We start from the raw sequence: 60,948 nt of genomic DNA on the forward strand, positions 1-60,948 counted from the left end.
TTTTGTACACCTGGCTCCTTTGACTCAGTATTACTTTTTTTAAAACAGTATATTCACACAACAAGGGGATGGATGGGTATGGCTGACATTTTTTCCCATCCTTTGGTAATGTCTCTTCACTCTTCATGGCATCTTTTCGTGACATTTCTAATTTTAACACAGTCTAATGTATCAGTATTTTCCTCTGTGGTCTGTGCTTTTTGTGTCCTGTTTAAGAACTCTTTCCCTGCCCCCACCCCACCAGGCCATGAACAAGTGCTACATTGTCTCCAAAAATCTTTATCATTTTGCATTTTGCATTTAGCTCCGTAAGCCACCTAGCACTGGTTTTCGTGGGTGGTGGGAGGCAGGGATCACCTCTCATGTTTTTTCCATGTGTCCCAACATGCTCACCAAAAAGCCACCTTCCCCTCACCTCGCTCCTCTGCTGTTCCTCCTTTGTCACAGATGAAGTGTCTTCACCGTACCCAGGCAAGACGGGCCCATGTCCTAGGCCACGGGCTTTAGCACCCTGTATGCCATAGTCACACATGTGTATAAAGAACACGTGGTGTGTTCTTTTTAAAAATTGTTTAAATTGATATGAGAGAGGAAGAGAGACAATGATCCTTTTGTTTGTTCTTCTACTGATGCATTCATTGGTTGCTTCTTGTCTGTGCCCGACTGGGGATTGAACTGCAACCTTGTTGCACAGGGACCACACTGTAACCAACAGAACTGCCCTGCCAGGGCGCCTGCCGCCTTTCTCCACGTTGGGAACATCCTCCTCACGATTATTTGTGTCATTACTGCTCCTGCCACATCCTCCGTCTTCTTTCATCCGCGTCTTCAGTAAAATGGAGGTCGGACATTCTTACATTCCTCCCCGTTTCTCTCACCCTCTCGTCTCTATTTCCCCTTCTTTCCTTTCTCTCGGCTGCGTTTGGGGTGATTTCTTTGGTTCACTATTATCGTTTCAGTTGTGTCTCCCTAAAACTCATCTATTGAATACTTAGGTCTAATTGCTATAATGTTTTTCAGTCCTAGAATTTTATGTTGTTCTTTTTCAAAACTGTTGGGTCATTTTTTTTCAACAAGAAAGATGTATTAGGCATCTCTTAGCATATAAATTAAATGTTTCTTCCCTTTGCATTTTTTCACAAAATGTATGATACATTGTTGTACATTGTATTGGACGATATATATATATATATATATATATATATATATATATATATATATATATATATATATATATATATATATATTGTTTTGAACCTTGCTTTGGTCACCCATCTGGAAATTTTTCTCTATTAGCATATAGAGATCAACCTCATTTTTTATTTTATTTTTATTTTCTTTATTAAATATATTTTATTGATTATGCCATTACAGTTGTCCCATTCTCCCCCCTTCATTCTCCTCCACCTGGCACACCCCTCCCACCCACATTCCCCCCTTTAGTTCCTGTCCATGTGTCACAAGTTCTTTAGCTTCTATATTTCCCATACATTCTTGCCCTGCCCCTGTCTATTTTCTACCTAGTGTCTATGCTACTTATTCTCTGTACCTTTTCCCCCCTCTGCTCCTCCCACTCCCCTATTACTAACCCTCCATGTGATCTCCATTTCTGTGGTTCCACTCCTGATCTAGCTGTCTGCTTAATTTGCTTTTGTTTTAGGTGTGGTTGTTAATAACTGTGAGTTTGCTGTCCTTTCACTGTTCAGATTTTTTATCTTCTTTTTCTTAGATAAGTCCTTTACATTTCATAGAATAAGGGCTTGGTGACAATGAACTCCTTGAACCTGATCTTATCTGAGAAGCGCTTTATCTGTCCTTCCATTCTAAATGAAAGCTTTGCTGGATAGATCAATCTTGGATGTAGGTCTTTGGATTTCATGACTTGGAATACCTCTTTCCAGCCCCTTCTTGCCTGTAAGGTCTCTTTTGAGAAATCTGCTGACAGTCTGATGGGAACTCCTTTGTAGGTGACAGTCCCCTTATCTCTTGCGGCTTCTAGGATTCTCTCCTTCATTTTAATCTTGGGCTGATGTAATTATGATGTGCCTTGGTGTGTTCCTTCTTGGGTCCAACTTCTTTGGGACTCTCTGAGCTTCCTGGATTTCCTGGAAGTCTATTTCCTTTGCCAGATTGGGGAAGTTCCCCTTTATTATTTGTTCAAAGAAGTTTTCCACTGGTGGCTGTTCCTCTTCCCCTTCTGGTACCCTGTAATTCGGATGTTGGAATGTTTAAAGATGTCCTGGAAGTTCCTAAGCCTCTCCTCATTTTATTGAATTCTTGTTTCTTCATTCTTTTCTGTTTGGTTGTTTCTTTCTTCCTTCTGGTCCACTCCATTGATTTGAGTCCCAGTTTCCTTCCCATCACTATTGGTTGGTTCCCTGTGCATTTTCCTTCATTTCACTTAGTGTAGCCTTCATTTTTTTCATCTAATTTGCGACCAAAGTCAACCAATTCTGTGAGCATCCTGATCACCAGTGCTTTGAACCTTGCATCTGATATGTTGGCTATCTCTTAGTCACTTAGAAGTATTGGCTCTGGGGCTTTAAGCTATTCTTGAGCCATAATGTTTTGGTCCGTTCGCGCCTGTAACATATGAGGAGCAGAGCCTTAGGTGTTCACCAGGGCAGGCAACCCAGTAGCTGGGTTGTGATGCTGTATGTGGGGGTGGAGTCAGAGAGGGAGCAATGGTGCTTTCCCCACTCTCTCTTAGATTTCAGTCCCCTCTGCCACTTCTCACAAGCCAAGTGGGCCCTTCTGGTGCTCCTGGAGGCTGGGGGCCACCAAATTTAGATCTCTGGACGCACAACCCTTCCACCTCCTGGTCATCTCCACGTTCGAGTCAGACAGGCCTCGTGAATTCAATGAGCCCTAAGCCCCTCCTTATTCCGGCCCCAGACTGCGGCTGCAGCACCCACGCGTCCCAGCAGACACCTGGGCATTATCCTGGGGGCCTCCTGCCCAAGCTGTGGCAGCCACCAAGGAACTTTCATTTTATCTCTGGAATCTTTCCTGGGTGTCTCTTCCCTGTTCCCACAGGCCTAAATCAAGCCCCCTTTCTAAACTGCATGGATCTGGCCCCCACCTGCAGATTGGTTTCCTGCTTCCAGCCTCACTATCCAGATCCCTCTCTACTCGGTGGCCAGTGCGCCCCTTCTATACCACAAACCCGGCTGTGCTATTTCATACTTGAAACCTTCCCACAGCTCCCTGCTGCCCTCGGGGCCGAGCTCAGTACCTGCGTGTGGACGGACAATCAGGTTCTTTATGACCTGCCAGCGCTCTGGCCTCTCCCCTGTTGCTCTTACCTCCAACTGGGCATCCTATGTCCACACCAGGCATCCTATGTCCACACCAGGCATCCTATGTCCACGCCAGGCATCCTATGTCCACACCAGGCTTTCTATGTCCACACCAGGCATCCTATGTCCACACCAGGCTTTCTATGTCCACACCAGGCATCCTATGTCCACACCAGGCATCCTATGTCCACACCAGGCTTTCTATGTCCACGCCAGGCATCCTATGTCCACACCAGGCATCCTATGTCCACACCAGGCTTTCTATGTCCACGCCAGGCATCCTATGTCCACACCAGGCTTTCCATGTCCACACCAGGCATTCCATGTCCACACCAGGCTTTCTATGTCCACACCAGGCATCCTATGTCCACACCAGGCTTTCTATGTCCACACCAGGCTTTCTATGTCCACACCAGGCTTTCTATGCCCACACCAGGCATTCTGTGTCCACACCAGGCAGCTCAGAGCTGCCTGAATATGCCGTCTGTCTACCTTCCCTTGGCTCTGCTTGTCCAGTTGACTGTGTGGAATGCCCTTCCTCTCCCTTTTCCTTCTGGAAAACCCTGTTTCTTGTTTTGGAATTCAGCATGGGCATCGCCCCTTCCAGGAAGTCCCCAGTCACGACCTCCTAAGAACTCCCAGAGAGCCAGGGCTTAATCATCTTGGAACTGCCTGCACCCAACAGGGTGCCTGGCACACAGAAGGGTGCCTGATGCGGTTGCCCATTTTGAAGAGAAGGAAAGAGAGGCAGAGGAGAGATCGCGCCCTGTCTGTGCAAGTGGCTCATCTGAGGTCATCTAGTGAAAGCTGACGATAAAGAAAGACTGCCAGCTGCGGTATCCTTCAGGGCAAGCGCTCAATTCTCTGGACTTCCCCTACTTCCGTCCATCCAATAAACAACCTTGTCCCTTTGCTTGGTAAATCAGTGCTGAACCAGAACCCAAATGATAACCATCTGTCAGCTGCAGAGAAGAATGGCTGCTGCCCTGTGCTTCCGGGCATTCAGAGAAGAGACTGGCATTTTTTCTGTCAAGGGCCATATTTTAGGCTTTGGGGGGGGGCCACATAATCTTCTTTGCAACTACTCAGCTCTGCCGTTGCAATGCAAAGACAGCCGCAGACAATATGGAAACACATTCCCCGTGGGTGGGTTTGTGTATGTCCTAGGACCCTGTGGGTCTCTCCAACAAACTCTCCTGTGAGGCTGGGAGTCTCTCCCTGCAGCTCCACACCCACAAGTGTTTTCAATTGATGCTTTTACGCTTTATTTCTGGCTGCTAGGGCCCTGGGCTGCGCAGTCTGTCTCGCTCCCCATTTCTACCTGGTTTATCTGCAGGTGAATGTGTGAGCGCGGTCAGCCAACCACCTTGTGTGCCTCACTCGGTCCGCTTGCTGCCACCCTGCACCCGGGGTCTGCCCACTGTTGCCTGCACAGCTGGGTCCACCAGCCACCGCTTTTTCCTGCCCCAACCCCTCTCTGCAGGCCACCGACTCCGCCCCTCTTACCAGTCCGGATGAATGGTTGTCGGACTTCCATACAGTTCAGTTTTCTGTCATTTCTGATTGTTTATTTTATTTCTAAATTTTTGTCCTTAATTTTTGGTTGTGCAAGCAGGCACAGGGTGTCTATCTACGCCTCCATCTTGGCTGGAAGTGGAGGGGGGCTCATTATTTTTATGCTTTCCAGTTCGCTGCCAAAAATGTCAAGCTTCACTTTTACCAACTTGGTATGAAGCAGGACACAAATGTCCTGTCCTCTCAGATCCCCAAATCACCAGGGACATCTGTCTGTCCCCAGCACACACTCCATGGAGTAGGACCAGGTACAGGGCCCATACTAGCCCCTCACTGCAGCCCTTCTGTCCAACCCTCGCGATACTTTTGGGCCTGGAGGATCTGCTCTACCACAGTCCCCAAACCCAGCTCCTGACTAGGTGAGAGGCTGTGGAGGGAAGGACCTCGCCATACACACGGAGAGAGCAAAGACAGTGCCTATTAGACCCAACACTCTCTACATAAAAATTAAAACTAGCTGTGGCTGGTGTGGCTCAGTGGATTGAGCACGGGCTGTGAATCAAAGGGTCGCCGGTGCGATTCCCAGTCAGGGCACGTGCCTGGGTTGTAGGCCAGGTCCCCAGTAGGGGGCGTGTGAGAGGCAACCACACACTGATGTTTCTCTCCCTCTCTTTCTCCCTCCCTCCCCCCTCTCTAAATATATATATATATAATAAAATTAAAAATTAAAATGAAACTAAATTAAAATTTTGCTGACACTGCTTTCACTTTCCTGAAATGCAGTCACCAATAATATGCCTTCTCACACTTACTTCTAAAAAATCACAGTATAATGCCTGAGCTGTAAGAGAGGGGGGAGAAAATGACAGGAAAACCACTTGTCACCAAATAACATTTCCAAGTGTCAGGGCAGAGGCCCTGTGACACTGGAAACCATAACAGGGTCGGGTGCTTTCCCCTGCTTATGACAAGTAAGTTAGAATTTAAGATAACCAGGAAGATCAGAAATGTTCTGTGCAAGGACAGAACAACAATGAAAGAACAGAGATATACCATCCAACACTAGAATTCTAAGCAGAGAGGAGCGTACTCAATATTTTGAGCTATCGGTGACAACCTGATGTGCTAATGTCTGTGATTTCTACAGGTGACAAAGTCACAAGTGCTGCTAAAGCTCACAATGGAAGGAGTGATATCACTTCAAGGTTAGGGCACGTCAGCAGCAGTTCCACGCCCACTGGGCCTCCCACCCCCACCCGGAATCCGGACAACAACCCTCCACTTTGGGCGTCTGCCTGTGGCCACAGTTAAGACCCCCTGGAGGGAGCATGGGTTGGGGAGAAGCGTTCTCGTGGGGTTTTCAGGCGGGAGAGATAAGTAAAGGGAGTGGCAGAGGCGCCACCCTGGGCTGGGCGGCCTAGGGTGACCCACAGGGCCCCTCCTCTGCCTTCCTGGTTTTGATCTCCTTCATCTGGAGGAAGCGAAAGCCCCCAGAGGCACTCCCATTCCTGGAGTGTGCACACTGCTGCAGCCATGAGGCCCCTCGTCCTGCTGTGCAGCTGCCTCCTGCTCCCAGGTGAGTGGGGTGGAGGGGGGAGTGGAGGGATGTGGGGCTCTGGCCCCAGCTGGCTCGTGAGTTTGCTGGAAGAGCGTCTCCCCAGCCTCCGCTTCCTTTCCTGCCTGCGGCAGCGAGGTAGCCCTGTCCGATCCTTCCAGGCTTCGCCCACCCTCGGTTGTTCTGAGCCTCCTCAGCCCCCCAGGGCTCCCCCCACCCCCCGCACTTGCCGGGCTGGGAACGCAGGGCAGGTGGTGTCCCAGACCTAGGGGTTCCAGCTTCTTCCTGGCGGCGCAACTTTGAGGGCAGCTTTGCCTCTGTCCTTACTGTCCTGCTCTGCGCCCAGCCTGGAGACAGACAACACATCCCCCCACGATGCCACCCTAGGCTCTGCAACTATTTTTTTGACCTTCACTATACGCAACAGCCCTGGGAGGTAAAGAATTATTCTGTTTTATCAATTCGCAGACTTGTTGGTTTTTTAACCTTTTAACATCAAAAATCAGGATGTATCTTATAAGTGATGACCATTCCACTGACAAGTTTTCAGTAGCACATAAAATTAGTGTATCTTACATAGGATAGCATCTTAAATCACGCGAGAGTGAAATCTCAGCATTTACAATAGCCAGAATGGACCCAGAGGGCGTGGCACTAAGTGAAATAAGCCAGGCAGAGAAAGCCCAACACCCTAGGATTTCACTTACAGGTGGAATCCGCAGAAGCAAAATAAACACGGCCTGCAGAAAGGGGGAAGGGACTGAGAACTACAAATCGGTAGTTGCAAAGCAGTCCCAGGGATGCACAGTGGAGCCCAGGGAAGGCAGTCAGCAAGGCTGTAATGACCGTGTGTGGCGTGAGGACTCCGCATGGTGTCGGGTGCGGACGGCAACGGCAGGGGCAACACTTGCCGATAAAGCCTGTGATTATCTCACCACCGTGCACGACCCATGAATGCGTGTGCAAAACAGTACTGAATGTAAACTGTAATTGAAACATTAAAACAAAATCACGTTTTAAAAAGAGCAAATGACAAAGTGCTTCTTGCAGAGAAGAAAATGTGTCCCCAACAGAGGTAACTAACCAGTGTTAACAGGTTGGCTGTGGGTGACTATTAAAAATTTTTTTCTTTAATAAAATCCCCAAACAGATAACTCGGTACATATCCTTTTGTGTCCTGCCTCTTCATTTGGTGTTACCCTGGAGACCCACACTTAAATCCAAATCTCCAGTCACTAACACGGCCAATTGTTAGGCACCGGGAAGACTCCAAAAGTCTAAATGAGGAAGGAAGCCCCCACACCGCCCCGTCCCATTTCAGCAGCGGGTCCATTACCCCCCAAACACAGCTGCCCACAGCCAAGCTCGCCCTTCGCACTGCCCTGTGGGGTACGGGGGGCGTTCCACAGGAGGCAGAACCCCTGAGTCTCGGCTGCAGTCACCCCCCTCCGAACTCCAGCTGGGGCAGCTCATTGTGACAGGCCGGGAGGCTGAGGGTCTCCACAGACTCTACAAACAGAAAGGGTTTGTTGTTGTTTTTTTTGTTTTTTTTATTTTAATTTTATTTAGTTATTTTTCAAGTACAGTTTTTTGTCTGTTTTTCCCATCCCAGCCTCCCCCGCCCCTTGCTCCCCACCTCCCTCCCATTTCCACCCCCCCCTTAGTTCTCCTCCCTGTGTCCTTCCTATTTGTTCCTCCAAATCCCTCCCCCTTTTTCCCCTTAACTTCCCTTCCTTCTCCCCTCTGGTCACTATCCCCTTGTTCTCTATTTCAGTGTCTTTGTTTTTTGGGGTTTTTTTTTTCTGCTTGCTTGTTTGTTTTGTTGGTTTTTTTTTAAAGATTTTATTTATTTACTTTTAGAGAGAGGGAAAGGTAGGGAGAAAGAGAGGGAGAGAAACATCGAGGTGAGAGAAGAACATCGATCAGTTGCTTCTTGCACGTACCCCTACTGGGGACCAGTGCCACAACCCAGGCACGTGCCCTGACTGGGAATTGAACTGGTGACCCTTCACTTTGGGGTACGACACCCAACCAACTGAACCACGCCGGTCAGGGAAGACAGGGGATTTTGTGGATAAACAAATGTGGACCTTTAACTTATTATGTCTATCCATAAAAATAATTCTTTTCAAAGAAAAGAAATGCAATAAGACATTGTCATCACCCATAGATGAGAAAACTCAGACGCGCAGAGAAGTCAAGCAACTTCCCCAAGGTCACACAGCTACTGAGTGGCAGTGCTGGGATTCCAACTCCAGGTTGTCTGAAGCCAGAACTTCCCCGCCCACAGCCTTTAACATGCCGGGTTTAGGGAAACAATTATGTAGAATTATCTTTATTTCCACAGCCCTGTCCTAAGGTTGCCCAGTGGGAGTGGGGAGTACCAGCTCTGACAGGGCTGTCCCCACAAAGGGGTGACTGAGAAAAACCTACTGGTCTTGACCCTGGTGCTTGAGGCCAGGGAGTTCCAACCCCTCCTTCTGCTGTGGTCTCAGGCTGTGGAGCCCTGACGGGCCTGAAGAATATCAGAGGGTCTGAAGGCGACACCGTGTCCATACTGTGCACCTACGGGGAGAAGCTGAGGAACCACCAGAAATACTGGTGCAGGAAGGCCGGGATCCTATTTGAACGCTGCTCCGGCACTATCTACGCCAGAGCAGACGGCCGGGAGAACACAGAGGGCAGGGTGTCCATCCAAGACAGCCCCCGGGAGCTCAGGTTCAACGTGACCCTGAGGGCGCTCACCCTGGAGGACTCGGGAGAATACTGGTGTGGCATCCAAATGCTGGGCTTTGACAGGAGTCTCCTGGTCTCTCTGGTCGTCCTTCCAGGTAACAGATGTCCCTCCTTCCTGGAGGGTGGGAGGGGCGGTGGGCAAGAGGGCGGGGTGGGTGGGCAGGTAGGCGGACAGCGGCGGGCCCAGTTCTCCCAACGCAAAGAGCAGAACGCCTCACAGAGAAGAGGCGTCTCTAGGACCCAGTGAGGTCATACAGGTCACACACGCAGCGGCGTTTGGGGCCCAGGTGCTGCCGCACAAGCCTCAGCTGCTCTTCCACTCTTGCTGCCTGAGCTCACAGCACTAGCAGGTGGCAGGGCAGCGTGGAACCCAGACCTGTCGCACTGCAGCCTCAGTGCCTCCCCTGTCGGCCCAGGCTCGGGGGAGAGACTTCCGGGAGCTGGGGACAGAATGGACCTGCCACGGAATAAAAAAGATGCCCTCCCTTCCTGGAGTTAGAGAGATTCCGGAGGGCTCCTCGGGCTGGGCCCTTGATCGCTGCCTCCCAGGCCCACCCCACAGATCGCTCGAGCCACAGCTCACCCCACTGCCGCTGTGGCCTCACTCTTCCTTCTCATCTCTGCTTCCCCAGATCTCGAAGTCCCGTGGGCAGGTGTGGGCAGTTCCTGGGAACCAGCCACGGGGGGGGGGGGGGCTTGTTTAGCTCCAGACACTAGGAGGCTGGGGCTAGAGCCGTGGGGCACGGGCTGGGGGTAGAGCACCTCTCTGGGTGCCGGGGCCCACCTGGACCTGCTGAGCTTGGAGACAGAGGCCAGGAGGGCCTCAGGGAGTGGGCAGCCCCAGTCTGAGGGTCAGCAAGGGTGAGGTAGGCCTTCGTACCCCATTTCCCAGATGCGGCGGCTGAGGCTCCGAGAGAAGAAATGACTTGCCCAGGGTGTCACGGCAGGAAGTGGCGAGGCCAGGTTTCCAGAGCTAGTTATTTCTGGCGCAGTATCTGCTCTCTCCCCTGTCCTGCACCCAGAGCTGGGAACCACCCAGCCCCAGCCCATCCCCACTGCCAGACCCCCATCATCCGTGGGACTTTGTTTTAATTCAGGGAAAGCAAAGGCACGCTCACCGAATGATAACAGCAGCATCAAACCCACATCGAGCCTCTTTCTCCTTATTTATAAGATTCTCCAACATCTTCCAGTTCTTAGTAGTCAGACCTCTTTTTTACCCGGTGTGATCGGTCTTTCCCCGTATGTGAGGCTGTCCTGTTTTCCTTCTTACCCTCCTTCATATGTATTTGCGTATAACACGTGTCATTATCGTATCCTCCTGTATCGGAGCCGTTGGCCTCTCCCTGATGACAGGTGAGAAGCTGAAATGACGCAGGCCCCTGGCAGCAGCGGGCTGGCGGCTAAACCCCTGCTTGTCTTGTTTGTTCATTTCTGGCACGTAAATGCCCCGGCCATGGCCAATTTCTGGCCGCCAGCAGTTTAACAACCAGCTCACCAAATTCCCGAAAGGCTAAAATTAGCTCTCACGAGCCAGTGGGAGTGTGTCCACAGCCCACAGCATGTGGAGAAGCGTTAGAGGAATTTGTAGGAGGGACAGAGCAAGACATGAGTGGCCGCTGGCATCGCCTGCATTCATGACCTGGAGGCGCTAGCCCATCGAACAGGACAAGACGAAGGAGTATAAATAGTGGAAAGGAAAAGAAGGGAAAAAACTCTCCATCTGCAGAAGAGTTCATCAGTGACCGAGAAAAACTGGAGACCTGGATTAGAATTAAAAAATGACAGGGAAGGGAGAAAGGCCAGGGCACCATGGAAGTCAGAGAGGAGGCAACTGCGGGAGTCGGGGAGCCTGGCGGGTCCCCGGGGGGTTTGGCCACACAAGATTTCAGCCTACTGTGCCGGGTACCTGGGCGTTTTGCCCTGGAGAAGTCTCGCCTACTGAGGAGGCCTTGTAAACAAGTTACTGCCACAAACTGTGTTAGCGTCACTGGTGACGGGCACAGGGTCCTGTGGGCACGCAAAGGACAAAGGGCTTGCTCCTTCCAGGGAAGGTGTGATGGAGGAGTTGACTTCCGAGCCAGCGCTTGAAGAACACAGAGAATCGTGCTGGGTGGAGATGGAAAGGCCTGGCGCACAGAGGAGCAGACGCGGGGGAGGCGGGAGGCTCCCTCGGACGGGACTGCGGGGATGGGGAAGCGGCGAAGTCGGCCGAGTGGGTTATGTCTGCATTTAAAAGGCCTTGAAAGAAACAAGAAAAGGTTTGCACTTCAGCTTAGGGGCAGTGAGGAGTCATTGGCTGTCCTTCCGCAGAAAGCGATGGGATCCGATGAATATTTTAGAGACAAACTTGGCATTGGAATGAGGGGTAGCATGGGAAGAAGCCAGTGGGCAGGTGGGACGAGGGACGCTGACCGTATGAGCTCAGTGGGAGGCCAAGGGGTCTGCAGGAGGGAAAAGCCATCAATCCGCCGGACTCCACCAGCCGAGGCTCCTGAGTGGCTGAGGGCAGAAGACAGGATGCTCTGAGAGGAAATAAGGGTGCAGGGAGAGGGGGATGCTGCTGGCTGCTCCCAAGACAGGAAATCTGGTTCAGAGCAGCGACCCCTGCCTCGCTGAGACCAGCCTTCCCTTTCCTCCAGGTCCCCGCTCTGCTCCCTCCCCCACACCTTTTGTCCAGCCTCTTGCTACAAGCCTCCAGCCCAAGGCCAAAGCTTGGCAAACTCAGCCCACAGCACTGAGTGAGTGAATGGTTTTCCCAGCCCTCTTCCGCCCCTTTGTAGCAAAACAACCAGCGAGCACCTGCCTGGTGCAGACACCGGGGTTGATGGCCCCCACTGCCTGGGTGCTGGGGTGCCCGATGAGGACTGAGGCACTCAGCAGCACTAGGTCACTCGCTCAAGGTCACGTAGGAGGCAGCAGAGCCAGGAAGCAGAGCCAGGCTGCCGGCAAAGCTTCTGTGTGTTCAGTCCAGGGTCTGAGGGATGAACAGGAGAGGCCGGGCCTTTTGCCTTGATCCCTGGATCTGTGAGGCTGCCCTGCCAACCCCATGGCTAAGGAAGGAGGTTGAGGTCTACTGAGGCATGCACAGGTGGTAGGGTGGGCATGTGATGTTGACATGAGGACTTCCAGGTGAGGCCAGGACCGTAGGGGACAGCAGGAAGCCATCTACCCAGGGGTCACTTGAATGGGTCATGGGAGTAGGGTGTCCCCCTCCACACAGAGAACAGGCTTCAGCCAGGAAAAGAGGCTGAAAAGTGCATGGGTCGGGGGCATGCCTGAGATAGGGCCTGCCTAGATAAAGGGGCTTTATCTAGGCCTCTGTTGGCTTCCTGGGGAGTCCTTTACCTGGGGGTGTTGTGAAAAGCTGGTCCCAGGGAGGGGAGGGTTCAGGGGTCAAGGCTCAGAGGTCTGGGGAAGCTGGGATTCGAAGGTCAGGGAAGGCACTGAGGCATTGCTTTTGGACTTGTAGCTCTTCCTGGTGTCCACCCGCAAGTCACCACAGCCAAGTGGGGGAAGACAGAGGCTGAGGCCTCTCCGCTCACAGGGACATCCCCACCCGAGCACACAGGAGCATCTCTGTACACAGGAACCTCTCCACATGCAGGGACCCCTCCGCGTGCGGGCGCCTCTTCGAGTGCAGGGACCTCTCCACGTGAAGAAACCTCTCCTCACAAAGCAACTTCTCCTCATGCAGGGACCTCGGGCCCATCCACTCACCTGGACTCCGCCTCGGCCAAAGACGCCAGTCTGCTCCCCAGCAGCAGCAGCTCCAAGTCCAGGTGAGCCCCAGGTGACCAAGGTCACCTTTCAGGCCATCACACAACCACAGGGGGCCTTTGGGCAAATAAGAACAAAAGAGCCTCACACTCCTCTGTCTGGGAGAACACAGCTCCTTGTCCTGGCTGTAGCTTGAGGCCCTGAGGGCAGATTCAGCCGCCACCCCACCCCCCACCTCCCCTCTGCAGGGCCCTAGGGCCAGGAGCCCTGTTGCCCTGGAAACGCAGGCCCACCCAAGGAGAAGGATGCACCTCTCTCCCTGCCCCGGCTTCAGGGCCAGCCACCTGGTTCAGGTGTTCTTGCCTGTACACTTTGCTCTGGGCCCTGTGCCAAGCATGTAAGCACGAACAAAAAAATTTTTCCTACCCACTGGAGTCCTCGCCTGAAGGGCTGGTTCCTGGGGTCAGCAGTGGGGACTGGGGTCCTCTGCTTTGGGACTGACTGGATGTTTGGCCCCTGGTGCCCTCTGATCTCCTTGGGAGAGAGAGACAAGGGAGGTGGCTGGGACTCAGAATAAGAATGTCGTGGTGCACGCCGTGTCTGGTGACAGCCACTGGATGCCTTCCGCAGGGTGTGCCCCGCAACGGTCCGCGCCTTGGCGCCGGCACTGGTGCTGCTGGCCCTTCTGCTGGTCTCAGGGCTGTGCGCCCTCGGCAGGTACATACTCCAGTGGAGGAAGAAAGGTGAGCAGAGGTTGATGGGAGTGGGTTGCGGACTCTAGGCCAGCGGGGGACCTCTCTGAGACCTCGCCGAGACCCGCAGTCCCCCACCACCACCCGGGAGAAGCCGTGTGGCTCAGTGAGGGAACCAAAGGGGGAGTGGGGGGGGTTGCTCTTGGCTGGCTTCCCTCCCTGAAGATTCCAGGGAACCTATGTACAGCCTCTGCAGGTCCAGCTACTTGTGTGAGGACTGACTATAGAGGGGAAGTCGGACTGAGGACTTGAACTTGGGCACAATGGGCATTGTGGCCTCGGGGTCTGCAGAGGTGCTCGGCTTCTTTTGCGGCTTGGCTTCGGGTGCCAGGCCCACCGCCTTTTCAACTACGGAGCCCCAGGGAAGTCATCCACCTTCCCTGAGCCCTGGCTTCTCCAGGTCGCAGACATGTGCCAACAGAAATAGAACAGAAGCCACACGTATGCCACCTAGAATTCTCTAATGTCACATGGAAAAAGCAAAAAGAAACTAGCAAAGTTCATTTTAATCACAGACCTTAACCGGTATAACCAAAACACGATCATTTCAACATGGAAACAATAGAAAGTAGTAATGATATCATAGTCTGCATTCCTTTTTTTTCACATTGAGTCTTTGAAACTGGTATAACTGGGAGTAGTCACATCTCCAGGGCCCGATGACCGTGTGTGGCTCATGGCCACTGTGCTGGGCAGCACAGGTCATAAAACACCAGGAGCTACCTTTGTGCCAGGCACCCTCGTGTGGCTTGTAGTGCCTTTTTTTTTCCCCAAGGTAAGTACACGTGATTTATTTTTTTAATAGTGCATTTTTAGTGTATTTTTCCCATTGTCATTTATCCCCTGGTGCCCTCTTCCACCTGCACCCCAATCTTGCTTTTACCTCCTCTGACCTCCTCAATGCCGTGCAGTCGGGGGCGACTTGTGACAAGCACCCAGGTTACACCAGGGAAGGAACCGAGGCACAGAGCGGTGAGCAGCTCGCCCTGTGCAGGAAGCGCGGAGCCAGGAAGTTGTGTGGGGAAGCACTTTGTAAATTGGCAGTGCTGTCCCTGTGCAGATGGCCATGGGAACATCCTGGGCTGGCCTCCCACTCCCCTGTCCCCCCCACCCCCGGCTCGGCGGCTCCAGGAAGAATGTCAGCTTTGCCCATATCCCCAGATCCCCGCAGGGGGGTCAGGAAGAACTCACAGCAGCGTGGGAGCATTGCTGCTCACAGCCTCAGACCCTCTGAGCATCTGCCTCTCACATTATGTCCCTGGCTGGCAGCAGTGACCTCCCCCGTCAGCCTGTGAGTGAAGCAGACTCACAGCCCCAGGCCAGCCTGGTGCATTCGAGTCTGTATTTCAGCAACGTTTCCTGGGGCCCTGCACGCACACATAGAAGGAAGAAGCAATGACTGTAGCACACAGAGCTTGGCTTGCCCGGCCAGTGTCTGGCCCACAGGAAGGAATTTCCATGTACTGATCCCAAAAGGCCGGGCCTTTGCCAAGGGGCTGGTCTAGTAGGGGCTTTGCTGCCCAATCGGTCTGCTAACTCCCTTGAGGAAGCCCCTGCTCAAAGCTGCAAAGGTCCGGTCCTTCTCTGTGGGAGCAGCTGCAGGCTACTCCTCCCAGCTACTCCTGGCCTCAAGGTACTCCTTCTGGTCTTTTTCAGTTCAACTGGCCACGGAGACTCAGAGGAATGAGAAGGTCCACCACTCACACTTGGTAAGACAGAAGGCGGACCAAAGCCCAAGCCTGGACCCTCAGACCCCGAAGGCTCGGAAGTCAGGACTCCTGGGCTCCGCCTCTGCATCTCCCTACCTGGTCCCCCAGGGCCCATCTCCAGGCAGGGACTGCTTCCCTCCTCCAGGGAATCCATGAGCCCCAGGGCCAGCCCTCCAGGCTATGAGCTGACAGCCTCCCTCCTCACCCTGACTTCTCGTCAGGGTCCAGGCAGGATCCTTCCCCCGGCCCAGCGCCCTCCTCCCATCCACCTTTTATAACCAGAGAAGATCAGAGCTGGACCCAGAGTGGGCTTGTGAGATCATGCAGGGCCACCTCCCTCTAAGTTCGGTGCACAACCCTTTCAGAACGCCAGGGGCTGGTGGGCAGGTGGTGTTAGAAATACGCTCTCCCAGGCAAACCTGTAGGGGATGGGGCCCAGGAACCTGAGCTTTAAACACTGGGGATTCTGACAGTACACCAGAAGGGGACAGCTCCAGGCTCTAGTCTGCTTTTGCAGAAGAGGAAACTGAGGTCCAGAGAGGGTCAAAATCTTGCCCAAGGTCACACAGCACATGGTAGCCCAAACAGAGGACGGAACCCAGATTTCTCACCTCCCATCTCTCCTCTTTCCAGAACATTCTAATGTTTTCTCTGAGCTTTTCTTGGCTCTGAGACACAGGCTGAGGGTGGTGCTCTGGGAACCAGGGAGCAGGAGGAATGGGGGACCCTTGCCCATCTTCCTGGAGAGGGGAATCTGCCCAAAAGCTACCTACTGCAGGGCCCTTCCATGGCCCCTGTAGTGAGAGACCGGCCCTTCCCACGTGAGGAGAGGGCTGCAAAATCATGAGGTCAGGAAACCAAAGCGCCAGCTGCCTCTCCCAACTCCCCGTCCCTGAGTTGTTTACTGAGATGCCTCTGCTCCAATTCCCTCACATGTGGGGGAAGGAAAGGGGCTACTATTGCCTTCTTTTCTGGCACCAGCGCCAGTGAGGACAAAAGTCTCAGGCCTGGTCCCTCTTGGGAGAGGTGGAGGTGGGAATGGTGTCCTGGGCTTGGCGGAGGCAGCTACTATTGTTATCTCAGGAAGCTCTGCAAGGCCAAAGGTGTCTGATGGGAGTAAGGGAAAGATCAAGGACATGGACAGGGAGCTGTCAATGGCCACTTTAAGAGCTCAGCCCCTGGCGATTCATCCTGGGACTCACTCCCACCCAACACCAGAGGAGGGGCTGGGGTAGGAGGGAGAACCCCCATGTTGCTGTGGGGAATCTGCAGGGAGGCCACGAATGCCGGCGCCAGCCGCGCCCCCTGCTCTGCTGCCATCCAGCACACACTGGAAGGGCTGCCCCAGTCACTTGTCCTGCCCCTGCCCCTGTGGGAGGGCACAGGGCCAGAGGTCAGAGGGGAGAGGGCACCCCACTCACTCTGCCAGGAAGCCCCAGGCTTCGTTAACATTCGGAGGAAAGTGTCAGAGGTCAGATGAGCATTTTCCTTCCTGGGACAGCTACTGCCTGCCAGAAGCTCTTTTTCTGGCATACCTACTATGTGCCAGGGGCTTTATGCGTGTCACCGAATCTTTGTAACTTACGCACAGCTAGGTGTCGTTTCCCCCTTTCTTACAGACTAAGAAATAGAGGCTCAGAGAGGGTAAGTAACGTGCCCACAGTGACCCAGCCTGAAAGAGGAGGAACTGGGGCCTCACTGCAGTCCGCGGGGCCTGCGGCAACACCCTGTGCCCCTCCACCTCCCCCAGGGGAGAACGAGGGGCAGAGGCGCAGAGTCAGCCCCTCAGCCACGACTCTTCCCCCAGACTCAGGAGAAGGGACCGTCCTTGGTCCATGAACACAGGATGTCCGTGGCCTCTGGCTCCTGTAATAATAGCCCAACTGGGAGTGCCGGGATCAGATCGGGACTCGACTGCCACACCGCCAGGCTTCCCTGTGTCTTTGCTCCTTTTTTTCTACTGCCCAGAAGCCAGGGCTCCCATATATATATATATATCTTGTGTATTCAACGTCCCAGAAAATGCCCCCGCACTTGCTAGAACAGGCCAGTTGTCCACAAGGTGGATGGCAGGACGGATGATGGACTGAAACCCGCACTGGACACAGCGTAGGGTCCAGGCCAGTGCCCACACATGTAGTTTGGTGTCTACCCCGTGAGGTTCTTTCCTCAAATTCAGTCATCCGTGAGTAGGTGACACATCTGTGGCTGCTGGTGGACAGTGGTCAGCAGTGGCTGGGTGTTAACTAATCACAAAGCTATAAACATGGGGTTAAAGGGAAATGGACCTCGGTCCACTCAGGAGTCCTCTGGTCAGCCGTGTCCTCACCACAGGCCGAGCTGGAGGGACAAGGACCACGAGTGACAGCGTTTGTAAAATCTCTTCCCCCTTCTGCCTTCCCCTATACTCTGTCCCCTGAAGCCAGGGTATTGATGGGAGCCAGAGGCCCGGTTAGCAGGCAGGTTGCAGAGAGACCGGAGTAGTACGCTCATGCCCCGCCAGAGTCGTGTAGGAAAAGGGCTTGGGCCTGAGGTCAAAGCGTGGCCGGTGGGTACAGGTCCCAACTTAGCCACTCGCCACTGTGACATCCACAAGTTACATAACCTCTCTGAGCCTCAGTTTTCCCACCTGACAGGTAAGTGTGAGAGAAGATAACCAGGTGGCGGGGGGCGACCAGAAGTGGCCCATGAAGCCATGAGACCCAGGCCTGGGGCACCTCAGGGCAGTGGTGTCCAGGGCCTCAGCTCCAGCCAGTGCTCTGCCCAGCGGCTAGGACAAGGGGGCAGGAATGGGAGGAGGCTGGCACCCCAACCTCAGCACCCCTGGGGACAGGGGGTCTGATTGAGGAGATGGGCTTCCCCTCTCACTCTGGACCACCCACCTCTCATTCCGGGGCCTCAGTCTCCTCATTGGATGGAGGAGGGGTTGGTTACTCAAACTGATGCTCTGTGCAGAATTCCTCCCTGTGCTGTTTGTGATTCGGTGGATCTTTGTGGTGTCCAACAGTAACTATAATGAGAACAAAGGCATCACCCCAGGAGTCCCTAGTTGTTGAGTAATACAACATTATCATGAATAGTCATTATTGCCCTGAGGGAAAGAATTCTTATCCCCATTTTACAGCTCAGGAAACCGGGCCTCGGGGAGGTTAAGTGGCTTGCCCAAGGTCACATTGAGACTTAGAAATTGAACCTAAGGACTCTGACACCACGAACCCTGTTCTTCCCCTGGCACCTCTGCATTCCCCCTCCCCCCTGCATTTCCCTTCTCTGTCCCTGCTGCCAAGAACCCGCTGTTCTGACTCGAGTCCCTGTCTCAGCCTCTGGGGAAGGGACAGGTGCCGGAGTTCTCTGTGATCCACATGGTCGAAGCAACCGCCGGGCCTGCTGCCAGCCCCTGCACGGACATCCAGTGCCCGGACCAGGTGCGGACAGAGGGTCCTGGGGTCCGGAGCCCCCGAGTCTGGCTCCTCTCTGGCAGTGCGTGTTGTGGGGGGACGGCTCTTCCCTCAGCATCCGCTCCCCGAACTCTGCTCCCCGCATGCACCCTCCTGCCCCATCACGACCACAGGAGCTCGGGAGCCAGAGCTCATGACCTTACATCCTCTTTTTCCTCATCCAGAAAGTTCTTAAATAGCTCATTGGGAATCACAGCTTGAAGGGCTCTGGGCTGGCAGGGTTCTGACCTCTAAAGCCAGAACCCAACCTGAGGTGCCTTCAGGGGATAGTGGCTTGGGGTGGGGCTGAGTCAAAGCCTGGGGATGGTGGGGAGACATTGTTAGTTCCTGTGTCCCCTCCAACGGACAGAGGCCTGGAGCTGTGGGAAAGGCTGGGGGCGACCCCTCGAGCCCCTCCCCACCCCGCTGAACTAGGCTCTGCTTTCAACCCCACCCTTGTCTTTACAGACTTCAGAGCAAGAGGAAGCCCCGGTCCAGGCCCCGAATGGCGACGCACTCCCAGGGCCGCCCCTTCACATGTCCGAGGAGCTCAGGCGCTCCGTGTTTGTCTCGGTCTAGCCGCAGGACGCCCTCTGGGCCAGGCCTGCCGTGGGTCTGCGTGGACGGATTTCAGCTCATTGGAATGAGCTTTCTGCTATGGCTCAGAGTCCACTTGCCAGAACCCGGGGCTCTGCTCTCCCCGTGCTCCCCAGGCCCTCCTCCTGCAGGCCCCAGCCTGGCCCAGAAGCCTTCGTCCGCCTGCCCTGGTGGCCCCTCAGTTCCAGCAGAGACTGGGCCTCGCCTAAATGGTCACATGCCTGGGCAGGGCGTGCCGCCGCTGGGCCCTCGCCAGGGCCAGGCAGGGCTCAGGAGACCTGGGCTGAGTCTGTGTCTGTGGCAGGCGACCCCCTGGGCCTGGGTGACCAGCAACAGGCTCCCCGCCCCCTCTTCAGTCCCCAGGTCACCTCCCCTTCTCCCCTCCTCAGACTTGGGGAGGGAGCATGCTACAATTACACTGGTTCTGAGTTCTCGACTTGTGGCCATGAGCCAGCTGCCCACCAGTCTTTTCAGGAAGCTGGTTAGAAACATGATTCCTGCTGGGCTCCACCAAAACCCTCCAAAACCGTGCCTGGGGCTGGGCCCAGGACTCTGGACTTCTAACCGGTGCCTAGTGATTTGAGGTGGAGACCCCTTAGGCCTGATAAACAGTTGGGTCCCTCCAGCTTGGAGTCTGCATTTGGAGTGCGGAGTCTTCCACTTGTCCCTACAGGGGCTGTTCTGCCCAAGAAACCATGACCCAGCTGTAGGCTTTTCTGGGCCTGCCTGGGCTCAGACCAAGGTCAAGTACACACTGAAAGGCAGGGAGGACTTGCCTCTCCCATCTGCCCACCCAGCCAGGCATTCATTCCAGGCTTTGAAAGAGGGATAGAGAAAATGTGACTCCTTCTTTGTCAATAAAGGGTTCATTGCCCATGGGTTCTGGTGAGAAGGGTGAGGAGTAGCAAGCCACTGGGGCAGGTGGGTGTCTGTACTGGAGGACGGCCCTGGCTGGTGTGGCGCAACAGGTTGAGTGCTGGCCTGGGAACCGAAAGGTCACTGGTTCGATTCCTAGTCAGGGCACGTGCCTGGGTTGTGGGCCAGGTCCCTGGCTGGGGGCGTGCATGAAGCAGCCTATCAATGTTTCTCTCTCTCTCTTTCTCCCTCCCTTCCCCTCTCTCTAAAAATAAATAAAAAATAGCATATCAGCACTTCTGCATGTTTTTACAAACCTTTCTTATTATATCCATGTGCTTCCATGTGATTATTCTCTTACACTAAGTAATTATTTCCTATTGCTTTATAAATAACAGCTGGTGGTGAATCTTTGCACAAGGCTTTATTCGCATATGGAGATTGCTTTATTTTTAAGATTTTATTTATTTACTTTTAGAGGGGGAAGAGGGGTAGAAAGAGAAGGAGAAAAACACTGACATGTGAGATACATCGATGGGTTGCCTCTCACGCGCCCCCAACGGGGGACCTGGCCCGCAACCCAGGCACATGCCCTGACTGGGAATCGAAGCAGTGACCTTTCTGTTCGCCGCTGGCACTCAGTCCACTGAGCCACACCAGCCAGGGCCGCATTTGGAGATTTCTTTAAGACGGACTTACGTATGTGAAAGTGCCAGGTCATAGGGTGTGAATGTTTTTGAAGTTGCTGAGACCCATTGCTAAACAGCTGGCGAAAGAGCAATTCTGAGATGTTCTAAATTGAATTATAGTGGGCCGGAGAGGGAGCAAAAGTGACAGGAATAATTAACCAATTAATCATTATACTGGCTAACTAACTAACCAGTTAATCACTGTGAGCCGGCTGACAAGAGACGGCTGACATTCCTGAATGCCTGTTGGAGCTTTGGGTCAACCCGCAGGCATCCAGCAGCTCACCAACCTCACCTGTGACGGGGCGTGAGCCCGCAGGCCCAGGGCCTGTAACCAGTAAAGGGGGCAAATGTCCCTTCCTTCCCCACCATGTGCTCCTGTCACAGAACTGCCCCTGCTTCGCCTTATCGGTAGCCCCTGTAAATTCTTTCCAAACAAATTACATTTCTTCCCTAAAACCTAATACACAAGCAAGCCATCAACGTCAGGAGGGCGCACGTGGTGCCTTCTCCACCAGTCCACGCGGCGGGAGGTTTAGACCTCACGCTTCAGGACCCGGTCCCTTTCTGACTAGAAATATGGCCCCAAAATCCTTTCTTAAAAAAAAAAGGTGTTCAGCTGTGGAAGTTAACTTTTCTTTGTTGTTGTTTAGCACAGCTTTCTGAAAAGCAGAATCAATGTCATTACCGACCAGGGCCTCACAACCAGCATTTCTTTCTTTCTTTTTTTTTTTAAGATTTTATTTATTTATCTTCAGAGGGGAAGGGAAGGAGAGAGGGAGAGGAACATCAATGTATGGTTGCCTTTTGTGCATCTCCTGACAACCAGCATTTCTTGAAGTCGTCTCCATCCCTGGGGGTGTGGCGGGAGAAACTGTAACTTAACCTAACCTACAATATATGTAGCCCAGCGGGTAGGCTAGCATAGATTAACCTTTTTTAAAAAATGCTCACCAGAGTACACATGTATTGATTTTAGAGAGAGAGGAAGGGAGACATCTATCGATTGCCTGCCAAACGTGCCCCCACCAGGTATCGAACCGGCGAACTTTTGGTGTTGCAGCATGACGCCCCCACCTACTGAGCCACCTGGCCAGGGCTAGCCCAACCTTGGCTGTAGAGTTTGTAGCTTTGCCTTGAGGTAATCCTAGAATCTCCCTAGAATTTATAAAGCTTGTATAATGTGTATCTTATAATTTGCCAAAAGTTTCACAGAAGACCAAGAAAGGTGTAATTAGCTAAAATTCCTTCCATAACAACCGCAGCCCCGACGTTGAGGATCGCCAGAATGGTTTTTCAGAACCAGGATGCGTTGAAGGACCAGGGGGCTAACGAGCTTGAAGGGCCCTCTAGGCACCTCCTCATCATATGATACTAAAATCTCCACCTCGGGGGAGATCTGCCAGCATTTTTGAACAGGCGATGTATATACAGCTGTTTCCTAACTGCGCTGCGCATGCACCGAAATGGCCCCCATATACCTGCAATGACGAAACCCACCTTGACGTTTACGCACGATTCCCCCCAATAAAGATGCATCGGCACTTTGTTCAGGGGCCCACATTCTGAGAGCAATCCCTGGCTTGCTGGCTTCCAATAAAGATCCTTCTCATACAATCACCTTGGACTTGTCTTTTGGCTGGTAACTGAGCATTTGGACTCAGTTTGGAGCAGTGGCAAAAGCACTCCGAGCACCCCTGCAGGGAGATCCTGGAGGGCGGGGGCGGGGCGCTGGGCGTGGAGGAGCCGGGCTGATGGAGCGAGGGGAACACGCGGGAAGGTGCCAGCCAGCGCCCGAGGCCCCGGGGGAAGGCAAGCACGACTCACCTTCTCCAGGTGAACAGGGGGTCCCAGATCCAGGTACAGTGTGTCCAGATATTGTGGGGAGGTAGGAAGCAGAAAGTTTCCAATGGTCTCAGGGAGACCCCCCCAAAAATTCACCCAGAGCAGACTTCCCTCTTGAGAAATCCCGAAGCTGGAGGCTAGTGAGAACTGGGGTTGGCCAGAAGGGACAGAGCCCTACTCGCCTCTCCTCCTCACCCGCCACCAAGGGCAGCCGGGTCACCCCAGTCCCACCCCTTGCCCACTCTGAGACCATGTGCCCACTGAACGGATTGTCTTCCGTGGCCGAGCTCTCTCCAAGGAAACCATGGGATTCCAAGCCTCTGTGGATTTACCACTCAAGTAACCTACACGCTGACACACGCCCCTAATTCCCGGCACCACCACGCAGCTCCCCAGCTCGGCCCTCCCAACAAGGAAGCAAGACCACGCCCTTCCGGTTGCTACTCTGCAACCGCCCGTGTCCCACACATCGGTATTACATCTGTGCACCAGGACGCTCAGCTCTGCGATCTTTGTAGACACATCAGACGGGTCACTCCCCTCAAACAAAGTCACTGCTCACCCATCCTGAGAGCCAGGGTTTCTGGTTTGGGGACTCACTGAGAGGTAAAACGTCAGGGAAAAAAATGAGGGAAACATTCAAGAGTTGCTAATGTTTAGTTTTGCAAAATTGGGACTTCAACAAAATAATCATGTTTCTTAAAACAAAGCATTTTAATACCAAAAGAGAAAAAAAAATGAATGAGCTGAGCTGTCCCTTCCCTTCCCTTCCCTACCCTGTGACCGTTGGATTTTATGACCCTAACCCATTGGATGACCATTGGATTTTATGACTGAGGTTCACTGAGGAGATTCCCCCAGTACCTCCAGGGGGCCCTGGCTCAGAGGGGAGGAGAAAACAGAAGCAGAGAAGGTGGGAAGCCCCTAAGAGCCCGAGGGGGTGTGGTGTGCTTTGGGGTACCTCTCAAGTAAGAGGGAAGTACTCTTCACGTGCAGCACCCCAAGAATATGGCAGGCACCCCGCACTGGCAGCTGGGAGCGGTGCCTCAGAGATCTGAGTGTGGGTCCCGAGTCTGTGCAAAAGCAGCAGACCTGCCCATCTTAACTGGACCACATGGGTTCTCCAATTTATACCAAAAAAAAAAAAAAAAAAAAGCTTGCCAAGGCCCAGAGAAGCAGAGCCACCTGCTGAAGAACACACAGCAAGTTGCAGGTGAAGTTGAGTGGGTTAGCCATGGAGTCCCTGAGTCTCCCATCCTCACAAATACTCCCCGACTACTGGATACAGTCATTGAGGAAAAGCATCTTCTGAGGATGGAACTCCCAGAAGACACGGCGAAACACAAGACTTGTCGCTCAGAACCCATTCGGGAATCAACTGCGCTGTGCTCCCTGCTTTCACCCTCTAAAGCATCCTCCACTCAACCCCAACCAAAGACAGACAGCCCAGAAGCCTTTGCTTTCACATTTAATCAAAGGAAAAAGAAAGAAAACCAGTCAGAGAGAAAGCTCGGAAGCTAGATGGCTGAGGGAGGGGGGAAGGGAAGGGCAGCCGGGCTCAGACCGAGTGTGGACAGTGGGGGACACACTCAAATATAAGTGTCCACGGTAGGAGGAGGAAGGACAGAGTCAGAGCTCAGTTGGTGGGCACACGTGTCTGTTCCCCGGGGGCGGGGCTTATCCAGGGGAGGCGGCCCACTGCTCAGAGGGATGGACACAGGAGAGGGGCCCAGGCATCACTAGAGGGCATCGCTAGAGGTGCCGATGGGTGACGATGAGCATCGACAGTAGAGATTTACCCTAAAGGGCCACATGCCAACTCCCCTGCAGGGTACCCAGGCCCCCTGACCCCCGTCTGCTGGTCAGAGGGCTTTGGAGGTTAACTGAGGGCAAGCGGAAGGCGGCAATACCATCATCCCCTTTGCGACCTCCCCTCCAGAGTCCCCCCAATGAGGTGGGAACTCGCAAAGGCATCATGGCCACAGGCCCACGAACACCCCATTTTCCTCCAGATCCCAGTGCCCTCGGGTGAAGGTGATGTAAGAGCTGAACTAAAGATAAAAAGAAGGCGGACTAAAGGGAAAAGAGGAATATAAAGTGGATGCAGAGCTATGCAAATGAGACGGGAGCAGTCTTGACTTTCACGTCTCATTTGCATGCCCCATGCAAATGCAATGAGATCCCTAATATAATAAATATATTTCTAACTTTGTAATAAATATTCTGTCTCTTCTCCCTCCCTTTCCCTAGGAAATGGGCACACAGTGGTTCGGGGGCCAGCGTGGGCTGACTCTGCAGCGGACACTGATCAGACATTCGGCAGGATGGGGAGCACAGGGGCTGGGGCGGCCCCCTGCAAGGAAAGGCTCACCCCAAGAAGGACCACAAGAAGGACAAGGGATGAGATGCCCGGGAAGCTGAGGACAGCGTTCTTTTCTTAAAAGGGATTCCCCTATTTTACACAATTGCCCTCCCCAAGGACCGGGAGTGCCCTTAGGGTCAGGAGACAACAGAACAGCTGGAGCAAGACATGTGGGAGGGCCAGGGCTCTAGAATCTGCAAAGAGGGTCTCATAAGACATGGGCACTGACAGGGAACCCTGAAAAGGGGGCCCCAAAGAGTGACCTCCAAAGCTTCTCTCTAAAAGCCAAGGCTGCACACACATATACCAGTGGCCCAATCCCAGGCAAGGTGTGCTGGGTGTGGGCCATAAACTGCACAGAAACGGCACAGATGGCACCCCCTGGAATCGGGCAACAAGGGGCCTGCCAGAGCACTCCATGCCCCATGCTCACAAGCTCCCCTCCTCAGCCTTCCTCAGCCCCTCAGCCATCTGGGTGCTAGTGAACCACGCAGACCCGGCCAGAGGAAAGACCGAAATGGACCATGGTCATGGACAGGGAGCCCAGATGTGTCCTCACCCTGGGCCATGGAGAGCTTGGGGTTCTTCGGTCGGCAGTGGCAGGCCCCTGCTCTCAGGGCTCAGCCACCACCCACCCTGACCGGGCTGGCCCACTCGCCCCTGCTGGCCTCGCCCTGCAGAGAGCAGGGCTGCCCTGTCAGGGGCAGTCAGAGAAGTCTGCGGAGAGACCTCGGCAGTGAGAAGCTGTGGGTGAGGGAACCACAGGGCAGTGCCCACACACGGGACTCCACCTCATTCCTCGGGGACAGAGAGCCACACTCTTCCCAGACAGGGACAACTAGCTCTCGCGCTGGCCCCTGCAGCCTTCAGGATGGCACCGGACTGGTCCCACCGCCCAGGCCTTGCGCTCCCTGGGCCACACAGAAAAAGCCCAAGTCCTGCTCCCAGGACACAGAGGTGAGAGTGGGGAGGGGCTCAGGAATGGGGTGGGTGTGGCCAGAGGAGAAGAGGTGACTGGGGAGAGGTGGCAGGGGCTGTCTTCCTACTGGTCACATCATCCCAGAGCAGCTCTTCTCTGGACGAAGCCTTGTGGAGGTGATTCTGACACACTGGTGGGCACAGCTTGGCCCTCAGAGAGGAGTATCTGGTGGCCGATGGGCATCAGGAGGGGGCAGCACCTGGGCACAGAGGTACCCCATGAACACCCACCTCCCTGGCAGTGCTCGCCTCTGCGCCGAAGCCAGACGTAGGGCCTGCTGGAAGCTGCTACCCAGGGAGCCAGAGTGCCAGGAGCTGGAGCTAAGGATCACGGCTGAGGGTCATGGTTGGGGAAGGGATGGATTCAGTTTCCTGGGTCACAGCCCGGAGGGGACAAGGTCCAGCCGAGCAGGCTCAGTACACCCAGCTGACAGGCACCCACTGGGGCTCTGTTCGCAGCTTCTCCATGGCGGCCTGGAGCTCCCGGAAGGTCCTCTCCAGGTTGCTGTTGACCAGGCTGAGGTCGAAGTAGTGCCCGTAGCCTCTCTGGATGCGGCTGCTCTCCTCCACCGTCCGCCTCAGGTCCGCCTCCTGCTCACATGAGGGGACCTCCCGCCGGTCAGTGTCCCCCACTGGCCCCCATCATCGGGGGTCTGCAGCCTGCCCCACCTCTCCCCCTCCCCAAAGCCCAGCCATGGTGGGTGCAGGCTCCCTGGCCACATGTCCCAAGGTGGCTCTTCCACAACCATGGATGGACAGACAGGCAGGTAAAAGGAAGGAAATAGCCTGCAGGAAGTGCCAAACATGGCGCTACCCTCCTTACAACCCATGTAAGCTCCACTGCAGCTCTGCAAGGCAGGACTAACTACCCCCATTTAACTGAGGGACAAAGAGTCCACACAGCCGGCCAGTCAGACAGAGTCTGCCTGACTCCAAAGCCAGTGCTCCCTCCAGTCTGACTAGGCGCCCATGCCTAGGCAGCCTGAGAGACACGGGCCACACTAGGGCAACCCACAAGTGTCCGAGGCAACCCCCGCCCCAGACCCAGTCCAAGCTGGTCAGGCAGGGGTGGGAAGAGGACTTGAACACTGACTTAAATAAGCCCAGGCAGGAGCTCGGGCTTGCCAAACCGTGTCCAGCAGCACCAGGCCGAGGGCGCATGCTGCAGAGGGGGGCCCAGTGCAAACAGCCTCTGCAAGGCCTGAGCAACGCTGCCATCGGGGCCCTGGGAGCTGCAGTACCGGGTATGGCCAGCAGAGGGCACCTGAGCCCAGAGTTCTGCAAACCCTGTACCTCTTGGGGAAGGCTGCTCCAAGGGGTTCCTAGGAGGAGGGGGGTACCCTGGAGTCTTGCAACACCTGACTTGAAGCCTCTCCTCCCAGCACTGCCTTCTCCCTAAAGCTAACTCATCCCTCTAGCAGCCCACCAGCCTCTGTCTCCCTCTCTTCCTCAGCCTTTCCCCCAGCTGTAAACAGCCCTGACCCCACCCAGCCTGCCTCTGCCTACAGGTCTCCCACTGGCCCTTGGGCTTCCTTCAGTCAGCACTCTGTCCCCACAGAGTGGACGGAGCAGTGGGCCTGACAGAAGCTCCTGCACCTCTGGCTTGCTGTGTCCCCGACTCTGAGAATCTGAGCCCTTCACTTCCTTGCTCAGATCACCATTTCTGCAGCTACACAGTTGGAACCTCAAGTCCTCCCTCACGGGTACCCTGGGTGGGTGCCTCTCCCCTTCCCTGACACTCCCATCTCTTCATCAGCCAGCCTGGCCCCTCCCACCCCAGGCAGCCACCAGACCCCACCCACTGCACCTCAGAGCCCCTCACCGTGAGCTGCTTGGTGGACACCCCACTCTCCAGTGCAGCCCGGTTCATGGCCCGAAGAGTCTCAAAGTCGGGGGCCTCAATGAACACCACGTATGGGACAAACTCAGCCGTTCTCAGCACCTTCACCGCCTGCAGACGGAGAGAAGGGTCAAGGAGTAAGTACATCCCCACTTACATCCGGGGTGATGGGGATGGGGACAGGTACCCAGGGTTCTGGGACTTCAGTCCTGGAGACAAATACTAGCAGAGCAGCTGGCATGTGCCTGGGGATGGGATAAATGGGGGGGACTAGAGGTGTAGGCGGTCTGGGAGGCTGAAAAAGAGGGTCCGGGGGCTTGGGCCCTAGCAGTAACTGAGGGGCTACATGGGGGTGCTTGGGAGTCATGTGGCTGGAAATACCAGGAGGAGTACTGAGGGAGTCAGAGCACCCAGAGGGGACACTGGGCAGGCTGGGGAAGAGCGGGCCGGACGGTACCTGGGGGTTGACATCCAGCACGCACACCTTGCCGGCAGCCACCACACCCCGGATGGAATCGATACGTGTGCCATAGAGGTTGCCCTCGTATTCACCATGTTCCAGGTAGCGCCCAGCACGGATGTCAGCCTCCATCTCTGCTCGGGACACAAAGCTGTAACCCTGGCCTTCCCGCTCTGAGTCCTTGGGCCGCCGGGATGTGTCTGCAGGGATGCAAGGCCGAATGAGCACGGGCAGGCCACTGTACCTCAGGCACACGTGCACGAGTTCTACGTGTCACACAGGCCTGGGGGTGCGGCCTGCCTTCCCCCCACCCCCCACACCGTGCCCTCGCCCTCACCACTGACACACACACGAGACTTTAGACATCGATATCAGGAGACACTGCAGAGGTCACTGCCCCAACCCAGGGCTCACAGATGGGGTGGCCACACAGCAAGGCCCAGCTGACCTGGGGGTCAGCACTCAGCCTCCTGCCTCTGGGAAGCAGGAGCTTCCACTACCCCAACAGGTTCTGTCCCCAAGAAGCCCCGTCTTTCCCAGGTCACGCACAGCTCATAGCCCTGTTTCACACGGATGCCCAGCTGGGCGTGTAGCAAGTAAAACATGTGAGAAGGAAAGGCAGGGCTAGCTCAGCCTGCCTGGCCGGCCACAGGCTTAAGGGACAGCTCCCCCAGCCTGCAATTCCCCCACCAGCCCTCAGAGGGCGCTTGTCCCACACCTCTCATCCAAAAGTGCTACTTGAGATGGTGCCCATGCATATGGCCCTTCAGTGGACCAGCGCTGGTCCCCAGGGCATCCCAGATTCCTGCCCCCCACCCAGCAGGGCCCAGCACCCACTCACAGGGCACCGTGGTGCCATAGCGGTCTGGATCCCACATGATGAGCTTGTTCTTCAGGCTGCGCCGACCCACACCCTGAGCCCCGATCAGCACCAGGGTTTTCCGGCGGAATGGGGGCATGCGGGCCACCTCCTCATAAATGAGCAGCTCGTGGCGGTCAAACTCTGGACACGGAGAGATGGCACTGCTCATCGGGCTGCTCATCAGGTGAAAGGGGTAGGGCTGGGTTCTCACGGGCCAGGGGCAGCAGGAAGGAACTGGGCAGGGAGGGCGTAGGGACAAGACTGGCAGCGTCGGAACAAGGAGAGCTCACGTACAGGTGAGGGCAGAGAGGGGATGTGTCATGTTAGGGGGGAGGGGGAGGAGGCTTCCAACACCCACCTGCATTCTTGGTGGTCAAATACATCATCCGCTTCTTTTTCTTTCCTGAAAGGCTACCGCAGAGGGTCCCTGGCCATAGAGAGATTGGTGAGTGAGGCCAGGCTGGGACGCAGTCAGATCCCAGATTGGCCGGGGGGGGGGGGGGGCGGCTTATACCTGAGGTGGGCGTCAGCTCCAGGTCCCGCTTGACAAAGGCTTTCCGCTTCTCCTCCAGAAGCTGACTTGGGATGAGCCCGGCACTGCCTCCTCCCACATGGCACGCCTCAGATGGACAAGGGCAGAGCTCGGTCTCAGCAAGAGGGCCCCTCCCCCACCCACCATACCTGGAGAGACTGCATGGACACCCAGGGCTCACCTGCCACCAGTTGGCATCATCCTGGTTTACAATCTGGAGCAAGTCCCCGGCGTTGAAGCGCAGACCCGCCTCCTTGCAGGGGATGAGGCTGTCTCGGGCCGGGTCATAGTCGAAGTGGCACTTCACAAATACCTAGACCGGACATCCGGGAAGAGTCAAGGGAAGGAGCAGGGCAAGGCTAGAGTGGGTGAGCCCTCTCCCACCCCCCACCCCGCAGCCCCCAGGCACGGCGGAGGGAGGGTTCTACAGTCCACCCTCTGCCCCTTCTCTAAGGTGAGAGGCCCAGGCACTGTCCCTTTAAAGGCGTGGTGCCCTCAGGCCTGCCTGGCTGCCTCCCCAAACCGGCCTCTCTTTGCAACTAGAACGAAAGGACTCAATCAGAAGAATGGGAATCTGATCAGGCCTGGAGGCCCTGGCCCCACCCACCGAGGAGGCGGGGAAAGTAGGAAACCCTGACACCTCATTCGGAATCCCTCCATCCATGCACCCTTGTCCTTCGGAGGAAGGGGCCCTGGCGAGCCAACAGAAGTGGACAAAGCAGCCAGACAGCCGCAATTGAACAACCAGGAGACAGCTGCACAGTACACCCGGCAATCTGACCCTGTACACCCACGGACACGCAGGCACGCAGACAGCTACACATAATGCACTCAGGTGCCACTGGCCTTGAATGCGCACACACACACACACACACACACACACACACACACACACACACTTGCACATGCGCAAGAGCGCCCAAGCCCAAGGCAAATGCGTACAAGCCGTAGGTGGGCTGGGACACCTGCGATTCCACCCCCAGCGGCAGGCCCCACCCCCATCTTGCTTTTCAGAGCTGGTAGAAGAATTGCTCCCACCCTGAAGCCTGTGACCCTGACAGCCAGGAGGTTCAGCTACCAAGCCAGTGGGCCTTGTGCTGGACGGGGACCTTGGAGGAGGGACTCACCTGGCGGGGCAGATGGGGCTCCTGGTAGCTGGGCAGGATCTTGAGGATGACGCTGCCGCTGGCACTGCGCAGGAGCTCCTGCAGCGCGCGGGGGTCGCTGCCCACTGGCTGCCCATTCACCTCTTTGATGATGTCGCCCACATGCAACAGGCCTTGCTGAGCCACCATGCCCCCGTGCAGAATGCGCGCGATCACCAGTTCACCACCCTCCACGCGGAACGTCACTCCCTAGGGGGCGGGGGGGGGCGTAAGAGAAGGCCCCAACCGCCCTACGTCAGAATCTTTGAACGGGATCACCCCCATTTCCATGCCACGCCCCCACCCCACCCTCACAGACTCCTCCTCTTCCATCTCTGCCCGATTCTTCACTTACAGGAGCGCTAAAGGAGGGGAAGTGGGCAGAATGAAGAGTGTTCTGGTACATGTGCGTACGCAGCTCATTTGCACGGCTCCTGCCGTCTCCTGGGTCTGCCACGGCCAGTCTGGGCAAAGCTGAACCCACCTTCGTCTTCAGCCCTCTCCACACCGCATCTGACCCCTGCTGGTTACTCTCCCTCCCCACCCCTCCCATACCCTGCCCCCGGTCCTGCCCGGCACCCTCACCAGATGTTCTCCAGCGGTCTTGCGGATGCCCACCATGCGCACGGCGTCGGGGGGCACCGGCTGGTTGCTGAACGTGGGGTCCAGGCCGGGGCTGGGGGGTGGTGTCTCGTAGGTCTTGGAGGCCACAGAGTCGTGCGTCTCCAGGAGAGACTGGGGAGGTGGTGGGATGGGGAGGGACCGTGGAGCAGTGCCCTGCGTGGCCTTCCCATCCCACCTCCAACTTCCTGCCGGCCCCTCGCCCAGTGTCCTGCCCCAGGGGCCACCCCAGCCGGGAGGAGACCTGAAAGTGGGGCTCCTGGAGGATGCGGGCCAGCTCGGCGGCCGTGCTGCTCCTCTCCGCCAGCTGCGCCAGGTCCCGCAGGATCTCCTGCACCAGCTCCAGGTTGTTGTCCCGGACGGCCTCCAGCTTCGTCTCCTCCAGCCTCTCATGGGCCTGGGGGTGGGGGTGGGGGGACAGGAAGGAGCTGATGCTTCCCCAGGGCCGGGGCGCCACACAGACCCCCCATCCCCCAGGCCTCTCACCTCCCCCAAATCCTAATTTTGACCCGTACATAATGAATAATTGTGTAAGGGTCAAATAATAATAATTTAGACTCTTACATAAGTGGTAGAATACTATATACACTCTTTGATACCTTGGGGATTTTGCTTGTTTAATTGGTTTAAGTCATGATTAGGTTTTTACCTTACACCCTGGAAATCACTCTGTGCTACCACGTGGAGATTTTCCTTTATTATCACTGTTACTTTTTATTTTAATCACTGCATTTGACTTCTTGTATGTCTGGAGTGCCATTGTTTACTCAGTCGGTCTCCACAAGGAGATAGGCTGTTCTAACGTTCTAATAATGTTTTACTGTTGTACATACAGCTGCGGGGAGTGCCGTGGCACAGCTGCCCCGAACCTGCGGAGGAGACAGACCTTTCAGGTGAATACCCAGAGTCCTTGCTGGGTCCAGCAGTAAGGATTTGCTGGCTCCCCTCTGTGGCACTGGGGCTGCTTTGCTGTCCCCCGAGCACTGGGTGAGAGAGAGACCTCCCGGAAGCCTTGCGACCAGAGTTGTGACCAAACCTTGAAATGTCTGCCAATCCCGGGGACCAGCAGTGATCTCCCTGTGGGGCTTACTCTGCGTTTTGCTTACTGAAAGAAGCCGAGCATTCTCTTCACATATTTAAGGGCCAACTGTGTGTTGTTTTCTGTGAATTATCTGTGTCTTCTGCCCGTTTTTCTATCAGGTCTTGATTTGCTCTCTTTTCCCATTTTTTGAACGAGCTCTAGGTCAGGAAGATGTGCCCCTTTCTCTGTGATATCGCTTGTAGATACTGCCCCCTGGTGGTCATTTGTCTGTTGACTCTGTTATGGCTTTTTGTCAATGCAAAAAATATACATATCTAATACGGTTAAGTTGATTAATATTCTATGCCTCTGAATTTTGAGGCATAGTTTTTTTAAAAGGCTTCCCCCCACCACGGATCCATGTTTTCTTCTAGGACGTTAGGGTTTATTGTTTCACATTCAGGTCTCCGATCTGCTTGGAGTTGATTCTGATACGTCGTGTGAACTATGCATCTACCCCAGGTGTCCTGCACCACTTGTTAAAAACCCATCAGGGGGGGTTGCAGGGCTGGGTGACAAAGGCTAAGGGATTAAAAAGTACAAATTGGCCATTACAAAATAGTCACGGGAATGTAAGGTACAGCCTGGGGAAGACAGTCAGTACTAGTGTTGCTGTATGATGTCAGGGGCACTTGAAATATCAGGGGGATCACTTTGTAAAGTATGTGATTGTCTAACCGCTATGCTGTACACCTGAAACTAATACAAAATCATATTGAATGTAAACTGCACTTGAAAATAAAAATTTTTTAAATGCTTATGAAGCCCTGGCCAGTGTGGCTCAGTTGGTTGAAGCATCGTCCCATAGACCAAAGGGTCAGGAGTTCAATTCCCAGTCAGGGCACATACCTGGGTGTTAGGTTCAGTCCCAGGTTGGGGCGTGGACAAGAGGCAGCCAATTGGTGTTCCTCTCTCACATCAATATTTCTCTCCCTCTCTCTCCCTCTGAAATCAATAAGCCTGCCCCCAGGTAAAGATTTAAAAAATGCTTATGAACAAAAAATCCATAAGAAAATTATTGTTTGATTTTCTATGTGTGCTAATGGTAGTGTGATTACTTTTCAAAGAATCTTTGTGTTTTAGCTATATACACTAAAATACAGATAAAATTATATCTGAGATTTGCCTCAGAATAATTCAGGATAGAGGGAAGTAGGGAGAGGTATGGATAAAACCAGATTGTTCATAAGTTATTAACTGTTGAAGGGGAACAATGGATAATGGGGGTTCAGGAGACATTTTTTAAAATTTTCATAATAGGTTCTGGCTGGTGTGGCTCAGTGGGTTGAGTGCCAGCCTGTGAACCAAAGGGTTGCCAGTTCGATCCCCAGTCAGGGCACCTGCCAGGGTTGTGGGCCAGGTCCCCAGTAGGGGGTGCATAAGAGACAACCACACATTGATGTTTCTCTTACTCTCTTTCTCCTTCCTTTCCCTTCTCTCTAAAAATAAATAAATAAAATCTTTTTTAAAAATTTAAATAAATAAATGTCCAGAATTTTCAAGCCCAAGAGATAGGGAGGTTTTAATAACACCTCATAAGGATTTGGACTCCAGATTTGGAACGATGGACACAGTGCCATATATACAGCAGGTGCTCAATAAAGGCTAGCTCCTCTCTGGCTTCTCTTCCCAAAAGAGGCCAGGGCACCAGCATCCCACATGGGGAAGCATGTCGGCCCCTCTGTCACCGAAACCATCTCCCCGCAGGTGGGCAGCACTCCAGCCTGACTCCCACAGCCTGGCTGTGCAGAGTGCTCCTTCGGGAAAAACAGACACCGCTGTGCCATGGTGCTCCTCAGAAGTCAGAGGGCAGGGCCGTTCCCAGAAAGCTTCCTCCAACCCCGATGGGATCCTCAGTCATTAGCTCAGCCCAGCCCACGGAGCTTCTAGGTCAATGCTGGGGTCCAGGGTCCCGGTAACTGTGCTTTAAGAGTGAAGAAAGGCACTCAGGTATGGAACTGTGTCACTACAGTGACCCCGGCTAGGCTTTTTCAGGATAAAGGAGCTAACGCTGGCCCAGGTGACAGGACGTGAGCACACAGGTCACCCGTTTTAGCTTTGGCATCTTCTGCTCCATTGGTGGGGAGGACAGGTTTCCCTAGAAGCCCTCACCTGGCCACTCAGGAAGCCCGGGCATCTCCCAAGCCACTTACCTCCCATCTTCGATTTAACGACCCCTCCCCCAGGCTGAGGCTGCCCCTGGACCTCTTACCCACCTCCTGAGGCTGCCCCTGGACCTCTTACCCACAGATACAAAACCTCAGCCCTCCAAGCTCAACCTTCCTGGCCCAGAGGAAACTTTAAACATTTAATCATTCGAATACAAAAGAAACACTATAGCAGGCCGATCAAAACAGCTGATTGACCAGCGCTGAGAACACCCAATCTGCATCACAATTCACGACATTTCTGGGACTCTGGAAACTCAGAATTGGATTCATCATATCCTTGGTTGAAGATACATTCTCATCATTGGTTTGTACTGACTTCCTTTTAGTGAGTTGGTGTTAAATTAGATATTTTTGTAACAAGGAGCTAAGAACCCACCACTCAAACATAAATAAGGATCTTGACACTTTCCTACATTTAACCACATGCTCCACCCCCCACCAAATCCCCCACAGAAACCCCTGCCTTGGGTCCCCGTGTTCCCCGTGATCTGGCTCCCCATCTTACATGGTCTTATTGTATCTACGTGTTTTCTACATATTCCTAAAGTGACTATTGCTTGTGGTTATTTTTACCCTTAAAAAGGGGGAATTATGCTATATATAATCCCTGGGGGGTCAGATTTTCTTCACCTAACATTATTTAAATTAATATATTTTCACTTAATATTAATTTTTTCACTGCATATATTTTTCGGTTAATATTAAAATATTTCACTTACTACTTTGCTAAAATGTACTCTCCTTTTCCACATAAAGAGACAGCAGACTACAAGAACGTGTACATAAGGAAGGCTGGGCCCTGGCTCGTGTGGCTCAGTGGATTGAGTGCCAGCCTGCGAACTGGAAGGTCACCAGTTTGATTCCCTGTCAGGGCACAGGCCTGGTTTCAGGCAGCGGCTGGGTCCCCAGCTGGGGGCCGGTGAGAGGCAACCAATTAATATTCTCTGCCCCACCCCCACCCTACTCCGCTTCTGTGTTTACCTCCCTCTCCTTCTCCCTCCCTTCCTCTCTCTCCGAAAATAAATAACATCTTAAAAAATAAAAACAAAGTCTGGCAATCTGAGCACTCACAAGACTGCACCCAAGGGCAGTGTGTCACTGACATTCTTCGGCGGTAATAAACCACCGTCACAGTCCTGACCTGCACGTCTTTCTCCACACAAACCGCCGCACACCTGCCTTTTCCCACCCGTGCATTTCACTTAGTGCTATTTTTCACATAACATTAGTTTGCTGTGATTCATTCCTTTCTCCCGAGTCACATTAGTCCATCTTCACTGGCGTGTTGTACTCCACTGTGTGGCCACACCGCATTTCATGCAGCTGCTCCCTCTGGGGGAGGCCTCCGGGTCGGCTCAGGTCTTTGCCCTTGGGCACGATGCTGCTACGCACACTCCCGCCTGTGTCTGCAGGTGCGCACACGAGTGTCTCCCAGGAACAGAACCGCTGGGTCATGGGGCATACGCAAGTCCGATGATGAAGCATCGCATTTGCAAAATATTATCCCATTTAAAAGTCACAGCAACCCTATGAGATTAGTAACATTTAAGGTCATTTTCCCAGTAAAGCATCTGGAACTCCAATAGGTACAATACATTCCTTAACTGCATACACCTTGGCCTGTACACTGGGGACCCCAAAGTCCCCTGACTCTCTGAGCTCCCCCACAGCTGCGATGTCACTACCGGGCACCTATTTTTAGAAGGCAACGTCCTCAGCACAGCACACACTGAGGTGTTCGAGGCACCAGACTCCACAACCAGCAGAGTAGCTTTGAATTTCTATGGTAACCATTCGTGGAATTCTGCTCTGGAAATCATCTTCAGCACAGCAGGGGCTCAAGCTCACTACAGACCAGAACTCAGCCAGGTTCACAGCTAGTTAATGGTGGAGCCTGCACTTGAACTCAGGTCTGCCAGCCAGGGATCTAGAACCATAATCCAACTGCAAATGCAGAGATGCCACACTGCCAATTCTTTGATGGCTTTCCCCTCTGCCCTCCCACTCCGACCTCTCTGATCTTGGCAGGAGACAGGGAGTTCTCATTAGAGCCTAGGCTCGTAATTAAATTGTCCAAAATCTAAAGGACGTGCCAGACATCAGTGTGCCAGAAAGTAACGTCACTCACCCTTCGGTCTGTGTTTGACCCTATGATTTGCTTTGGCCAGTGGGACATTACCAAATGCGATGCAGGCAGAGGCTTGGAAAGTGCTTGGGGTTTGGAGCCTGTCCTCCTTGGCTGCTGAGCCTGCCAGCAAAGACGCCAGGGCCGCCCTCCTAAAGGGTGAGAGACCTCACCATCCGAGAGGCTGCAGCCGCCCAGCCCAGATTGCAGACCTGTGAGTGAGGCCGTGCTGGAGCTCCCAGCCCCAACTCAGCAAGCCCAGACCCCAAACTGCCCCCCAACCAACCCACGAAATCGTGAGAAATAAATCATGGCTGCTTTAGGCCACTGTGCACTGGAGTGGTTTGTCACACAGCAAAGGCTGACTGACACCTGAGGGTCCCCACCACTGTAGCCTCTGCTCGTCAGTCCTCTGGTCAGAGTCTCTCCGTGACCCACCCTGGGCTCCCCTTCTCCTAAGGCCCTGTCGTGCTTTGCCACCTCTGGCAGCCTGGCCTCCCCACGGGGGCAGCGTCCTCCCTGTGAGCTGCGGTGCAATGGCTGTGACCACACGACAGCTCTTTGTGGTTTCAAAGGCACCTCCACATCTGTGACCTCCCTACCTCTCCCCACCATGACTCCGAGAGACTGGCATCATTATCCCCACCTCTCGGAAATAACTGAAGCCCAGGAGCTGTCAGGCACGCTAGTCACACGGCCAGCCGGCGAATCTCCTGACTCTCAGCCCACTGTTCTTTCTTCTTAATTGCTCCATGTGGATCAGTTCATAGGCCTCCCAGCTGGCAGCTGGCCCTGCTGGTAAGTTTGCCTGATTTTCTCAAGGCCGCCTGTCTTGGATCCCTCACCTCGCCTTGCCTGTTGTTGGAACACCTGCTGCTGGACCCGTGTCAGCCTTCCCAGAGGCTGATCACCCGCCGGCGCCCGCTGTCTGCAGCCAAACCCCTGGGATTATCATCTGGTAGATTGGACTTCCTTCCCGAGCCTTTGGCTCTCTGGGTTTGTCCCTCAGGCCCTGCCCCTCTCTGGCCTCGGGTCTAACCAGCTTGGGACCTCCCACACTGTCTGCCACAGCCCCAGAGAGGAGAGGACAGGCAAGCCCATCTCCCTGAGGGTCAAGGGAGAAGGTTAATGGCTACCATTTGCAGCTCTGCCTTGGTTCTGCTCCTGTGGGTTTCTGGGCCATTTTGCCAGGAGAACCACGTTTTCACAACTGAATCGTGGATAAAAGTACTTTGTCTCTTAGCTTAGAAACATACAACTATAGACATAATCATTAAAACTGGTGATGAGGAGCAAGAAGCAGGTCCGATCATCCAAAGCAGGTCACACAGCCAAGCCGACTGAAGAGTGAAGATTGCCTTGTGGTGCAAGAAGGGGCAGAGTTACGTTGCAAAGGGTCACACCTGCGGGGACGGGGACCTGCTGAGCTCAGACAGGACGGGGGCGTTTACTCACAGTCTGACACGGTGCTGTGGCGGCCTCTCCATCAGGCTGTACTGCGAGGGTCCAGGACCCGGAAAATGCGGGGCTCGGGGAGGAGAGGACAGACCTGGGCTCCATCACGTGGGGAACAAACCATCTAGTGGTTCAGCGCAGCAGCCCTAGCTCTGTGCCCGGTGCTCGGTGAGCACACCACAGACGTTTGTGAACTAGAAGAGGGAGGACTGAGCAACTGAATATGCCCCAGTGGATGACAGGGCAATCCATGCAGTGACCCCACCCCCAGGGAGCTGTCACCTAGATTCCAGCCACTGGAGACGGAGGATCCTGAGGGGGACTGTGCTTTGGAGAGGGCTGGCTGCGGGACCTTCAACCCTGAGATTCTGTCATCTGAGGGACTCGCTTTATTTCATTAGCTCACTCACCGTCGAAGCAGAAGCTAAAGTCACCCAGAGGTGACGTGGCTGAATAATCCAACTCTGAAATCAGCTTTGGCGGGTTGCGGATGTTGAGGCTCAAAACACATATATTCAATTCCATTGCCCAGGGTCCGCCCTAGAGAAACCTCTGCACGTGCAGAGGCAGGTGGACTCGAGGACATGCACGTCCTCATGCAGCACTGTCCCTGCCAGAGGCAAATCAGCAACCACGTGGCTGCCCTCGAGCGTGGGGACCGACAGATAAACATGCTGGGCCCCATCCCCAGGGTGGAGCGCCACACAGTGATTAAAACGCATCGATCTACACCTGTACCCATGTCGACAACCACACTACTTGCGGGAACTGGAAATCTCAAAAACCCAAGCAGCTTACACTCTCCATCTATTACGTAAAGTTTAAAAACATATAACAGGGGCATACCGTTTACATCTAAACACATATATGGGCAAGATATGCAATTCAGGGGCATAACATCATCCACTAACATCATCAACGTGTGGGGAGGTTACGTGTGGGGAGGGAAAGCAGCAGAAAGAAGGAAGACGGGAGAGGTGTTACCTGTGTTATACTTTTTATTCCTTAAAAAGAGCAGTAGCTAAAGCAGATATGGCAGATGGGCACTCAGGGATCTGCTGCGTTATTTCCCACACTTTTCTGTATTCAGCCACTTGACAAAGGTTCAGTGAGCACCTACTACATGCCAGGCACTGTTCTCGGCTCTCAGGGCATAGTAGAGACCCAAAGAGGCATCCCCGTCCTCACAGAGCTCACATTCCCTGCTTTAAATATGCATCATTCCGTGTTTTTACTTTGAATGCATGAATACAGTCCCTGACTACTAAGTGAAAAGCAACCTGCCTTTCTCTGGCCTCATTGTGCTCTTCCCCAGGCCCTCTGGCTATGAACCCTGCCTCTCACACCTTTCACCTTCCCTATGAACACCCTCCCCAAGTCTTCGCCATTCCACAGATCCTAACATTTCACCAGGCTGTGACCCAGGGACCCAGCATCTCCTGCAGAAGTTCTCCCCTCCAGTGGGGCCCGGCCCCCTTCCACACCCCATGCGCAGGCCTGCCACCCTCCCACCACCTCCCATATGTCACCATCTCTGTCCCCCTATTGCCGTCATTGCCGACTTCCTGGTCGCCCTGACCACCATTCACTGAAGACCCTGGGACTGCTCCATCTTCCCCTCTCTCCTCTGTGCCTGCAGTAACCCTAGATTCCAATGCCTGTGCAGACCACCCGCCCTGTACCCACGACTTCCATTCCTGGACCTCTTTCACTTCCATGACTTCCTGTCCACAGCAGCCACACCCCAGACGGTCAGGGTACCCTCCAGAACTGGCCTCCTTGGAAATCTTTCACCTGCCCCCTCCCTCTCTCTGCCCTGGTCTCTCTCAAGTGTCTACTGCATCCGTCCCTACCAATTGTTCTATAACTTTCTCTCTCTTTTTTAAGATTTTATTTATTTTTAGAGAGAGGGGAAGGGAAGGAGAAAGAGAGGGAGAGAAACATCAATGTGTGATTGCCTCTCACACACCCCCTACTGGGGACCTGGCCTGAAACCCAGGCATGTGCCCTGACTGGGAATCAAACCAGCGACCCTTTGGTTCCCAGGCTGATGCTCAATCCACTGAGCTACACCAGCCAGGGCAACTCTCTTTTAATGAGTCTTTTCCCCACCTGATGCCTGGCCCCTGAACTTGTAAAAACATCTGCACAAAATGCCCAACAACAGAGTGACAGGTGGGATGAACTCTGGAGATTCCAGTACACAGGCATGCTCACCGCCCTGGCAGTCACCAAAAGGCATCCACAGAGGCATGTCCTCACAGTCACCACCCATGCTTGGGACAGCCCCCTTACCTAGAGTCACTCAGATTCAGCATCTGGTCATGGATGTGCATGCATACCCCCCTCCAGGGGTCTCCTGTGCCACTTGCCCCATTCCCAGGGCCTAGTGTGGCTAACACCCCATCCCCCAGTGTGCCTCCCCAGACGCCCTTGTACCCACCTCCCGAGAGCACTATACCTTGGCCAGGGATCTTACTATGGGACTTTCCATAATGCCCCGAAGGAAGATCAGGTCCAGTTCTGCAGCCCCTGTGGCATTGGGGAGGGATCCCAAGTTGTCCAAGACTTGCTGCATGGCTGGGGGGAAGGGACAGGCAGTGAGACACACACAGGTGCCAGCTGGGCACAAGAGACCAACACACACCACAACAGGTCCACCCCTCTACACATGTCCCACAGAAGACAGCTCCTGCCCAGCAGCTCTTCCCTCCCTGCCAGGCATGGGAATGCCTGGGGCAGAGGCCCCAGCAGGGGGCTCCCTTGGCCTGTTCACAGGCCCTACCTAGGTAGTGCCAGCCTGGGCAGGGGGAGGCTTCAGACAGCAGGAAGCAGACTCTGATGAGAAAGGGAAACAGACACCAGATTCCGCCCTGAACCAGAGAACCACAGGCTCCTCACGCAACCTCTGGATGGGCTGAAGCCCCAGGATGCAGCCACCTGCATCTGAAGCACTCGGGAATGAGAGAGACAGTGCTGGAGCGAGTCCCCGAGAGCAGGCCTGGAGTCAAGCAGACAGCCACGTCGGAAGCCAGAGCTTACACAGCATCCACTACAAGCCGTGCCACTAACTCAAGTCACTGTCCCTAACTGGCCTTAGCCTTTCCATCCTGTATAATGGGTGAGTTGGATTAGATGGTGTCTACAGGCCCTTCAGTTTTGACAATGATCTATAATCATCGAGAAACTAATACAGATCATAGGAAGCCAAAGCTGAGGCCCAGAACTTTGGCAGAGCTGGGAAGACAGGGACCAGCCTGGAGAAGTCAGACCAAGTCAGCCTGGGACAGGCCATAAGCAGGGACGTGAGAACACCTGATGCTGGTCCCCAGCAGTGGCTGCTGAGACCGGAGACAGGTATTACAATCACCCACCAGCAGAGGAGTGAGCTCCAGCTGTGGCAGGTTCTGGGGGTGGAAAGGAGAAGCAGAGTGTGCCCAGCTGGAGGCAGAGATGGGCAGGGGGTATCATTAATCTGCCACACTGCCACCTACGCCTACATCTGCTTAACAGCTCCCAAGCCATGGAGGAGGAGGGGTGGATACAGTCGCTGGCACCTCTTAGGGCTCTTGTCAGCAGACCCCCCCCCCCGGAAGGAATGGGGATGGGGAGGAGGGGGCGCTGAAACTAGAGCTGGCAGGCCGGGTTCAAGGGCTCTGGACCCCCACCCTCTCCCCCCACACCGTCCTTCACCCCACCTTTTCCAGAAACAACATCCTAGCCTGTCCCCCAGACCCTTCCTGCCCAGGCCTGGGCTTGGCATTGGTCAGAGACCTACAAGGCCCTTAGTGGGCTCAGGAAGAGGCCAGGGTATGAACCCTTCCCACTCTGCAGGGTATCGGGGTCCAGCTTGCCCAGCTACCCTCACATACTGACTCCCCAGCCTGCTAGCCAGGAGGAAGGACGGAGCCGGGGGAGTTGGCGCCCTCTGCCTGGGACAGCTCTCCAGACGGGCCATGCTGCCAGGCCCCTGGGCTCCCCGAAGCCCGTGCCTAGGGCACACTCTCCAGATGCCCCCGAGCCCTGCCGGGCCAGCTTTCCCCTCAGCCTCCCGCCCCGCCTTTCCCTACCTTTCCTCCGGAGGTCCGCTTCCTCAGAGGAGACCAGGGATATACCCTCCAAGGAAACCCCGCTACCTGGGCTGCCCGCCATGGCTGCCCCCCATGCCCGGCGGGCGGCTCAGGGAGTAAGAAACCAGCCTTCACTCGAGCTGTGAACCGCCTTCCGAGCCAGAGACTGGCAGCGCTGGTAGAGGCGGGACTCGGGCAGCGCCCTCTGCAGGATTAGCCAATAGCAAGGCTGAGCTGCCCTGGCCCCCATCCTGATTGGCCAAAGGCCGGGGTGGTGGGAAAGAGAGAGTCCGAGTCCTACCGCTGGCCCGATCCACCCCCCATTCCTCTGGGTTTAGTACCAGCCAGTGGGAGTGGGGAAGAGGAGGCAGAGAGAGAAGCGGGGGTTGTTACGCGTGCAGCCCCTTCACATCCTTCACATCCTTCACAGCCCAGCTGCAGGAAACCCAAGGGGGTGGGGACTTGGCCCCACCTTGTCCCCGCCCCTCTCTTCTGAGGGTGTGTCCTCTAACACACGCCCACGCCACCCCCGTGCCCTCCGACCTTTACTCTATGTCCCATCTCCAGTCCCAGTGTCATTTATAGTGACCCCTTCAGGATCGAAGGAAGCCCCCGAGAACCACTCTCAGTCCTTCACCTGGAGCAGTGGCTGGGAAGGGCACCGCAAGACCTCAGGACCCCTCTTCGCAGCTGCAGCTTCTCCCCCTCCCCCATCTCCCATTTTAGCTCCTCCCTTTGGGTAAGAGGTGACCACAGTGTAGGCAAGTCAGGCATCTTAGAATTAGGGAACAGGTAAGGGAGCGTTTCTGCAGCAGGGGCAAACAAGGGTAGGCAGGAGGGAGAGGCAGGGCAGTTACGCCAGCCCAGTGCCTCCATTACTCTCAAACCTGTACCCTTGAGACCGCACCAGGCACCGCTCCTGCCACTAAACAGCAATCCCCTGAGGAGTGGCAGCAGGTTGTCATGGCAACAGGAGGGATTACACACCAGGACATTAACCCTGGGATGCAAGAGAGATTTAAAGGGACAGCTCCACCTGAAAGCAGCCTACATCCCCCCTGGATTCAAAGAAAGGAACGAGTCAGGTACTGGCAACAGAGGGCAAGGATGCACACCTGGGGACTCCAGGGACAAGTTCTCTCAGCTCTCAGCCCATGCCATCACCTACATGTCTCTCAGCCCAACCGCAGCCCTCAGGGAAAGGACCCCTCCACCTTTACTAGAAGTAGAGTTGGGGTGTCTCTGCAACAAGAATACACCCATACCACCCCCACCCCACCCCCAATGACAATGATCCTCTTGACCCATGGGGAAGGCTGGGGGAAGGAGCATGTAGAGCCCAAGGCTGGGATCCCATGAGGAGGAAAAGGCAAGGAGGAGGGTGAATCTGGCCTCAGAGGCAGGGGCGAAGAGGTCCTAGGCCTGTAGGAAGTGTAATGGCCACCAAATGAGAAGGGACAGAGCTGCCCTGAGATCTCTGAAGCCGGGAGCTCATCCAGCCCCAGGCGAGCACAGAGGGTGGCCTGAAGGAAGGGCTGAGACTCAGCCTTTCCATCTCATATCACCTTTGCACAGAAGAGGAAACACAAGCTCCAAGAGCTTCCATTTAAACGCTAGCTCCTGTTCTTCCTTTACTTTTGAGAAGGCAGAAGCAGCCCAGGGAAGCAGGAGTCCCAATTCCTATGAAGAATTAGGCCCCATAGCCACACCCCTATGCTCTACTCGCTGCCCTGTCCCCCACCTCACCCCCGCCCAGGCCCCTATTCAGTGGCCTGCAGCAAGGAAGCCAAATTGCTGGGCCTTTTCCACTCTCCACACCCCTGCCAGGCACTATTAATGGGTTTACTGGGCAGTCCCAGATTGAGAGGCCTTTAATCACAGGCTCAGGGTTGGGCTTAATTAACCCCTAAGCAGCTTACAGTGGGGCTCAGGCAGGCAGGAGCAGGGGGGCCTGGGGGACCCAGCAGTCTGGACAGGACTGAGCCCTCCAAGGCTGCAGAAGCTAGGGGACATTGGTACAGTCCCTGCATGAAGAAGAGGCCTTTCCTGGGGGACCATGGTGTCACCATTTAGGCTCTGACCCACTCCCAGCAGCCTTCACTCTTCTGGTTTAGTTTCTCAGAGAGGAGGAACTGTCATTTTAACCAAATGTGGAGGCCCAGAACATCTTGCAGAGGCAGCAGCAGCACGGCCTTGAACAAGGGGCTGCTAGCGATCTAGGCCGTGGGAAAGGCAGGCAAATCACAGCAAAATCGGAACAGTTGACAGTTGGTAGGGCCTTTAGCCTCTAGCACAGGGAACTTCACCTGCTTGGTCCCTAAATGCACTTCAAGAGTCCGTGAACCCCAGAGTAGAACACAGATTTTGTGCAGAGAAGCACTGGTCTACAAAGAGCACCCCAGGACCAACAAAAGTCAGGACACCAATCTCATCCCCTTACCTCATCTTACAGATGGGGAAAACCTAGGGCCCAAAAGGGAAGTGATTGGCTTAAGGTCACAGGTTAAGGAGGTAATAACTCAGAGCACCGCATAACAGCCGTGATTGTGCCTACTGGTAACTATTATGGGTCTCCCATCAGCCTCTTGATAGAAACAGAGACAAGGCTCTGCGAGGTCAAGCAGCTTGCTCCTGAGGCTTCCTCGTTGTGTCTGGGTGGCCATTCCCCTGCCCTACACCCTCCTACACAACCAAGTCGAGGCTTCCTGGCTGGTCTAGCATTCTCCATGCACAGCTTCCTGTGCCCCAGCACACACCCCCATCTCTAGCATTTGCTGGTCTACTCCACCCGTCTGGTGGGCACTGAATCCTGGATTTTTCATCCCCAGGATGGCTACTGTTGCCCCTTTACCCTAGCCGTCCTCCAAAGCCCAGCTCGCAGGGGCTGCTTTCTCACCAGCCAGGCCCCATGCCATAGTCCTCCAACAATTAGGAGTGTGCATCATCTCTGGAGCAGGCGTACCCCTGCCCTGCACAGAGGTGAGTCGTGCTGTGTCTCCAGCCCCACCCCGTGGCAGGTGCGGCAGGGCCACAGAAGCTGCCTGAACAAATGGCTGAGTGGCTGGGGGAATAGCTGTGGGTTCCGCTGTGTGGGAGTGCCGGACTGCTGCTCCCCACCCTGCCTATTACCCTCTGAACCACCGATATCCACGGACATCCTCTCCCCCTTCTTACCAGTCTCAGAGTTGGTGGCAGCAACAGGCATGGCGAGGCTCACAAGGGCTCCGAAATGCCTCTCCTGGAGGAGAGGAAAAGGAAGATGAGAAAGTGGAAGGGCAAAGCAATGGGGAAGGAACTAGGGAGGGCGGCTCCCTTTGGACCAGCCTGCAAGGCAGGAAAGAAGACTTTGCCCAGAAATCGGAGATCCCACAGTCCGGGGGGTGGGGCAGAAGGAGCAGATACTTCATGCCCATTGCTTCAAGGAGGAGGAGACAGAGGATCAGAGAGAGTAATTGATTTGTCCAAGGTCACACAGCTCATAGAGAGCTGCAATGAAAATCCAGTTTTATGACTCTTAACAAAAAATGAAGTGTTTCTGCCTGCCACCTGTCCTTTTTTCTTTTTTTCTTTTTTAGAGGGGTTGGATAAGAATACAGAATTTGAGTCAAAAGCAAGAAAGATGGGTGTCCCCAGACTGCAAGCCCATTGAAGTCAAGAACCACCTCTGCTTCATTGGCCAGTGGACCCGAGGCCTAGCACAGCGCAGGCAGATGTGCCACAAATGTCTGTCAGTCTGCCTGAAAGAAATGATGTCATAACTCCCCAAGGCTTCTCCGGGTTCCTCTCCCCCCTTTTTCCCCTTCTTAGCCCAGAGCTGGGACGAGCAGGAGAGGGGGCTCTGGGCAGAACCCGGTATGAAGTTTACAGCCCCAGTTCCCATCCCAGGACCCCCAAGCCAGGGCTGGTTCCCCCATTCTTCAGGAAAGGGGGTGGGAGGGGTTGGGGCCAACCCCCCACCCATGCTCCCTTTGCCTTCCTGGGTAAATGCTGCAGAAGAAAACCCTAATTGCTGGTTGCCATGACAACAAGAGGCGGTGGCTCACAGCAGAGGTGGGGAGTGCAGGGCAATAGCTGCCAGTGTCCACTCTAGGACAGAATGCTGGGCCCAGGGTGTGGGGAAGCCACAACTTCACCTCCCTCGCCCAAAAGGGACTCTTCCCAGAGGGACTACTACCTGGTTTCAGTGAAATCCTCTCTACTCCCAGTCCCCTCCTAGGCCTCAGCTGCTCACCTGAGCTCAGATGACAGCAATTACAAAGATGGCAGGATGACTCCCCTTCCTCCTGGACCTGCCCCTGAAGGTGTGAAAGAAAAAGGAAGCAGCTTTCAGAAAGAGGACCGCATCCAGCAAGGCTAGCACCCAGGCTGGGAGACATGCCAGCCAGTGGCCCCTGTGCCAACCCCTGCTGTCCTTATTTCTAGAAAGCAGTGAGGAGGGATCCCTTCCTTCCCCATCCCAGATCCTGACAGCTTGCAACCTGGAGGCTCCTCTCTGGCAACATTCTCCCTAATGGAGGTACTGACCGAGAGGACTCCAGATGTCCACCTGCCCTGGAGGGTGGAGGGTGGGAAGAGGCAGGGGAAACCCTGTCCCCAGAATTCTTGCCCAGCCTGCCTAGGTTTTTCTCCCTGAGGAGTCGGTTCCCACGGCAGCAGCTAGCTCTGCCCCACCCCCACCCAAACCTCTGAGAGGGCGGGGTCCGGCTGTGCCCACAAGAGCACAGCAGTGCCAGGCAGGCCGGGCTGGCTCCGGGCCAAGGGCCGGGACCTAGGCATCTGGGAATTCGCACCCGTCTTCCAAAGCCTTGGACCCCTCTCGCCCCTACCTCCAGGTTGTCGACATGACTCAGGGTCGGCGGCGATGGGGACCAGGGATGAAAAGGAGAGGTTTTCTCCCACCTCCCATCCACCCCTCCATCAATACAGATACAAAGAGATGTGGAAGAGAAAGGTCTGACAAAGGCGCTTGGAAAACCGACTGGTCGCAGGGAGGGGGAGACAGACTAGGGATGGGGTTCTAGAGGCCGGGTGGATTGCGCGCAGCGACACTCCGAGCGCCCGGGCCCCAAGAGCCCAGCCCTAACACGCTGGGCGCTAGGACCTGGGGGCAGGGGGGCGTGTTGCGAGCCCTGAAAGGAGGCTCTCTGCTAGCGCGCCCGCGGGAGACCGAGGGATGAGGTCACTGACTGGCTGTACCCGCCCGGGTCTTCGCTCTGCCCCCCTTAGTTGACCTAACTTCTGACCCTGGATCCTGGTTCCTGACACCGATCCCCTTCCATGTCTCCAGACCCTGACCCTGGCCCCTGACCCCGAACCAACCCACCACGGCCTCGGAGGAGGGGAGGGAACGCGCCCCAGGACCCACTCCCGCAGGGGAAGGCTGAGGCGTTAGCCTCCCAAGAGAATCGGGGAGCCAGAGGGTCCCATGCAGCCTCTGTTTCGCGCCCCCACCCGCCGGAAGTACTAACAGCGCATTTCTTATGTAATGCCGGGCCCCGGAGTACCCCGAATCTGCACAGCCCCCCCGATCCCGCACAGCTCACCAGCTCGGCGCCCGCTGTCACCTCGGAGCCTTTAGCGCGGGGGGGGGGGTGCGGGGAGCAGTGTCACCGGCAATGGGCTTCGGTCCTCCCCGGGAGCACCGAGAAGGGGGAGCAGGAGGTGAAAGAAGAGGAGGCGGGCCTGGGGGAAGGGGCCCGGGGAGATTGGACCCAAAGGATAGGACCCCAAGTGCCGTGCCTGTACGTAGAGGACACAGGGACCCTGAGGTGGGCGCCGGCCTGGGGGCCAGGGCCGCCTACCTGCGTGCGGGGGGAGCCCCCGGCTCTCGCGGCTCCAGCTCAGCCGGCGCTCAGCGTTTATTGCTAGTCGATGGGTTGCCCGGCTCTTAAAGCGGCGAGGCCTCCTCTGCGCGAGGGGGCGGAGACCCGGAGGGGAGGAGGGTTGGGACGCAGCCGGACTAGCCCACCGACAGCGGTCTTTCCGAGCAGCTAGTGGAGAGGCGGGGAGGTGGCGGTTTGAGAGGCGTCGCTCCCCTGTTCCCTGCCCACTCAGGGAAGCACCATTTGGGACCTGTACCCACTAGTGTCCCTCATCGCCCAGCGATCCCTTAAAAGGGCGATGGTGAAAGATTACTCCTCCCCTTTCCTTCGTCTTGGACCCGCGTCCCGGCACTGGGCGTCCCTCACTTTTCCTCGTTATCCTGCTTCCCAATTGGGAAAAGGAACCGAAGGCGTTTAGGGACGCCTCCAAAGAGCAACAGACCCACCCCATCAGGGCTTCAGACTCAGGGACAGCTTTTAAGGACTCAAATGGTGTATACCTGGATCCCCAACTCTCTGGAAGAATTTGCAAAAGCGTAGGGGTTGGGGAAAGTCTTCACGAAGGGATTCAAGATCCTATTTTAATCCTGGACCTGGGAGCTAGGAATACAGAAATAAGTCATTTGATATCTTTCTTCGGAGTATCATCTCGGGAAGTAAATAAAGGGTTAAACCCAGTTGCCCGCCTTCGCCCAGCCTCTGGCTCCACCCCAGACCTGCTAGTGAAAGATATTGTAAAGCTTAGAAATACTAGAGGTTCCTTGGGGCCCCCCTTCGCTAGTGCTTGGAGCCTTGGGGGCCAGCCAGGGTACTTAGGACTCTGGCCTGGGTGCCTGCCCACCCCCTATGGTCCTCCAGAATACGCAGGAGTTATCCTTGCTCAGTGGGTTCCTAAGGGACCTACGTATTCTGAAAACTTGCTTGGAAAGCTCAGACATGAGTTTCACTTGGGAATCCATCTCCAAAGCAGGAGGCTGGTCCCGGTGTCCCTGGAAACTAGGCTTGCCCTTGAGCTCTGAAAGGCATAGATAAGGGTAAAAGCCACAGAACCTGGCCATGCTCTACTAAAATCTCTCTGCCTTTATAAGGAAAGAAAAGTGTTAGTGACCCCAGAGGGCTGAGACTGGATCGTGGGCTTTGGTCTCCCACCAAAGAGGCTTCCTGGACACGCTGCTTCCAACTCACTGCTTTCAAACCAGAAGACCCTCCTAATTCAACTCAGGAAGAGGTCCCCTTCCCATTATGATGGCTACCGTCCGCTCTCACATGCGGATCTCTGGGCAAGGAATCCCTCTGCTGTTTACATGTGTCTGGGAAGTGGAAGGATCTTGAATTCCACCAAAACATTAATTACTTCTCAATCAAGTAACTATCACCCCGCAGCATCCCACAGCTTCAGTTCCATTCAGGATCTCCAAGCCGAGGTGGGATCCCAGAATCTGGTCCACTAGGGAGGTGGAGCCCAACTCAATATTCTTACCAGCTGCCTCCTCATGTTAGGTACTCAACAGCATCTCTCTATGAAGGGCCTTGTAGAAAGAAGGCTAGCAGCCGCTCCCATCTGTTCAGGACCTTGTAAATTGTTGATTCTCACCACAGCCCTGTGAGGTCACAGGGCAGGAGAAACATTTCTGGATGCAGAGTAAGATGTTCCTATTCTGTTCCCGACAAGGGTGATACTGGGCCAGGTAGTAGCTTCAGCAACAGTGTCACTGCTTCCTGATTTCTTGGAGCTCACAGCCCGGGGTGGATGGAGGTCGGAAGGGGGGTGTCAGACACCGGAGGCACTTTCTGGTGGTATAACTGAACGTCATAACAGAGGTGCACTAAGACCCAAAAGGTTCTAAGCTGGGCCTGAAGGAGTGAGGGTGCTGTTGGTGGGAAATGGGGGATCTGGGAAGTGAAGCCGGTTTGAGGGGCCCGCAATGCAGGGCAGTTAGAGGCTGCCCGTCCTGCGGGGGCGCGGTGGGGTGGGGATCGGGAAGTGAGGTCATGGGTACTCCCCATAGGGGGGTCCGTAGTTAGCTCTGTATTCCTTCCGTCCTCCCCCCAAAAGTTACAAATAATGAAGGCAGTGTCTCTGCATCCCCTCAAATCAAGGTTTTCTTCTGGTGGATGTTCATCCCAGAGCTTTGGGATCGGGGGTCAGGGCACAAGGGGAAATAAAACGAGAGTGCGTGTCCCGAATTTCCCGCAGATCCGGTGGGGCGCTGAGTAATGTTGCACTTCCAGTAATGGCCAGCAGGGGCCGTCAACAGCTATCCCGAGTCCACCTTCTCTGCCCTTGCTCGCTCTGACTCCTCTCCCCACGCATCCCCTGCAACGCACCGGAGTCCTGTTCTGAAAGCGTTTTCACGCTTCATCTTAGCCAGAAGGCCGAGAAGCGACGAAGACTTTTTCTATTGGCTGTACCTCTCAGTAAAAAAAAAGTTTGGAACCTTCGATGTATGTTTCTGCATGTTTATGTTTATTTATTACTATACCAGTGCTGTTGAACTAATATGTATACTGAAAAACATTCATACACAGAAAAAGACTTTTAAGTTGGTTACCTTAAAACTATAAATAGAAGTTCCGATATTTTGTTAGCACACCCCGAAGGATTACCTAGGTGCCTCCCCACACTGGAAACCATTTTTCTAAAGGAAAAGCCGCACCTCCCCCCTTAATCCCAGCCTCAACTCCGTACAGGCAGCTCTGCCTCCCCTCCAGGACCAAATCGAAGCCCCCCCACGTCGCCCACCCCGCCCACCCTGCCAGAGGACCAGGTGTCCTAACCCCTTGCTCCCCTCGCAACCTCATAACTGCCTGAAATCCCCCCACACCACCACCTCCCGCCCGTCGCACACCAGCCTGCTTGTCCCCACACTCCACTGCTGACCTAGAGGATGAAGACTCAACACCTCTCCCAGAAGCAGCCTCCTTGCCCTCCCCCCGCCACCCTCCAATCCTAGGCTCCTGGCTCTACTCCCACCACAAAACCAGGGGGGTGGGAAGTTCCAGAACTAGACAATTTCGTGTTGAGATGGTGGTCTGGCTACATTGTGTGTGTGCTCTATAAAGATCGTATTTATTTATTTTTAGACAGAGGAGAAGGAAGGGAGAAAGAGACAGAAACGTCAAAGTGTGGTTGCCTCTCACTCGCCCCCTACTGGGAACCTGGCCCACAAGGCAGGCAAGTGCTCTAACGGGGAGTTGAACTGGTGACCCTTTGGTTCCCAGGTTGACACTCAATCCACTGAGCCACACTAGCCCGGGCCCACTGCTTAGATTTACATTCTTCAATTTTCAAAAAGCTTATTCAGAATCCAAAATTGTATCCTACCACTGCGGACCACCTCTCTGTGCCCTCACCATCATCGGGAACTGCCACTTGTGAGCACCCTGCCAGGCAAGGTCCCAGCCTCTTCCCGTGTGTGAATTTATTTCAGCCCCATAACAACTTGCTGACATGGGGAATACCATTTACCCCACTTTACAGATGAAGAAACTGGAGCACAGAGAGGTTAAGCAATTTTCCCCAAGCATTACTCTTTTAAGTGGTAGAGCTGGGATTTGACCTCAGGTCCCCTGGCCTCAGGCTCTGCTGTACGTGCTGTGCCTCACTTCATAGGGACTATTATTAGCTTCATTTTGTAGATGAATAAGCCGGAGGTCAGAGGAGATCGACGACTTCCTCAGGATCATGCAGCCAGCAAGTGGCAGTACAGCTGGGCTTGGTAGGTTAGGGTAGTAAAGAGATTTGCTTCGTTTTCCACCAATTATTCTTTAATTTACAAAAATACAGCTCACAAAAATGGCTGAACTGATATAACATTTAAATGTGACTTCATTTAAGAGCATGCATGTAATCATCAGCATTTAAATATAAACTCCTAGAAACTATTTGTAATCTCACTAATCCTTAGCTGTTACCCATCACAGTTTAATTAATCTTGAATTTATCTAGACTTGATTAAAATGGTTTTACTAATGCTCCCTGAATCTTTTATTAACTTGGCATCAGAGGCTGGACTGGAGGACAGCTTAGCAGCTGCTGCAAGCCGCTGGCAGGGATGCCTTCACGCAAGAGCCTTCTGGCTCTCAGAGACCTCCTGCCTCCTCCAGTGCTGAAAACGTGGCCATTCGGCCTTGGTTTTCTCATCTATAAAATGGGAGGTTGGGGCATAGGGACTCATTCACTAAATTCCCTCCCACCAATCCATGTACCCAAGGAGACGACTTTCCACTCGGTTTATAAAGGAGGTAAAGATCCCTTCTTTCCAACAGAGACTTACGAGAGGTGGCCTCTTGGTAGTTTTTCTTTTTTTTTTTCTCTAATACTCACCCAAGGATATGTTTTCATTGATTTGAGAGAGAGGAAGGGGGTGGGGGAGAGAGAGAGAAAGAGAAACAGCGCTATCGGAGAGAAACATCGACCAGTTGCCTCCCCCTATGTGCCCTGGTCCGGGATTAAACACGCAACCCCAGGAATGTGTCCTGACCAAGGATCAAACCTGCAACCTTTTTGTGTATGGGATGACCTGCCAACCAACCGAGCCACCCGGCCAAGGCTTGGTAGATATTTCTGAAACTATTGCTTATTCCACTCAGTAAATACCTACTCCCACTGCTGTGAACTTCTTAGCGACAGTGACCGCATCTCACTGCCACTGTAACTCCCGCACCCAGCACAGCACCAGCCACCCAGGGTGCTGGGTCAACACCTGGAGCGGACTCTGGGGGTGGGGCTGCATAACGGTAGTGCAGGGAGCTTTCAGGTGATGCCAATGTACAGCCGAGGCGGGAAAAAGGTGCATGGATGGGATTCTCAGCAGGAGATGTGGCCCATGGCCCTCGGTGTTAGATTGTGTGCACTGCAGAGAGGACCCGAGGCAGCTGGGGACCTAGAAGGCACTCGGGGCAGCAGAAGGAGCTGAGGGAACCTGAACAGAGGGAGACGAGAGGGCCCCTCAGACCAAAAGATGGAAAGAGGCCTCCAAGAGCTGAAGGCTCCGTCCGTGCCCCTCAGCGCCTGCTCTGAGAAGGGTGCTTCTGTTTAGTGCCCAGGGACTTGAAAGCACAGAGAGGCAGGTGACCCAGAAGCCCTGTCCACACCCAGCTGGGGGCTCCAAAGTCTCACAGTCCCTGGTACAGCATCTGATGCTGTCAAAGGGAGTTAGCTCTGTCCCCCAACTCCGGGGAGGCTGTCCTGTCCTTGAGAAGGGATGTATAAGAACATCTGATCAACATGTGCATAATAAAAGGTGTTTATTTTCATGAATTTGCAATTGGACAGCCTTGGACTGTCCTGGAAACAATGTTAGAGACGGCCCAAATGGATTCCAACTGAATAGGGCTACTACAATCAGTTCTGCCCAAGGACACAAATTTGGCAGTCGAACCAGCCGGGATGATTTGGTCCATGCACGGCTGTTTTTCCCTAGAGAGCAGTTTCCTAGCAGCTCAAGTAGTTTGAGCTGCTCAGTCCCAGGAGTGGAAGGGCTCACACGTGTTGATCACCTGCCATGTGCCAGGAGCCGGCCAAGGACTCACGCTACGTCCTCACGCTTGGTCCTCAGGCTCGGTCCTCAGGGCAGTCCACACTGCAGGTGCAGTCAGTTCCATTTCACAGACGAGGACACAGAGGCTCAGGGGACATAATGTCCCCTCATCGAGGTCACACAGCCAGGAGGTGGTCAGGTCAGAATTCCTACCCAGAAGCCCCTGCTCTTCCTCCTGTGCCCCTTCTGGGGGTGGGATGGGCGGGAGAAAGCCCCGCCCACCTTTCACAGCCTCGCCCCCAGGAAAGCAGCAATAGTGAGCAGGTAGAGGGGCCCTGACGGGCCACACAGCCAAAGCTCTGGGACCTGAAGCAGCCCAGAGCCTGAGTTCGTCCCCCAGGCAGCCAAGACCCACCCCCCTTCAAAGGCTCTGCGGTCACCCACCCCCAGGGGCTCCACAGTGGCTGGGCGGGGTAAGAAGCTCTCCAGGCTGCGCAGTACGGCCTGCACCTGAAGGCAGGAACCTCGACCTCACCCCTGCCTGGTGCTGGCAAGCCTGAAGGGCAGGACTAAGGGTGCGGAGGCCTCGCAGCTGCTCAGCAGGGAAGGGAGGCGCCCTGGACCCAGCGGGATGGGAAGGCCTGGGCCCTCAGCATAGCCCCCTCCCACCTCTGAGAGCAGCCCCTGGGAAATCACGGCCCCCTCCCAACGCAGGTGGTGGTCTCTCCTTAGGATCTGTAGACTTGAAGGAGAAAGTCACCCTGCTCCCCAGTGCCTCCCCGCTTTGCCTCCCACGCCTCTGGGCCCCTGGCAGGACAGCTGGAAGTCCATGTACCTCCACCCCCACCCTCTCCCTGTACCTAGCTCCCAGGTTACAACACAAGGGCAGGGTGAGGAGGCCGAGCTGGGGGCGGGCCTGCGAGGGGAAAGGGGCACAGATCCGGAGGAATATAAAGGGCTTTGGCAGTCCCAGCCAGAGGTCCCATCCCTGCACTGCGCTGCACCTGCCCAGCGCCATGGTAATGTCTGCTGAGCCCTGTCAGCTGTTCTATCCAGGACCTTCGGGTGGAGGCTGGCACCAGATGCCCCTCCCCAGGGTGTTAAGGGCATGAAGGACTGAGGTCAGGGCACCCCCCTCTGCTAGTCTGGTGGCCAGGACAGCTTTGGGGTTTTCCTCTCCCTGCCTTGGGTGGTGGGGATGAGGGGATTTTCTGAGACAGTTGAGTCCTCAGGGGCTCAGGGCAGGGGCGGGGTTGAATCACCTTTACCAGCTTCCTGGGATTTGAATTGCTCTGTGTGCCTGGGTGTGTTTGCACAGGGTTCTGTACGCATGGCTGGGGCTGTGGATGTCAGTGCGTGTCATGTGTTAGCAGTCCTTCACCTCACATGTGTTATTTAGCACCTGCTGAGTGCCAGGCACTGTCCTAGGTTCTTGGGACACATCAGTGCACCAAACAGGCACAGAACCCAGTTGTAATGGTGCTCGTGTGGGCAGGGGCCACTTAGGAGGGAGGAAGGCAATTTAAAGCAGCATAGGATGTAGGAAGTTAGAAGGTGCGATGGGCGGGGTGGGGGAGGAGCAGAGCAAGATGAAGGGACGGGTTGCAATTTTATTTTATTTGTGTTTAAGGATTTTTTAACTTATTTTTAGAGAAGGGGGAAAGGAGGGAGAAAGAGAGGAGAAACATGATGAGTGAGAGGCAGATAGGTTGCAATTTTAAATAGGGGCGTCAAAGTAGGACCCCCTGGAAGGTGAGTTGAGGCCTGGAAGAGCCCGGGAAGTTGGCCTTGAAGATACCTGGAGGAGGCGTCTTCACTGAGAAAACAGCATTCTTTTTTTTTTTTTTTGAGGAGCAGCCAGGGGGCAGAAGAGGCTGGAGTGGGGTGAGCGGGGTTATGGAAGAGATCAGTGAGGTTAGGGGGACGACCCACAGCTGTAGACCTTCCCTACGTGCCTCGGGGTCCATCCCAGGTCTCGATTTTCCTGGTGCTTTGTGCGCGTCACTGTGCAAGTGCGGGGGTGCACCACCCGGCCCCGGTACCTGATGTCCCTGACGGCGCGCGTGCACCTGTGTACACCCCAGAGGCAGATACCACCCTGGGTCTCAGCGGCCAGGGACCCCTGCTCGCCCGCCCTCCAAGCCTCGGAGAGGCGGGCCTCACTACACTGCCCCAGACTCGCTCTGCTCCTTCCCCCTCCAGACGCCGGCTCTGCGCTGCGCCTGCGCACTGGCCCTGGTGTGCCTGGTGATGCTACTGCAGGGGCCGCAGGGGGCCCTCGGGGAGGAGACGCAACTGCAGCAGCCAGGCGGGCTCAGGGCGGCCTATTGGCTGAGCACCTTCGGCCAGTTCAACAAGTACTTTGAGAAGCTCTTCCACGGCAGGTAGGCGGGCGGAGAGCCGGAGGGAGGGAGAACAGGGGGCGGGGAGGGACAGGCGCCACCTGCCCCCCACACCTCGCCGCTGCGCACGTCGGCGCCCCACGACCTCTGCTAAGACGTGTTCCCCAGCTCCAAGTCTAAGGACACCAAGAAATCTAAAGACGTTAAACACCCCAAGAAAACCGCGAACAGCACAAAAATCCCATCAGCGAACACCACGAACCCCCCTCCGTGGAGCCCCGCGAGATTCCCCCCGTGGAATTCCACCACCCCACCACCACGGAACCCCGCGGACCCCGGACCGTCGATTTCCTCCTAGGGCCCCAGGTGGCACCAGTCAGGGGCCTTGGAACGGGGGTGGGGGTGGGGGTGGGGGCAGAACGGGCGGGAGCGAGAGGAAGCCCGTGGGGGGAGGGGTGCGAGGAGATACCAGAGCCACGGGGTCTTCCTTCTCCTGGCCTGGCTTTTGCCTCCAGATGTCCCGCTCCAGTCTGCCCGCCCACCGACCCCCTTTATATTATGAGAGGGCCCTACTCCCCCGCCCCCGTGAGAACAATAAAGAGAAATAGATTGCCTATTGCTTCCGTGACTAATGTGGGCCCTGGACAGGAAGGGCCCTACTCGCCTGTCCTTCAAGGGAGAGAGCACCCTGGAGCTCCCGCTGAGAAAAAGACCTGGGCTGCGCGGGCTTGTGCCTCCTCCCCGCAGCCCGTGCCCCTCCCCCACACACATGCCCACTGCCAGGGGCTCTAACCGAGAGGGAGAACAGAGTGACAGTCAGGTTCCAGCGACCTCGGAGGAGGGGCTTCAGCCAGACGCCGACCCCAAGTTTCCACACAGAGCAGGGTGGCCTCCCTGAGGGCGCTGGGAAGTCGGTGCTGGTACAGGAACCAGCGGCTACAGCGCCTCTGCCCGCACCTTCCGTGCAGATCCTGAGGGGCTGCCTTTGCCTCCTGGCCCTCTCAGCCCCACTGGAAGCGAGCAGAGCAGGGGAAGGCGTGGGAGCCCAGCCAGGCCTGTCTCTGCAAAGCTGGATGGGAGGGTGGCATTCGCAACTGGGAGCTAGCAGTTAGCCAGCGTGGAAGCAGATCCAACTCACACGCAGGTGTGTCCTGAGCGGGGCCCTAATTCCTGACCCTGGGACGTACCTACACCTCTCCCTACCCAGTACCCATCCCCTTAGTTGCCAGAGAAGATTCTGGGGTGGGACTTCAGCCTCCACCGTCCAGACCCAAATTCTGATCTTCTGCTGAAGCCGGCCCTGCTCCCAGACAGCCCTTGGACTTAAGAACCAGCCTGAGGCCTGCATTTGTCTGGTATCTGCATGCTCTCCAGAGCTTTGCCTGGTAGGGCCTGGTCCCACTTTCAGGTCATTGGCATGCACCAGCCACAGCCAGGACTGGAGGGGAAACACAACGTGGTATCATTGCCAGGGGGTCGGTGTGAGAGGCTGAGCCCAGGAGAGTGGACCCCTCTGTCCACCAAACTCACAAGCCCCATCTCTGTAGACAGAGCACGTGGGGCAGGCAGGAGGGGCCATTCCAGGAACCAGAGAAGTTCTAATTCTCTCACTTCTTTCTCCCCCCACCACCGTCATTATTGCTTATCCACAGGTGCTCCTAGGCCTGGAAGAGGGGAGAGAGACAAGCTCCTCCCTCCCAGTCTCTCTGTCTCTGTCTCTGTCTCTCTCTGTCTCTCTGTCTCTCTCTCTCTCTCTCTCTCACACACACACACACTTATTATGCAGGTGCCTGAGAAGGGCCCAGCTGTTGACGGCCCCTGGGATCTACGGGGACTCCTCAGGGCAGCCTCCTTGGAGCGGGACCTCTTCTGAGCCCGCCCAGCGCTGGAGTGTGGAATGGGCAGATCAGCCTCCCCGCTGGAACTTGAATCCCCACAACCAACCCCCCTCCCCGCCACATCCCGCTGTTTGAATAGCTCTTTTGCCCAGGAGTTCACACCCTTTCAGGACAAGTTATTTCCAAGTTTCTGGCTCTTCAAAGGTATGTCCTGTAGTCACCTAAAGCTGCCTTCCAGAGACCTCCCCTGGGCCTGTGTGTCCTCCCTCCCTCCAGGCTTGAAGACAGAGCACATTATCTCCCTGCTCCTCTTTCCAGCACAGTCCTGGAAACTGCTGGCTGGCTGGTGGCTGCATCACAAGTCTGCCCCTCAGAAGCTTCCAATTCACAGCACGTTGACTCGGGTCAAGAGCCCTGCCAGAATTTTGCGTGCATTATATCATGCCGTGCTCTCTACAACCCATTTCACAGACTCGGAATCCGAGGCTCAGGGAGGTCCTATCCCTGCCCAAGAGCACACAGGCGGGGGGAGTGGCAGATCCATTTGGGCCTGGGCCCAGCTGACTCTGACACCCAACATTGGGTCCCTCTGTCGGACTGTCCTCTGCTCTAGGACCTCGGACCAACTGCTGGACCTCTGAGAGCCCTGGCTGCCTCCTCTGGAGCAAGGATACCAGTTACCACCCTCATGGGGCTGCTGACTGGGCTAAACGCCCCTGGCACACAGTAGGCTCCTTTTCTGGACAGTCTGCACAGGCTATCATCTCGAGACCCCTCCCCTTCACTGCCTCCCCTCCCCCTTTCCCTCCTGATCCTTTGGCTACTCCTGTCCCCACCAGAGGTCCACAGAGAGAGGCTCCATCTTTGATTTGCTTTATTTAGCCTGTGTGGGTGTAGGGCACAAGCTCTGGCCAGAGCCAAGGGTGTGGGGGCAGAGTTGGGCCGGGGCCTGGCCCTGGAGAAAGAGGAGGCATCACATGTCCGTCTGGCCCAGCTCCCTGCGGGGAGAGGGCAGAACACAGCAGCCTGAGCCAGCGGTGCTCACAGCCCAGGAGACCTTAGACCCACCCAGGGTCCTTGTTCTCCTCCCCCAACCGTCACTCACCCCCACACCCATATCAGCCCCAAGGAACTGGCACACAAGACAGAGGACCAAACTTACCTGGGGGCAGCTCTGTGGGGGGCCCCCCACTCCAAGTTCTGTGCGTCTTCTTCGTCCCTCTTCCCATACCTAGGAGGGGAGCGGCAGCTGGGGCAACCAGGCACTGTGCCAGGTGCCAGACCACCTGCCCCATTCCTGCCCTTGGGCACCATGCTGCCAGGGGCCCAGGGTCCGGGCCTGGTCAGTGGAGAGGTTCTGCTCCCCCAAGAACTTGGAAGGGGAAGGAGCCGGGGCCTCGTGCCCGATCTCACACGCACCTGGGCCTGGTCCGCATGTTGATGTACCTCCGGAGCTCTTCTGCGTACTTGGCCATCTGCTCTGGCGTGGCATTGTCCCCTGGGTACTCTGGCTCCACCAGGGTCCCACAGTCACCCAGTGGCGGCTGCAGCAACAAAGCCACGCAGGCGGACAGGAGCAGCAGGGAGAGGCAGTGGCGAGCGGAGGCCATCTGAGGGGTGAGGAGGGGAAGGGGATGTGGAGGCGGAACCGAGCCCACCTGCCCAGCCCCTTAGCCATGAGGCATCCCTCCAAGCCTGGGGACGAGAGGGCAAAGCAAAGAGGCGCTGGACCCGACCACCCACCTCCTTTCCAGTCTGCGATTAGAACAAGGTAGAAATGGGGGAGAGGCCTCAGGGAACTGGCAATGTGGAAAGGGAATGGAGCCCTGGCAAGGGGAAGCCCACTCTCCAGCTGGTGGCCAGGAGGCAAAATTAGAACTGAGGTGCCTGGGTTCAGGGAAAATGGGGGTGCCAACTTATGCCAGCCACTTCCGAGCCCCCATTGCAGGGAGTGATAAAAGCCGGCATCAATGGTAAAGCCTTGAGTTCTCCCGAGTGCTCCCAGCACAGTCGCCTCGCTGAGTCCCTCTAACAACCCATTTTACAGACTCGGAAACTAAGGCTCAGTGCTATTAAGTGCAACATAACTAGTCGGTGGCAGATTCAGGGTTTGAAATAAAGTCTAACTTCAAAATGGGGACTCTTTTTCAAAAGATCACACAGCTATCTCGGACTCAAGTTCTGGCCTACAGTCCAAACCCCACTGATCCCCGCTGCCCACAACCCCCACCCAGGAACCTCCACGCATCCCCGGCTCTGTGCCCCTTTCCTGCCCCAGGCCAAGGAGCAGTAAGCGGCTGTGTCTGCTGGACACACAGAAACCTGAGAAGGGAGCAAAGGACCACTGACTCCTGATGCCGAGGTCCAGCCACAGCGGGTCAAGGGGTCCCACAGGTGAGGGTAGGCGTCGGCGCTGGGTAACAGACGACAACACGCCTCAAAGAACAGTGAAGCTCTGTTCCATTTATTGCAAATACAAGCAGGTTTTTATATTTTAATTTTAGGTAGTGATTAACATTTGCAGGTGTATAGCATGATCAGTTAAGCAGAAAAAATCAATACAAAGGTAACCAGGAAAAGTACAAGAATTTCCATAGTTTCAATTATATTATACAAAAATTGTTTTGACTAGGAGAACCATTAATCAGACAATTTGAAATAACTCTATGTACAGAGTTTGAATATCTGATTGTTTATTAAAGGTCTAAAATTTGGCATGAGGCAAAAGGTACGTTAGACCGAGCAGAGGTTAGGAAATTTATTATAAGGCCTTCGTGATGTCTAACTTAGCTATTTATCTTTCTGTCTAAAATGTTTCTCTATGTACTATGAACTTTAACTCCTTGGTAATTATATCTATGTGCTTAGTTTATAGTATCTAACAAGCTTCTCCTGTTTCTTTGCCTACTAAATTCTAATTAACATATATTCCTGTTCAAGGTAAAGGAGGGGCTGTTACTCCAACAACTTTTAGATATTCAGGGGCTATTTTATTAGAGGGGATTAACTTGGGGGAGCGCTCTGGGTAATTCTGGCTCCCTGCTGCCTAGTA

At 55.0% G+C, this 60,948-nt stretch overlaps 3 protein-coding genes across 13 annotated transcripts; 1 reads left to right on the forward strand and 2 right to left on the reverse strand.

Moving 5' to 3' along the window:
* Positions 1–6,128: 6,128 nt before the first annotated feature.
* CD300LG (CD300 molecule like family member g) lies at positions 6,129–22,467 on the forward strand. 9 transcript variants are annotated; one of them, XM_037144662.2, is made up of 8 exons: positions 6,133–6,390; positions 8,865–9,200; positions 11,748–11,846; positions 12,578–12,887; positions 13,456–13,568; positions 15,234–15,286; positions 18,607–18,711; positions 19,192–22,467. In XM_037144662.2, exons 1-8 carry the CDS (start codon positions 6,348–6,350, stop codon positions 19,300–19,302), a joined length of 1,170 nt encoding a protein of 389 aa, XP_037000557.2. In that variant the 5' UTR covers positions 6,133–6,347; the 3' UTR covers positions 19,303–22,467. The 9 variants fall into 9 exon arrangements, with proteins under 9 accessions (XP_037000560.2, XP_037000561.2, XP_037000559.2 ...); XM_053660998.1 differs by having other exon boundaries at positions 6,134–6,390; positions 12,713–12,887; XM_037144667.2 differs by having other exon boundaries at positions 6,135–6,390; positions 12,803–12,887.
* A 1,697-nt stretch (positions 22,468–24,164) lies between these two features.
* On the reverse strand, positions 24,165–48,430 carry MPP2 (MAGUK p55 scaffold protein 2). Of its 3 annotated transcripts, XM_053660993.1 has the most exons (15): positions 48,213–48,430; positions 46,643–46,706; positions 45,586–45,649; positions 41,127–41,179; positions 40,803–40,921; positions 31,754–31,906; positions 31,474–31,623; positions 30,871–31,098; positions 29,925–30,056; positions 29,726–29,831; positions 29,570–29,638; positions 29,191–29,352; positions 28,347–28,549; positions 27,872–28,000; positions 24,165–26,640 (listed from the first exon to the last, which is right to left on the reverse strand). In XM_053660993.1, exons 5-15 carry the CDS (start codon positions 40,917–40,919, stop codon positions 26,464–26,466), a joined length of 1,626 nt encoding a protein of 541 aa, XP_053516968.1. In that variant the 5' UTR covers positions 40,920–40,921; positions 41,127–41,179; positions 45,586–45,649; positions 46,643–46,706; positions 48,213–48,430; the 3' UTR covers positions 24,165–26,463. The 3 variants fall into 3 exon arrangements, with proteins under 3 accessions (XP_053516968.1, XP_037000572.1, XP_037000571.1); XM_037144677.2 differs by lacking the exon at positions 41,127–41,179; XM_037144676.2 differs by lacking the exons at positions 41,127–41,179; positions 45,586–45,649; positions 46,643–46,706; positions 48,213–48,430 and adding an exon at positions 42,412–42,493.
* Positions 48,431–59,054: 10,624 nt separating this feature from the next.
* Positions 59,055–59,506, reverse strand: LOC119041795 (pancreatic prohormone-like). Its single transcript, XM_037135197.2, has 2 exons — positions 59,316–59,506; positions 59,055–59,127 (listed from the first exon to the last, which is right to left on the reverse strand). Exons 1-2 carry the CDS (start codon positions 59,504–59,506, stop codon positions 59,055–59,057), a joined length of 264 nt encoding a protein of 87 aa, XP_036991092.2.
* Positions 59,507–60,948: the final 1,442 nt, after the last annotated feature.

The sequence above is a fragment of the Artibeus jamaicensis genome, unplaced genomic scaffold (assembly GCF_021234435.1).
Source record: "Artibeus jamaicensis isolate MK-2021 breed Jamaican fruit bat unplaced genomic scaffold, CSHL_Jam_final contig_2259, whole genome shotgun sequence".
NCBI classification, from domain to species: Eukaryota; Metazoa; Chordata; class Mammalia; order Chiroptera; family Phyllostomidae; genus Artibeus; species Artibeus jamaicensis.

Excerpts from the sequence above, each read along its gene's own strand:
- CD300LG (XM_037144662.2), top strand. The coding sequence starts at position 6,348 with ATGAGGCCCCTCGTCCTGCTGTGCAGCTGCCTCCTGCTCCCAG. Across the intron at positions 11,847-12,577 it reads AACTCAGCCCACAGCACTGA|CTCTTCCTGGTGTCCACCCG; the intron begins GTGAGTGAATGG and ends TTGGACTTGTAG. Across the intron at positions 13,569-15,233 it reads ACTCCAGTGGAGGAAGAAAG|TTCAACTGGCCACGGAGACT; the intron begins GTGAGCAGAGGT and ends GGTCTTTTTCAG.
- MPP2 (XM_037144676.2), bottom strand. The coding sequence starts at position 42,493 with ATGGCGGGCAGCCCAGGTAGCGGGGTTTCCTTGGAGGGTATATCCCTG. Across the intron at positions 31,099-31,473 it reads AGACCGCTGGAGAACATCTG|GGAGTGACGTTCCGCGTGGA; the intron begins GTGAGGGTGCCG and ends CCCGCCCCCTAG. Across the intron at positions 29,353-29,569 it reads TTTGACCACCAAGAATGCAG|AGTTTGACCGCCACGAGCTG; the intron begins GTGGGTGTTGGA and ends CTCCGTGTCCAG.
- LOC119041795 (XM_037135197.2), bottom strand. The coding sequence starts at position 59,506 with ATGGCCTCCGCTCGCCACTGCCTCTCCCTGCTGCTCCTGTCCGCCTGC. Across the intron at positions 59,128-59,315 it reads AACATGCGGACCAGGCCCAG|GTATGGGAAGAGGGACGAAG; the intron begins GTGCGTGTGAGA and ends CTCCCCTCCTAG.